The 72,089-nt window shown below is 34.0% G+C and overlaps 1 protein-coding gene and 2 pseudogenes across 1 annotated transcript; 1 reads left to right on the top strand and 2 right to left on the bottom strand.

Annotated features, from left to right (window-relative positions):
* Positions 1-30,970: 30,970 nt before the first annotated feature.
* LOC143402098 (olfactory receptor 10C1-like) lies at positions 30,971-31,933 on the top strand. The gene has a single exon (XM_076859570.1). The coding sequence runs from the start codon at positions 30,971-30,973 to the stop codon at positions 31,931-31,933; it is 963 nt and encodes a 320-aa protein (XP_076715685.1).
* A 3,098-nt stretch (positions 31,934-35,031) lies between these two features.
* On the bottom strand, positions 35,032-35,966 carry LOC143402097 (olfactory receptor 2G3-like; annotated as a pseudogene).
* A 7,151-nt stretch (positions 35,967-43,117) lies between these two features.
* Positions 43,118-56,013, bottom strand: LOC143402096 (olfactory receptor 2G3-like; annotated as a pseudogene).
* Positions 56,014-72,089: the final 16,076 nt, after the last annotated feature.

The raw sequence follows: 72,089 nt of genomic DNA, 5'->3' as shown, positions 1-72,089 counted from the left end.
TACTGTTTACATGGATCTTGGTCTCTGGTGGTCTTATGAGCATCCTAAATTTGAGCATAACAGTATCCCCAGCTAAGGAAATCATATCATGTTCTTCAGAAATGAAAGAGAAAAGATACTTTTCAAAACAAATAAAAACAGAAACAAAAAACATACTTACATTACAAAATATGCTAAGGAAGTTTTTGATGCTGAAAGAAAATGATACTAGTGAATAATAAAAAAAATCTGAGAATAAAAAAAAATCACTGATAAAAGTAAATATATACTCAAATTCAAAATATGATAATAATGTAATGTTGATATATAAATCTCCTATAACTTTACTTTCAAGTTTCAAAGACAAAACTATTTCAAAAGCAATGCAATAATCTGTTAAATTATATTCAATATACAAGGATGTAAATTGCAACTTCAAAATTCAAAATGTGGCATATGTAGTGGATAAAATATGGTTTTGCTTTTTGTAATCAAAGTTAACTTGTTACCAGTTAAAAAAAAATATGCTATAACTATAGGATGTGTTTTGTGAGCCTTGTTGTAACCACAAAGAAAAAACTTAAAGTACACACACACACACACACACACACACACACACACACATACAAAAAGCAAAAAATCAAAATTTACCATTAGAGAAATATCATTTAACCACAAAGAGAAAAGGTAATAGAGGAAAAAAAGAAGACAGGATCTATAAAACAACTGGGAAACAATTAATAAAATGGCAGTTGTTAGCACAAAAGCACGTGAACTTCCTAGATTAGTTCAGCACAGCTTTTATTCGGGAACAGAGTGAGGCCTCTCCCATTTTCCTGGTGGAAAATGAGCCATACACCAAAGGGGGAGATTAGGCTTATATAGGCTACACTGAGAGGTGACTTAATTAATAATTTAACAGTTTGAGCTATCTTTACTGGGCCAGGTGGAGGGTGCAGGGTCATTAGTCAGTAACTGGGAAATAATTTGTTTAGGGTGGGATCAATGTTTTGGCCTCTTCCTAGAAGCAGTTATTTCAGGCTTGATCCTCCCCACAGGGCTTGCTTTGTCACTAGGAAACATTGTACTGGGAAAAAATCAAAGTATTGTATTCTCCCTCATTCATTCTCCCTGGGTCACTTTATTTTGGGTTTGTCACTTTCCATATCCAAGAGCAGTAGTAAGACCTTACCTACTAATAATTACCTTGAATATAAATACATTCAATTATTCAATAAAAACATAAACTGATTGAATGGATACAAACAAAGTAAGATAGACCCAGCTATATGCTTCCCGTAAAAGGCTCACTTTACCTATAAGAATACCTATAGATTGAATGTAAATGACTAGAAAAAGATAGTTCTTGAAAATTGAAAACCAAAAAAGAGATGGCATATCTATATTTAAGTAATATAAAATAGATTTTAATTCAGAAACTGTAAATAAAGGGACAAAGAAAAATATTATTTAATGTTAAATAAGTCAATTCATCAAGAAAACAAGAATTTTAAGTACACATACATTCAACATCAGAGCTCCTAAATATATAAAGCAAATATTAGCAGACTGCAATTCAATAAGAGTAGAAACATCAGTATCCCATGTTCAGAAATGAATAGATTATCCAGAAAGAAAATCAATAAGAAAACATTGGACTTAAATCATACTGTAGGTAAAATGGACCTAACAGATACACTTAGAATACTCCTGCCAACAGCTACAAAATACACATTATTCTTTTTCTGATCATGATAGTATAAAACTGGAAATTAATTGTAGGAGAAACTTTGGAAAATTCACAAATATCTACCACTCCTGAACAACCAATAAGTCAATGAAGATAATAAAAGGAAAATTGAAAAAAAAATGTTTGAGACAAAAACAGAAACACAACATATCAAAATCTACAGGAGATACAAAAAGCAGTTCTAAGAGGGACATTTATAACAATAAATAGCTATACGAAATAAAGAAGTCCATTAATTTTGTTTTTAAAAATGTTTGGCTATTATGAGTTTGTAAAACTTTTGATATAGTATTATCAGTTGGATTTATTCCGAATAATGACTGAGTAAGAACAATTGAGCACCTTGTATCAGACAGAAGCACTGTACAAATACAGAAGAGTACTATCTCAGACATATATGAAAATATTGGTATCTTGAATACAATACAATGCAAATACAATTAGGAGAATATATCTCAAGAATTTGTTTGACTGACTTTAATAACCAAGTAGACCATTTATATTATTAATTCATTATTAATTTGTTATTTTAATGGCACTATGATAAAAATTAAATATAAATATGAGGTGGCACTTTTGGTTAGTTTAAAAATCTTTATTTAAAAATAACAGTGATTTGACATTAGTTTCCATTAGTTTTTCAATAAAGAAATATCATGCTTAAGGTTTGGGAAATATTAAATTTTGAATGACATTGCTGTTGTAAACTCATTTTACTGACAAATTGTTTGATTTGAAATGTTTTTTCCTCTTTTTAGTCTATTTAGTGAGTCATTAAGAACACTGATTTTGAATTATTTGATTTAGAGGCTTTGGCAAGCAAATCAAAGACGATGAGTGTGAGAATCTAGGAATCCAGTTTTACATTAAGGAATATTTTAAGTACACATTTTAAAGTCAAAACTCTGTAGGATGGCATATTAAGATCATCTTTAATATATAAATTTCTTTTCTACTGATATTCTTGGTCCTATAATGGATATACATTTAAAAAGTCCAAGTGATAGCACAAAGGAAGAGAGTGTTATCTTTAGAAATACTCATATTCATATTAAAGCAAACACTAAATGCACAGAGAAAATTCCAACAAAAGTCTAAAAACCTCTCAACCCTGCATCTTTTCTAAAAGGAAATATAATTACTAGAAATAGTAGAATCCTCAAATAAACATGCACAACCATGCACATACACACACTCTTCAAATCAATTAGATTAAAAGTCCTTGTCACTTTTCACCTGGCAGGAACTGAATTCCCCAAATATGTCTACCCAGTAGAAATCACCTAATTATCAAAACAAACAAATCAAAACTCAAAATCCACCACCAACATAGGCAAATAAGCTATGAAAAATCAAAGTTCAATGAAAAACTAATCTGGTAAATAATCAAATATGGAGTGTAAAAGTAAAAAAAAAAAATTTCAGCAGGACACATATGACAATAGCCAAGGTAAGGAGGGAGGTGGGTAAGTGGAGGATCCTCCTGGATCCTCCTGCACAGTGCAAACTAGGTGCACTTACAGAAGACATTTCTCTTGATCCAAGGATAAGATCCAGATCACAATATCTTACTGGATTTTCAGGAATAAATTCCCAAAGAATGACTAAAAGTCATCTGGCTAATTAGTAGCACATCATTTATTTTTATACAAAATATATAAATCAATAGATATATTTTGTCTAATAGAGTGGATCCAGGATTTATAAAAAAAGAGAAAGAGAGAAGGAAGAAAATTAACTGCAAAAATTCTGGAAGCAGAAAGCATTATTTGGACTTCATTGAGCAAACTGATTGGCTGGTAGATAACAAAGATGTCAATTTAAATAGGATATCTTTGATTATGATAAGTAGAAAAATAAAAGGAAGCAATATTCATTTCTTTTAGGTTCTCCAAAGGGTCTTGTGAGTCTAATTTTGTAGCACTTGTGTTAGGCTGTCTTTGGGTAAAGCCTTCTAATGTCTTCCAATCAGCATCTATACCTTAGGTCAAATTTGCTTCTGTACCTCAAGAGAATCTCTCATTCTACTGTGCTTTTATCTGTCTTCTCACCAGCCTGTTCAAAGCTCCCTTTATATCTTTGTTTCTCAAAGTATAAATGAGGGGATTTAGAGTGGGAGTTACTCTAAATCAGTCTACAAAGGCCTGATGAACTTTCCTTGACTGTGTGCTTAGGAGCTGTTGGGATAGATATAGACAGCTATGATGGTGCCATAGAAGAGGGATACTATACTACCAAGAGATGAGTTCCACAAGTCCTAAGGGCTTTATGGAAGGCTTGAGCTGACCTGATTCTCATCACTGCTTGGACTATGTCCCCATAATGAGACCAAGATGAGTGCCAGGAGGAGGAAAAGCAGTACCAAAGAAGCCATGAAGTATTGGACCTCAATAGTATGAATGTCTATACAGGCCAACTTGATAATGCCAGGAACTTCACTGTTGAACTGGTAAATCCTATGGTTCCCACAATGGGGAACTGAAGGGTCATGGTGCCCTGAATGAGTGTGGTGCTCACTCCACTCCACCATGCTATTCCTGCAGTTGAACTGGCAAAGTCGCGGGTGCATAACTGTGGCATAAAGGAGTGATTGGCAAACAGCAGCATAACGATTAAATGCCATGACCGCTAGGAGAACACATTCAGTGGATCTCAGTGCCAGAGGCACATAGAGTTGAATGGCACAGCCTATAAGTGTAATTGTCTTGGCTGGACCGCCGTGGTTCCACAGCAGCTGGGGAACAATGCTTGTTGTAAAGCAGGGGTCATCGAAGGAGAGAAAATAATACACGAGTGTGTGGAGCATGGAGTCCAGACAGGAAATAATACATGTGTGTGTGGAACATGGAGTCCAGACAGGAAACCAGTATGATTGCTGTATTGCCTACCAGTGTCAGGTGGTAAGAGATTAGCATGAGCACAAAGAGGATCTTCTCAAGTTGTGGTTGATCAGAAAAACCCACCAGTATGAAATAATCTCCTAAACTCTCATTAGGCATCTTCATATCACTACACTTATGACAAGAAGAGAGACAAATATAAAAATAGAGATGTTAGTGGAATGCAGCTAGAATCAGAATTATACTTGAGAAGCATTGACCCTAAAAAATGGAGGATGGGAGTATGTAATGTGTGGAGCATGGAACAAAGAGGGGGATGGAGAGAGAGAGAAAGGGGAGAAAGAGACAAGCAAGTACATTTCCAAGAGAAACATAAAAGTATGCAGAACTTACCAAGAACTGTGGGAAGCTATCCTTGCACATGATTGAGTTACCTCCCCGGCTTGGTGAGAGGCACTCAGACACTTTTTTATGTGTTAGAGCTTTCCCCACCCTTCTTGGGTTGGAGGGTTTGTCCATGTGGAGGCTTGCCTGACCACAGCCCTTGAAGATCCAATCATCTCACCTGACCTTGGAACACTGCCCCCCTTAACCTTCATTGGATGGGATTTTCTCCAGAATTTTTTGTTCCCCAATAAAAGCCCTCTCTCTGGCATGCTTGTCCTCCCTCACTAGCCTCTTCATTAAATCTCACTACTTCCTTGGGTAGCTTGAGGCTGGGGATTCGAGGAGCTGTCCTGGAGCTAGTTTAAAGGTAATTGGAGTCTGTGTCTTTAATTTAAACTCCCTTAGGATTCTATCATGTAGCCAAACCATTAATATAGTCTGCACTGGCAGAGGAATAAAGAGAATCATTAAAATATATGAGGATATAAAGTAGACCATACAAGAAGTAATTAATAATTAGTGGTTGCTCAGTTCTTCTAAATTGTTTCATTTTTTTCTTAGAAATTCATACTTTTCTTCCTGAATAGCATCTTATAAGATTATAAATAAAAGAAAAATAAGAGATGTGGTAAAATCAACAATCATCTTTGTAGCTATTTTATCAGTTGTCAATAATAAAAGTTGCAAATAAAGATGAGATATTTTGGGAAACTTTTATATGGTTATTTTGTACCCTGGCACACACATTTGTCAAAATTTTGCTAAGGATGAAATACCTAATTATCACTTTTAATTAGCTAATATATGTCATCTATGCATTAAATTGCTTTCTTTAAATATATTTCTAATAATATTAAAGTAGACAGTCTAAAGTATAGTGAGAGTCTCCAGAGAGTAACACTCTTGTAAGTTGCAAATAAATTTTGATGCATTGTCAAAAACATTTTTAGAATTGGATATTTTAATTTCCTATTAATTAAAGTAAAACTTTTTGATAATTTCATTTTCTATAGATTTCAATGAAGTTGTGTTTGGAGTTTAAATTCTATTTTCCCTCTTCTAACATCATACTATATATTAGCATAATGATGAGTGCCTTTGATTCCTTACTTTTTAAAATATTTATGAAAGACTTTTAATTGATCTCATCAAAGATGGCAAAATATACTAGGTGACCTCTTATCTTTTGGCTTTTAGTCTTCATTACCTGCCTGTACATGGTCATCAGAACCAGACAAATATTTTTTATAAAAATAAAATTTTTGTTTCTTAAAATACCAAATTTACAAACCTCATCATCTAATTGAAGGCTCTGCCCAATTTTCTATCTTCTTTCTGTTTTCGGAATTACCTCCCAACATTTGTAATTTATTCTAGCAAAACCAATCTCTACTATTCTGCACACACAAAAAAAATTCTTATTTCTCATCCTAACTCTATTTCTTTTACTGACTAGTCAATTTCTTTTATTCTTGTCAATTTCTAGTCACAATATTTATATCCAGACTCTTGTCTTCAAGAAGTTCCCAAATCTACTATACAAAATGCTTTTCTTCTGAAATCTCAATTGTATGGTTTGCAATTGTGTGTTATTTTACATGAGGACCAACTTAATTGAGCATGCCAAAATTCTTAAATGGAAAGGAACTTTCATGGGAAAAGACATTTCTTGCAAATGTCTTATTATTATCAGCAGAAGCCTTAGTTTTTAAAGAAAATATGGATTGAATAAATGGATTTTGAATAAGCTGATGCCTTTAATTTTTCTATTAAACTGTTTTCTCCCTATTTTTCTTCTTTTAACTAGTCCACCATGTTTTGAAAACATACTAAATGTATAGCAATATTATTGGCATATACATATGCACAAACATAAATAATTTGCCTCATTAACATGTATGAATCCAAAATTATGGCTGTGTCATAAAGAATCCCATCCTCAGTACCCCAGCAAAATATTTTATTTGGAATAATTTAAGAAAACTATAATCAAAAGGAAATTTCCAGAAATATAAGAAAGCTACCCTTTCTTTGATTTTTCAATTTCTGCATTTTCTTATTCCTAAATATACATTCTTTGAAATTGAGAGATTAGAAAATTGTCATTTACTTCAAATCTAATCCTATTATAAAATAGTACAAGGCAACTTAACCCATTATCAGAAATAAAAATTCTTAAAAGTAGGCATAAAGGAAAGTAAGTTATTGACTGGGGTAGTTTGAGGAAGGCTGAAATGAGCAACTGAAGAAAATAATTACTGTTTTCTCTAGACAGAACATTTGTACACATCAGGTGGGGAAGGAAAAAGATATATTATTATTTCCTCACCTCTAAAAATTCTGACCATTCACTTTTCTAATTAGTTTTATAAGTTAAGAAAGTGATATTTACAAATGAGTTTTCCATAAACATAAAATTCTGAAAATGAATCTCAAATTCACTACCAAGTTTGGGGTGTGAGTGCTTATTTCCACAGCCAGAAAACATTAGAATTTGTTACTGTAGCAAGAAATGACATCAGACCCAGATTGGGACCAGGAGGACTCTACATTCCTAATAGAGCAATTAGTACCAAGCACAAAAGTGACCAAGACAAAGGTCTCCTATGGAAATTGTATGGAAGGAACTACTTCTGAACATTTTTATCTTCAATCTAAAATGTTTCTAGGCCCTCAAATCTCATTCTAAAATAAAATCTTGAAAAAGATGAAAATAAAGTTCTCACTGTCAGCCAGATGTTTAGAGACATGATTCTCATGGAGTTATAATTATCAAGACCTAAAAAGCTGAATGCATGTGCATGCATTACATATCAAAGTATGTCAGTAGGAATACTTGTGGATTCTGTTTCAAAAAGAAGACATCAAAAAATTTGGTAGCAAGGTATTTGTCTTGTCAGCATTTCTCAAAAATATTTAAAAGGTTTCCTGATCCATAAATTTGAAGGGGCTCAGCATAAGACTTCTTAAAAATTCACAAAATATATACATTGGTACTCTTAGAAATTCACAGTACAAAGACAATATCTGCTCACACTAAATTTCTTCCAGAATATTCTCAAATTATTTAGCTAAATATTTTACAATATTTTACAAGTTCTGAGAGACCCTGTCATAGAAACATGCATTTGGGAATAGGAAAGGATAACTGTATGTTAACATCACCTATAAAACACCAACTATAAACATTCAAATAACATGAATTTCATGGAAACTAATCGTAAAATGTCTGGGCCACACAGAATTTTACTTTTGTCTACACCTTTGAGAAGATCCTGAAACAAGACTCAGTTCATTATATGTCATACTGAAAAACAAACTGAAAGCAGAAAATATACATAAATATCAGAAAACAAAAATATAGGGTATGGTAAATTCAAAATAAATACTTTATTATACAAGCTGAAATTAAGCTAAGAATTCTTTATTGAACAGACTAATTTTTAGCAAATGTTAGCCAAAATAGAAAAAAAAATACAAATTATCAAAAATGTACAAAAGAGCATAAGAATTAGGGAAAAATAAGCAGAAACACGCTAAATATTCTAATACCTTCTTATAGTTGCAGAACTAATTTTAGATTAACTCAGTAAGTAGATGCAGGCTATCTAATGCTTACAGCACTAAAAGGAAATAAAGAATCTTAAAAGTTGGCAATAGTTACAAAAGGGAAAAAATATATATATATATCAGCCAGGTGCAATAGCTCATGACTGTAATCCCACATTTATTTAAAAAATGGTAAAAAAGAAAAGAAATATATCAGAAGGTATAATAAATAAAAATATAAGTGAAAAAAAAAAAAAAAACTAATGAAGCCAGACTCAATGGTGCATGCCTGTAATCCCAGCAACTCCGGAGGCAGAGGCAGGAGGATTCAAAGCCAGCCTCAGCAACTTAGAGAGGCCCTGAAAAACTTAGCAAAATGCTGTCTCTAAATAAATTATAGAAAAGGTCTGTGGATGTGGCTCAGTGGTTAAGTGCCCCTGGGTTCAATCCCCAGTACCAAATAATAATAATAATGATAATAATAATAATAATAATAATAATAATAATAATAATAATAATAATATAATTAATGAAGTCAGCATAATGGTGGAATAAGCAGCACTAAATGTTTGTTCCTCTACTGAAACATCAAAAACAAGTAGAAACTCTTAGAACCAATGTTTTCAAAACTCCAGAAAACATCATATATTTGTAGTAACTGCTGAACAAATAAAAAGTCAGATTGAAAGTAGTAGGAATGTTTTTGTGATGCCCTTATTGTCCTTGCTCCAGCCACTTCCTCCATGGTGGTGGCCTTATCATGGCAGCAGCCTGAATTCAGAGTATAAGATTTTGTCCCTTGTAAAGAGAAAGCACAGCAGTCCTTACTTACAAATTAGTACATCTGTTTTAAAATGAGCTTATTTTTGTTTCAGTTAACATAGAACACAGGCTAGAAAAGTAGTTGGCACTAAAAACTCTGGCAAAGCTAATTCTTCATACTCCTACAGCAAAAGTCTATGAGTTGAAATCAATGATAGATTACTTAAGGCCCAGGAGCAAATTCTATCAAATATTTTTTGAGAAATTAGAATACTCAAAATGCACCTATATAAATGGGGTATTTAGAAAACCATATATATGCTTAGGGCAAAATATACATCAAGAAAATTAAGAAGATCCTTAGCTTTCTCTTTAGGCTGATCCCTAGGCTCAGTGAAATCCTTGCTACGTATTGAGGAATATTACTGAAAAAAGTTAATCTGTAAAGACTGGGAGTGTTATTTGTTGTTGTTTTTCTTGTTGTGTGTTTATGTGTGTTTTCTTTTCTGTTTTTGTTTTATTTTTGAGCTATTGTTTTAGCTTCTGACATGCAAGAAAGTGCCTGCCAAATCTAAAGGAACAGTGATTTCAGTTATCATACAAGGCACAAAATAATCCCTCTCAAAAATACTTTGGTGGGGGTGTAGCTCTGTAATAGGGGGTGAAGCTCTTTAATAGAGCATGCTCAAGACCCTGGGTTTTATTCCCAGAACTACAAAAAAAAATTAGGGAAAGTAAATAAACAGAAACAAAGCTATAACCTTCAGAAATATAGCTCAGTAAATATTGAAAGGGAAAGAATCTGATTTCTATAACTAACACATTAAATTAGTAGATTACTTAATTTTTAACAACAAAAATCTTCAAGATTTACAAAAAAACAGAAAAGTATGGATCATTTGAAGGAATAAATAGATATAAACTATTCTTAAAGAAACCCAGGAATAGCAATTTTCAGATAAAGACTAAAACAACTTAAAAATGTTCCCCCAAACTAAAGAAAATAGACCAACTATGTGTGAATGAAATAAAAATACCAGCAAAGAGAAATTATAAAAGGGGAATCAAACAGAAATTGGAGCTGAAAAGTCCACAATCTGAAATGAAAATTTCACTAGAAAGACAGCAAATTTGAGAGAAAGAAGAAGTAATCAGTAAAATTAAAAGTAGGCCAATTGGTGTTGGCCTGAGAAACAAAAAGAAAAAAAAATAACAAAGTGATCAGGGAAGAATAGACTCTGTGAGACACCTTCAAGAAGACTAACATGTACATTATGGGATTCCAGAGAGGAGGGAAAGGGTGAATATTTGAAAAAATAATGGCCAAAACTTTAATGAATTTGATGAAATATGTGAAATGACAGAAGAAGCTCAGCAATTTCAAATATGATAAACCCAAAGAGACTCACAGTGAGATGCATAAAAATAACTCTGTCAAGATCAAAGACAGAGAACTTTAAAAGCAGCAAAAGAAATCTACATATATTCACTCCTCCATAAGATTGACATTTAGTTATTCACCATAAATCATGGAGGTTGGAGATGAAAGCATGACATATTCAAGATATTAAAAGAAAAATACTGTTCCTCAAAAATTATATATCTTACAATATTGTCCCTCAAAAATGAGAGAGAGATTAAAACATTCCCAGATTAATTTAAGCTAAAGGAGTTTGTTCCTTTAGGCCAATCTTATTAGAAATGCCAAGAGAAATCCTTTAAGTTGACATTAAATGATTACTCAAAGCCATATGAAGAAATATAGATCTCTGGTATAAATAAAAAGCAAGTGTAATTGTATTTTTGCTTTGTAACTCAATTTTTAATTTTTGATATATTTTAAAAGACAAACACATTAAAGTTATAATTATTATCTTATTGGGCATGACATGTCCAAATATGTCATTTTGACAATAGTAAAGACAAGGAGCTTTATAGGAACTGAAGTCTCTCTCTGCTTCATGATCACTGTGACATGAGCACATACAAATGTTTAACAATTCTCTGCCACACTCTTCTTCCATGATACTCTTTCTGCCTCACCTAAGCCCCAAGAAATGGAGCCAGCCTTCTATGGACTAAGACCTCTGAAACTGTGAGCCCTTGAATAAACTTTTTATCCTCCATAGTTGTTCTGGTCAGATCCTTTATTCTCAGCAGTGAAAAAACCTGATTAAAACAGGAAGGTATTAAACTAGAAAGATGCTACACAGAAAAGGAAACAACTAGCATCATGAAAAAAGAATACGCATAATGGGAGAAAATCTTTGCTAGCTACTGTTCAAACAGAGGATTAACATCTAGAATACATAAATAACTAAAAAAAACTCAAAAACAACAATGAAATGTCCCAATAAATAAATTAGCAAATAAGCTAAACAAACAATTCTCAAAAGAGCACAAACATGTATGTTAGACATACAAATGTTTAACAATTATATGAAAAAATACTCAGCATCTCTAGTCATTAAGGAATTGCACATCAAAACTACACTGAGATCTCATCTCACTTCAGTTGGAATGTCAGTCATCCATAATATAAATAACAATAAATTCTGGTGAGCATCTAAGGAAAGGGAACTCAAAAACTGTTGATGAGAATGTAAATTAGTATGGCTATATAAAAATCAGTATGGAGGTTCCTTGAAAGTTTAAAATATAATCCAGGTGTATGCCATTTACCCGAGAAAAATTAGACTAGAAAATTAAATCAAGGAAACCCATATCTTGTTCTTTAAAAAGAAACTGAAATAGATGAACCTCTAGCCCAGCCAACTTAGATATCACACATAAAAGAGGGGGCATTACTATAGGTCTCATGGACAATGGAATAATAAATAGTGTTACAATCTATTCTATGTCCACAAATATGATAACTTAGATGAAAGACACAATTTGTCAAAATTTTTACAAGAAGAAACAGCCTATCTGAATAGGCTTAAATCTATTGTAGAAATTGAAGCAATGATAGTTATTCATAAAAGAAAGCTAACGGCCCAATTGGAGTCAAGGGTGCATTACATAAAACACTTAAAGAAAAAATTATTCTAATTCTCTGCAATATCTTTCAAAAGATGGAAGCAGAGGGATTACTTCAAACTCATTCTATAAAACAAAATTTACGACAATACCATAGCCAAGGCAAAGACATTAACAAGAAATAAAAACTAAGTAGCATAATTTCTCATGGACATCAATACACAGTTCCTTGGTAAAATATTAGCAAGTTGAATTCAACAATATACAAAAAATAGAGTATTTTAATTCTCCTAAAAATCCTCTTTTGCTTCACTTATTCATTCTGGTCTTTATTTCCATCAAATTTTGGCAAATATTGAATTTTTTACTGTTTCAACAATTTTGAATTTTTTTGAATGTCATATAGTTGAAATAATGCAACACATAAAGTCTTAATATTGACTTCTTTATCTTTATAATCTATGGTAAATTTTACTTCATTACTTTCCATTACATGATAGCCCATTTTTTAAAGCACTGAATAATATTACATTGTCTAGGAGATATATATATATATATATCTCCATTTATCTCCAGAGAGACAGAGAGACATATTGGTTCCTTTCATATTTTGACAATTATAAATAAAGTTGTACAATACTATAATGGTAGATTGATTTCATTATGTGTTTGTCCAAATACAACACTGGCAGGCAGTCTGTGGAATTAGAGAAAATATTTTCAAGCTATCTAATTGATAAAGCATTAATATCTAACATATATACAAATCTTTTGCAACCTAATAGAAAAAAATAATTCAACTAATAAGTATACAAAGAACTTGAATAGATATTTCTCCAAAGAAGGCAGAAAAATGGCCACCAGATATAGGAAAGGGTGCTCACCATGATTAATCACAAAGGAAATGTAGTTCAGAACTACCATGAGTTATTACCTGCCACATGATAGAAAGGATGTTAATTTAAAAAATTGTAAGAACTACTGAAGATATTTGAGAAATCAAAAGCTTTATGTTTATTACTTTTGAGGATATAGAATGGTGCAGCTACTGTGGAAAATAGCATGGATGTTCCTTAAATATTAAAAATAGAACTATTGTATGATCCAGTCCCACTACTGGGTATTCATATCCCAAGGAAATGCAATCATTATGCAGAAAAGATATCTGCACTTTCTTGTTCATTATAGTTTTATTTACAACATCCAAGATATGACCTTAAACTCAACAAATCTGTCTCTAACAATAAATAAATGAATTTACACACACACACACACACACACACACACACATACACACATACATGCAATAGAATACTACTTGGCCTTAAAAAATAAGAAAATTTAAGACAACAAGGAAGAACTTGAATGACAATATATAAAGTAAAACAAGCCAGGCACAGAAAGAATAGTACCACATGATCTCACTTATATATGAACTCTAAAAATGTTGAACTCATAAAAGTAGACAGTAAAATGTTGATTGGCAGGGGCTTGTGAGGAGGTTGGGGAAATATTGACTAAAGGATATAAAACTTCATGAAGAATAACTTCCAGAGAGGTACTGTAAAACAGTTATTATGGTTACTGACCATGTATTGTGGTCTTAAAAATTGCAGAAGAGTACATCTTAGGTGTTCTCACCATAAAAATTAATAGTTGCAAGAGACAATGCAAATGTTAATCAGTTCAATTTAGTCTTTTCACAGTATGTACATATGTCAAAACAACATATTGAAAAGGATAAGTATGTATAATTTTTTATTTTTCAATTGAAAAACAAAAGTATTAGCCATCTAAATTTCTTCCCCCAGTGAAAACATTTAAAAGACTGTTTTAAACAATCTAAAGCTGAGCAATTCACTGGCAGTAGACCAAAATAAAAGAACTATTAAGGGTAGTTCTTAAAGCAAAGAAAAATGGTACTGGATGGAATTTTGAATCTATATAAAAAGAAAACAAAAATAAGAAGTTAGGAATTATAAAAATATAGGTAAATAGTATATAATTTCTCATTGTTTTAAAAAATTGAGTCTTCAAGACAAAAGGATTAGTAATGTGTAGTGCTATACATAACGTATGTAGAAATAAAGTATATGACAACAATGGAAGGGAGGAGAAATTAGAGTATTGTTTTAAAGGAATCTTATGTTATATATCATGTTAAATAAGATTTAGAGATTGGTATTGATAAATTAAAGTGCAAGTTATATGACCTTAAGCAACATTTTAAAAATAAGGCAGAGTTTTTTGATCTATTAGTAATTAAAATAAAATAGAATTATACTAAAAGCATATTCTATTTATCTAACAGAAGGTAAGACCAAGAAACAACAAATGAAAATCAAATAGAGGTCAGGATCAGCCCTTATCCATCTCACTGACCTGTACAGAAGCTCGGGTCCAAGGTAGGCCCCAGTCAATCCCATAACCAGCAGACACCCACTGGAGGAGCTTAGGTTCAGCCCAGACCTTCCTCCCTGACCTGTGCAGGAGCTAAGGCCCAGGGTAAGCTTAGGTCTTCCCCCACCCCACAACCACCTGGGAGCCCAGTTCTAATCCACTCCCATCTTGAAACACTGCAGTCATCCCCATAGCTTTCACCATGCAGTGGCCTTTACCACAGGACAACAGATAGGGCCTAGAAGTTGCATCTTGCAGCAGGCATCCCAAAGCCAGTATACGGCCAACTCTTTCAGCCCCATCTCTGAAAGACATTGTATCCATCTGGGGGCACCTACACTGCTATCTCAAGTTATCTCCTGCTATCACTGACACCTCCTATAGTTGGAGTAGCATACATCTGGGGACACTGGCAGGATCTGGCAGGCCAACACCAAGGTGAGATACAGATAATTGGCACAGATACTACAAGATTATAGTGTAGAAACTGTAATACCTCAGATCCACACTGCAAGAAAGGAAATCATATAGACAACATGAGAAAACAAGGGAGGAAAGTGCCCCAAACAAACCAGGATACTACAGTAACAGAACCAATGCACAGCACAGTTGATGAAATGTCAGAGAAAAAGTTCAGAATGTTTATAATTAAAATAATCTGTGAATTTAAAAATGACTTAAATGAGCAAATACAGGAAACATTGATTACCAATAAACAGAGAAAGAAACAAATCAAGGCAACCTTTGATCACAACAACAAAGAGGTAAGGGAACAAATACAGGTAGTAAAAGATTATTTCAAAAAATAGAGAGATTCTGAAAAAAAATAGAAATCCTTAAAATGATGGAAACAATAGTTCAAATAAAAAACTCAATAGAAAGCATTACCAGCAGACTAGATCACTTGGAAGACAAAACATCAGATAATGACAAGAATGTATACAATCTGGAAAATAAAGTTGACCACACAGTGAAGATGGTGAAGAACCATAAGCAGAACATCCAAGAATTATGGGATAGCATCAAAAGACCAAATATAAGAGTTATTGGATAGAAGAAGGCACAGAGTTTCAAATCAAAGGAATGCACAATCTCTTCAAGAAGATGATATCAGAAAATTTCCCCCAAATGAAAAATGATTGGAAAGGCAAATACATGAGGTTTACAGGATACCAAATATACAAAATTACAACAGATTCACATCAAGCCACATTATACTGAATATGCCTAGGATACAGAATAAGGTTTGAATCTTAAAGGCCATGAGAGAGAAATCAAATCACATATAGGGGGAGACAAATTTGTACCTCAGCATATTTTTTCAGCCCAGATCCTCAAAGGCAGGAGATCCTGAAGCAACGTATACCAAGCTCTGAAAGAAAACGGATGCCAGCCAAGAATCTTATATCTAGAAAAATTAAGCTTTAGATTTGATGATAAAATAAAAACCTTCCATGATAAACAAAAACTAAAAGAATTTACAATAGAAAGCCTGCACCACAGAACATCCCCAGCAAAATATTTCATGAAAAGGAATTAAAGAATAACAATAAAAATCAGCAAAGGGAGGTATTACACTAAAGGAAAAACTAATCAAAGGAGAAACCAAGTCTAGTTAAATACTAAAAATAAAAAAAAATGGCTGGAAATGCAAATCATGTCTCAATAATAATCCTGAATGTTAATAACCTAAACTCACCAATCAAAAGACATACACTGGCAGATTGGATTTTTTAAAAAGACCCAACAATATGTTGCCTCCAATAAACTCATCTCATAGGAAAAGACATCCACAGACTGAAGGTGAAAGGTTTGGAAAATTCATACCACTCCCATGGACTGCGGAAGCAAACAGGGGTTCCCATCCTCATATCAAATAAAGAAGACTTCAAGCCAAAAGGTATAAAGAAGGATATTTATACTGCTTAATCAAAAAGACATAACAATAATAAACATATATGTCTCCCAAAATAGGGCATTTACATTCATCAAACTCTTCTCAAGTTCAAGAATCAAATAAACCACAACACAATAATTCTGGGTGACTTTAAAATACCTCGTTCACCACTGGTATATCTTCCAAACAATAACTGAACAAAGAAACGATAGAACTCAATAATATAATCAATAACTGATATACCCAGCCTGAATCCCTCTTAAAATTGGGAGCCATCTCATCACAAAGACATGAAAAGCTAATTTCGGCTTTACTATAAATTACTGCAAATTCTGAACCTGCTTGGAATGCCTGCCCATGCCTTGAACTCACCCATGCCTGGCTCTCTCTTACCAGATATCAGCCCTATCTGAAACTTTAGTGATGCCTCATAAATCTTGGCCTTCCCTGGCCAGATAATGACCCTCTCTGAGGCTCTAATGACCTTTATAAATTCTGATGTTGGGTCCAGCAAAAAAATAAACTAGCCTTTGTGTTATGCTCCTCATAGTTTTGTTATCTGTAAACCCCCTTTTGTGTAACTTTCTGGGCTATAAAGCTGGGCTGCAAGAAAGCTGTGCTATTGTCTTGTTCCTGCAGTTTCTGTAGGGAGAGGCACCCCAGCTGGTCAAAATAATAAGCTTGCTTTAATTTGATTTTAATTGGAGTCAGTGATCGTTTCTTTGCATCCTGGTCTAACAAACTTAGACTTAACTGTCATATGTAGAACATTTCATCCTTCAATGAGCAAATACATTTTCTTCTCAGCAGCACATAGATCCTTCTCTAAAATAGACCATATATTATGCCACAAAGCAACTTTTAGCAAATATAAAAAATAAAGATACTAACCTGCATTCTAACAGATTATAGTCGAATGAAATTAGAAATCAATGATAAAATTAAAAAAAAAAGCTTTTCCAACACCTGGAGACTAAATAATATGCTACTGAATGAACAATGGGTTGCAAAAGACATCAAGTAAGAGATTAAAAAATTCTTAGAGGTGAATTAGAACACAGATAAAACATATAGAAATCGCTGGGACACTATGAAGGCAGCACTAAGAGGAAAGTTCATTGCATGGAGTTCATTTCTTTCAAAGAAGAAAAAGTCAACAAATAAATGACTTAACATTACATCTCAAAGTCCTAGAAAAAGAAAAACAAATCTACACCAAAAGCAGAAGACAGGAAATAATTAAAATTAGAAATGAGGGACTGGGGATGTAGCTCAAGTGGTAACGTGCTCACCTGGCATGTGCAGGGTGCTGGGTTGAATCCTTAGCACCACATAAAAATAAAATAAAGATGTTGTGTCCACCGAAAACTGAAATATAAATATTAAAAATTCTATCTCTCTTTAAAAAAAATTAAAATTAGAAATAAAATTGAAGCAAAAGAAACATTTGAAAAAAATTAATAGAACCAAAAGATGGTTATTTGAAAAAATAAGTAAAATTGACAGACCCTTAGCTTTGCTAACAAATAAGAGAAAGAAAACTCTAATTACTAAAATATGTGATGAAAAAGAATATATCATCACACTACAGAAGTACAGAAGATAATTAGAAATTATTTTGAAAACGTGTACTCCAATAAAATAGAAAATATTGAAGGCATTGACAAATTTCTAGAGTCATAGGAATTGTCCAAATTGAATCAGGATGGTACACACAATTTAAGTACATCAATTTCAAGTAATGAAACAGAAGACACCATTAGAATTATACCAACCAAGGAAAGCCCAGGACCAGATGGATACACAGCTGAATTCTACAAGACCTTTACAGAAGAACTAATACCAGTGTTCTTCAATTTATTTCAGAAAATAGAAAAAGAGGAAGCACTTCCAAACTCATTCTATAAGGCCAACATCACCCTAATTCCAAAACCAGGCAAAGACACTTCAAATAAATAAAACTTCAGACCAATATCTCTAATGAACATAGATAACAAAATTCTCAATAAAATTCTGGCAAATCGAATACAAAAACAAGTCAAAAAGATAGTACATAATGATCAAGTGGGGTTCATCCCAGGGATGCAAGGTTGGTTCAACATATGGAAACCAATAAATGTAATTCATCACATCAATAGACTTACAAATAAGAATCATATGATCATCTCAATAGACACAGAACAAGCATTTGACAAATGCAGCATCCCTTTATGTTAAAAACACTCGAAAAACTAGGGATAACAGAAACATGTCCCAATATCGTAAAAGCTATCTATCCTAAGCCCCAGGCAAACATCATTCTAAATGGAGAAAAATTGAAGGCATTCCCTCTAAAACCTGGAGCAAGATAGGGATGCCCTCTTTACTACTTCTATTTAATGTAGTTCTTGAAACACTGGCCAGAGCAATTAGACATACAAAAGAAATTAAATGGATAAGAATAGGAAAAGAAGAACTCAAATTAGCACTATTTGTCAAAGATATGATTCTGTACCTTGAAAAAAATTTCACTAGAAAACTTCTGGAACTAGTAAATGAATTTAGCAAAGCAGCAGAATACAAAAATCAACACCCATAAATCAAAGACATTTTTGTATATCAGTGACAAATCCTCTGAAAGGGAAACAAGGAAAACTACCCCATATACAAGAGCCTCAAAAAATGCTTGGTAATCAACTTAATAAAAGAGGGAAAAGATCTATACAACAAAAAAATACAGAACACTAAAGAAAGAAATTAAAGAAGACCTTAGAAGATGAAAAGATCTCCCTTGTTCTTGGATAGGCAGAATTAAATTCTAAATGACCACACTATCAAAAGCACTATATAGATTTAATGCAATGCCAATCAAAATCTCAATGTCATTCCTCACAGAAATAGAAAAAGCAGTCATAAAATTCATTTGGAAAAATAAGAGACCCAGAATAGATAAAAAAAAAATCCTTAGATAGAAGAGTGAAGCAGGTGGTATCACTATACCAGACCTTAAACTATAATATAGAGCAATAGTAACAAAAACAGCATGATATTGGCACCAAAATAGACTTGTAGACCAATGGTACATAATAGAGGACACAGAGACTAACCCCACATAATTACACTTATCTTATATTAGACAAAGGCAACAAAAACATACATTAGAGAAAAGATAGCCTCTTCAAAAAATGGTGCTGGAAATCCATATGCAGCAAAATAAAATTAAACCCCTATTGCTCACCATGCACAAAACTCAACTCAACATAGATCAAGGACCTAGGAATAAAATCAGAAGCACTGCATCTTAGAATGAAAAGTTGAACAATTCTCCATTATGTGGGATTAGTCCCCAATTTTCTTAATAAGACTTTTATCACACAAAAATTAATATCAAGAATCAATAAATGGGATGGACTCAAACTAAAAATCTTCTTTTCAACAAAAGAAACAATCAGCAAGGTGAATAGAGAGTCTACAATTTGGGAGCAAATTTTTCCAAATGTATGTTAGAGCACTAATCTCTAGGATATATAAAGAATTCAAAAATCTTTACACACACACACACACACACAAAAAAATAACTCAATCAATAAATGGGCCAAGGATCTGAATAGATACTTCTCAGAAGAAGATATACATTCAATCAACATATATATGAAAAAATCTTCAACATCTCTAGCAATTAAAGAAATGCAAATCCAAACTTCTCTAAGATTTCATCTCACTCCAGTCAAATTAGCAGCTATTAAGAATACAAACAACAAGTGTTGGCGAGTATGTGGGGGAAAAGGTACACTCATAAACTGTTGGTGGGACTGCAAATTGGTGCAGCCATTATGGAAAGCAGTATGGATAATTCTTGGAAAACTGGGAATGGAACCACCATTTGACCCAGCTATTCCTCTCCTCAGTCTATACCCAAAGGACTTAAAACAGCATACTACAGGGACACAGTCACATCATTGTTTATAGCAGCACAATTCACAATAGCTAAATTGTGCAACCAAACTAGATGCCCTTCAGTAGATGAATAGATAAAAAAATGTGGTATACACACACAATGGAATATTATTCAGCATTTAAAGAGAATAAAATTATGGCATTTTCAGGTAAATGGATGGAGTTGGAGAATATAATGCTAAGTGAAGTTAGCCAACCCCCAAAACACCAAATGCTGAATATTTTCTCTGATTTAAGGCTGATGATTCATAATGTGGGGATGGGGGCATGGGAGGATTAGATGAACTCTAGATAGGGGAAAAGGGGAGGGAAGCAAAGGGAGGGATATGAGGGTAGGAAAGATGGTGGAATGAGATGGACATCATTACCCTAAGTACATGTATGAAGACACTAGTGGTGAGAAAATATTTTGTGTACAACCGGAGATATGAAAAATTGTGCTCTTTATGATTAATATGAATTGTAATGCATCTGCTGTCATATATAACAAATTAAAATTTTAAAAAATGAAAAAATCAAATAGAAAAATAGGAAATTTAAAACAAATCATAATGATAAATCTATTGACTATAAATGATTAAACACTCAATTAAAAGATTGCCAGACTTCTTAACAAAGCAAGACCTAACTTTGAGAGATCTACTTTAATTGCAAATGAAGCAATTTTAAAAGTTAAATTATGGAAAACATAAACATGAAAATATAAATCATAAAATCTGTAATATTAACATTAATATCACTGAAATAGACCAGGAAAAGAAATATTGTATGGGGAAAAGAAACATTTAATGATGAGATGAAGGAAGTCATAGAAAGGACATAAGTATCTTAATCATGTGTGCCTCTAATAATAGTGCTTCTGTATTTACTAAACCAAAAATGACAAAAAAAAGAAGAAATAAGGTTTATGTGTGGGGATTTCTACACTCCTTTTTCTGTCAGGAACTGACAGAGAAGATAGAAAACCTGTAAAAATATAGAATATTTAAACAAGATTATTGTGTTAGTACAGTCTGGCTGCGGTAACAAAATGCCATAGATTGAGTAGCTTATAAACAACAGGAACTTTTTCTCAGAGTTCTGAAGGATAGAAAATCCAACATCGAGGTGCCAATGAATTTGGTGTAAACAAACAACAGAGAATATCAATAAAACCAAATGCTGATTCTTTGGAACTTAGTTGAATTGATCAGAGATGCATTGGGCACTGTCTAGAGATGGGTTCAGGGTACAGGTGAATTTTCCTGTGGGTTTTGTGGGTGGATCTGTCATTGAATCAGACAGCAGGAAGTATAGCAGGCTGTTGAAAACAGGCCAGTTGCTGTGTGCTTCCTCCCCTTCCTGATCCTATTGTCCATAGACTGATTCAGCCAGGTCAGTTCTTCCTATGGTCTGGTAGCACAAAACAGAAATAAGACCCTAGGCAGAATCCTTAGGGCTAGGGAAATCGGGCACTGCTTTTTTTTTTTTTTTTTTTTTTTTTTTTTTTTTTTTTTTTTTTTTTTACTTTATACCATGTTTTTTTTTTAAAAAAAAAAAAAAAAAAAGAAAGAAAGAAAGAAAAACTCAAGTCAAGGTAGCCTCTCTTGTAGCCTCTCTTGGCATGAGCTGTGACACCTTGGAGGAAGGGAGATGCAGATAAAATAAAACTACTCTTTTACTCTCTTCACTGTGTCTGCTCTCAGCTTATTTACTCCAAAAAGATGCTGAAACCTCAGTGAGACTCTAGTCCTCCCTCCAAGGAATTCTTGCCAAAATCAGTATTTTTGCTGGGGTATAAAAGCTAGAACATTCTATCCTGCCATCCTGAAAATGTCATTCTCTTTATCTTCTTATAATCACATTAATGTCATCATGAAGACAAGACTATCCTGACCTCATTTAAATTTAAAGCCCAAAGGCTTCATCTCCACAAATCAACAAACAACCTGGGAAACAAGTCTTTGAAATACAAATTTTAGCCCAAAACAAGCATTCAATTTAAAAATCCAATAATATTTCAAAACTAAGAATATCTATGACTTAAACAACAATAAAAGTTCAACTAGAAAGTTGCTGAAGTTTCTTTGAACACCTTGATATTTCTAGTGATTCAATGTGAGATGTTAAATGAGATCTATGATGTTCCTGAAAAGAAACGATGTACATAATTACAAGAAAAACCAAAGGTAGTAATGTAGGAGAGATGAGACCAGACACTTGAGGAATTTTCAGGAAGCAGGTTCATTTAATCTGTAACATTTCAGAGGACTCAATGCATAAAAATCTCTGGACCCCAGGTTTAGAAATTCTTTGAGATTCATATTCAGTAGGTGCGTTACATGACAGTTCCTTCTTGTTCCATATTCTTAGGTTGGACAGTCTTTCACAGGTTTTTATTAAGAAAACAGAGATAGTATCTTTTGCATAGCAAGTTTTCTTGAGACAGAGTTAGTCTATCACACCATTTGATTGTAAACCTGGTATTTACGAAAAAAAAAAAAGGAAGATTCAAATAATCTTTCTGTAGAAATCCTGCTGATGTTCATTGTAAAAATCTTGCGGAAAAAGCAAGAAGCTGTTATGATTATGGCAGGTGTCTTTGGGGCCATAGCAGTATAATTATCAGTATGCTGAATTAAAATGGAACAAATAAACTATTGGTAAGATTATACCAAATCTGACCAAAATTGATCTCTAGCCTAAGAGTGGTTTAGTATCTGTTGTGGTAAATTTTGCAAAGGACTGCCTTAGTCAAATGAACCTATGAAAAGAAAGTGTTTCCAAATTTTCATATCCTTATAGCCTTAAATTTTCCAAAATCTCCTTTCCAATTTACCATCGACAATTTAATACCAGCAATAACCAGGTAAATCCAAGAAGCTGAGGTCAAAATAGACATTAAGAAATACCATCAGCCGATTACAACACCACAAAAACAGGCGTCCTCTGCATTCCAAGAAAGAGACTCTGAAGTATTTTTGTATTATGTGCCAATTTTGGAGGATGCTGAGGAAAAGTACAAATTCAATGAAATAAATTGATTTACTATCTCTGCTGTAAGCCTAAGATAGAATGTAAGCATGTGTGCCACGTGTTCCTTCCTTCTGAGTGATATGTTCTGAAGAAAGCATGGGGTTATAGAACTGCAAAATTCCCACTTCAGATTGGAAGACAGAATTTAATTGAATTTAATTGAATGACAGAATTTCTAAAGGATTTTAAATTTAGCCCTAGTGAATGAATAGCACTCCATGCTTTTTAAACACAACTGCCTGTATTTGAATATTGATCCACAAATGATTACCCAGAAGATAATCACCATGATCCAATTAAATAGGCCAAAACTATCAATGTCTCAAAATAAACACATACTAGTTGGTTAGTAATATTCATTACTTTTTTAAATAATTATTATGATTTTCATTATCACACTTTAAAAATTATTCTATTATCAGAAATATTTGAATATATTATCAAATTGAGTAGATGTTAATGAACTTCACTGCTACATAAAACATTTAGTTGTATGTATCAATAAAGAAACTAAAGTATTTTAGAGGAAAAAGGACAATGATAGAATTCCTGTTAGTCATGTATCAATTATTAATTGGACAATTATGTGCAGTGCACCAAGTACACAACCATATTTGTAAGCTCTGAAAATTTACCTTTATTTTCTTCACTCATCTTTCCACTTTCTCTCTGTTCTCCATTAACAAAAATTCCTCTTATTAATTTAACTTGCTATTGACCACTTGCCTTAGCATTCCTGTGGGTAGCATTTAATATTATTCAAATCAATGTCCTTATTTTAGAAAGTACTAACAAGTATATTTGCTCTTTGGTACTAACAAAGGGGGAGAGAGAACTTCTTGAGTGAAAGATAAATAGTAGGCACAATTACTTTTCTAATTCAACCACCTGCTTGAGAAGTTAATCCTGAATCTACAAGGTTCGTTTTGGGGTACATAATGAACAATTAAAAATACCCTTAAAAACAAAGTTTACATCTCAAGCCCCAAGTCAAATTTTCCAGGACTCCATTTTCTTCCTTTCTGTCCCAACAACCCTTAACTCTGGCAGTTGTTCTTATTCTGCAGCTGTTGAGTGAAGCTTCAGCCAATCATATTGTTTTCCAAGGCAGCTGAATGGATGAAGAAGGGTAACAATAAAGCCTTTCCCTTCCCTGGAAAACCTTCTGGATCCAGCCTACTTCAATTCACATTTTATTAGCCAGAATTAGTTACAATTACAAGAAAATCTGAGAAATATGTTATTTAACTAAATGTATTTGCCTCAACACGTAAATTTATTATTCCATCAGTAAGAAGGAGAATATGAGAGAAGATAATTATTTTGTCCAATCCTCATAACTCTAATAAATATTCCATGGCTCTTCATCTACTTCATAGAATGAAAACTGTTAAGAACTATATTTTATGTGGTATATATATATACACAATGGAATATTATTCAGACATAAGAAAGAAAGAAATCATGGTATTTGCCTGTAAATTGATGGAACTGGAGAATATCACGCAATGTGAAATAAGCCAATTCCCCCCTCCCCCCAAAAAAACCAAAGGCCAAATGTTTTTTTCTCATATTTGGATGCTAATTTCAAAATAAGGGAAGGGGTTAGAGAAGAATAGAAGTATTTTGGATTAGAAAAAGGGGAATGAAGGGAAGGGAGGGGAATGGGAATAGGAAAGATAGTAGAATGAATTGGACATTACTATCCTCTGTACATATATAATTACACAACCAATGTAATTCTACATCATGTACAAACAACTAAAAGAGTGAAAAGTTATATTTCATGTATGTATAATATGTCAAATACATTCAACTATCATGTATAACTAATTAGAACATAAAAACTACATTTAATCATACTTAAGCAGTCAGATTATAATTCAGGAGTATTAAATGCAAAAAAGTACAAGTTAGAATATGTAAGACTGGAACAATAAGTGTGTTCTGTGGAACTTCAAAGACGATATTTAAAGCAGTTATAATAAGAAAATTTCCTATCCAAATGACATTTTGTTCTTCTCTAGTGTTTTGCATTTGCCTTTATATCAATTAAGTCATATGTTCAGTATTTTTCTCACTTTTCTTTATAATAACTATCATTCAGTTCCTTGCCGGGTTGTTTTACCATCCTAAAACATACTTCTAACACTCAATCTTATTGTACTTACTTTTAATAGAAACAAGTAGACACATTGTAAAAGTTATGTTACTAGACGATTATGTAATTTATTGATATAATATAATCTGATTATTAATTATAATCAGAATATTGACTTCTTCAACATACTATGAAATGAAAATTATATGATTTTCATAATGATGTTTAATAGCATGCTTAATTCAGATAAAAATAAAAATAATCAATTTACATTAATAGTTTAGAATGGTCAAAGAATTGGTTGAAATAACATATTTCAATTGAGTTTATATCATACTGTAAACATAGCTTGCAATGACAGTTACCATTAACATGTTATTAATTATATTGAACCATTAGTTTGTCTGCCTCTTAGGTTTATTTCTTTTGCTTCCCGAATGTCAACATTTGCCTACAAATAGAGGCAGACCTGTCCATGATGACTCTCTAGAGGCAGAATCAAACTGCTTCCTGACATTCTCCAATGAAAAGAAATTAGGTCTCTTGGGGAGATTGTAAAGATAAGGATTCAGAATGCAGAAGAGAATTGAAGTATTATATATTTATAAGCCATTGTTTTTCAGGAAAAAGGAAGGTTCAAAAGTACTATCATATGACGAGTATGGCTCTGTATGCTTCTCTCTCTCCAGTTTGTAAATGTGGGGTGGGTAGGTAACTGGGGACATTGCTAGGAGGGACAAGGTACTCAGGAGACATGCAATCTTCCTGAGATCAGACACGGTCCCTGTCTACAACAAAGGCTTCTAGATGCACCATCTGAAAGATGAGGATAAGGAATATTTACATCCTCTGAATTTCAGGATGAAATACAGAGAAAATCAGGGCATACTCATCAGAAACAATAATCAGCTACTTCTCCCATTAAATTTTATGACTCAAGGTATGTATCATTGCTTATGTGTTAAGAATAGAGGACTTTTGAAAACAGTACATTAAAGTGTGAAAATGGATAGCTGATACTTAAAGCATTTCTATTTCTCGTCATTATTTTAATTAGTTACTGTCTTCTTCTCTGAGAAGTGTAACACTTTATTCAAAGGCATATTCCTCTTTCAGAAAATAGCTGTGAGTTGGTTTAAACAACTAATTACTTCATAGAAAATAATATTTATCTTATTGTTGGGGAATGGAAATACTCAGATTATCATGTACATGGCAATTCAATAAGGTACTAAAACAAATCTACTGGTTTTTGTTAAGACCTTGATGAAGTGAGTCTGGGGTAACTGTGGAAAAAGACAATGCACCTAATAATCTTTTTATGAACAATTGTTACAAATTTCACGCTCTATTAAACCATTTTAGAAGTAACAACTGCAGAATAATGAAGGTTAACATTTATGGACTGTTTCCTAGTGCGAAGCACTGTACTAAGTGTTTCAGATGCATTATCTAACTGTATAGCATATACTTTCCTTTGGCTGATAGGAAGTAAAGAAACCTTTCATGATAAAAACAGATGAAATAATAAACTGGGACAGTCAATTAATATTTATAATTATGTGACAACAATCCAAAATGAATATGCTTTCCCTTATTATTTCCAAATAATAACTATAAAGAGTATATCTATCTTGAATCTTGGAGCTGTGTAAAGTAGCATGTGAAGTCAATCATTGATCTATTTTTTGAACGATTAAAAGTATCTTCTTCCTCATCTCTTGCATATATCCAACTACCATGAAAAAATATATTTCATGATTCAAACCTTCACAACCTCACCAGTTTTTAACAGCTACATTATAACATTGTATAGCAGTAAAATACAATTTACTATCATGTATGGAATTGCTGTTTGTTCACATTACATCACAGTACCTATTTAAATGACTTTATTCTAACTCTTAATATAGACTATTTTATAGATCAATAATAATATAGAATATAGAATAACCCATGAATACTTTAACATGAAGCTTCAAAGGGCAGAATGTTTTGCATTTTTAATGGCCACTGTTTTTTGTTTTTTCATGGTTTGCCTCTAAAATTTTGTAATTTTTAGTCAATACAGCATAACAAAAAAGATAAGAAGGGCCGAATCATCCTATCTTTATGAGGAAATAATCAGAAACTTTAAGTTAAGAAAATGTATAAGATGAGAGGCAAAGATGATTTGCATGCTGAGTTTTTCTGGTTGCTTGACAAAGCTGCTTTCTGAAGACCTTTGACAGCTTTTGTAACATATTAATCTCCATATATGGGTAATAATGAAAATGAAACATTCTCTTACAAAAAGTGTTATTGTTATATAAAGCTGTGTCCCATCCACCAGTTGGTTTCTCCCTTTCCCCAATATGTCTGACCCTCACCTCCAAAACAAGGATTTGCATTTGCTGTAACAGTCTAAATAGGACAAAGACATTCATGGAAGGAAATCTTCATGAGATTAAGAAATCATCACAATTTTTTTTATGGCTGAACCATACCACTTGTTCTCTCCATTAGTATCCTCAAGAAAACTGCAGTTCCTCCCAAAGGCAGGACTATACACTGGGTAACATCCATACCTGCAAATTTAACTTATGAAACAAGATGACAACATCTCCACAAAGCTCTTCATGTAACTGCATAACCTATAACCTATTATTGAAAAGTTAAGATAGTTGAAAACTCTTTGTGTTTTAAAAAAAGTTAACCATTATCTTAATTTTATTTGGCTCAGTCTTAAGTGAATTGTGTTACTACATGAGAAACATAGATGTTTAAATCAATCATAGTGGAAGGAAAGTGTTTATAATTGATTTCAGATAAGTGTTAATGCATCCTAATAGACTACTCAATGTTAAGCAATTGTATACTAGCCATGTTCATTGTGAGTTCATATAATTATACAGAGTTGCAGCTTCATATGTAATAGAGATTTTTATCAGTTTACTTGTTCTCCATACTTAAGTTTTGGAAAATTTGCAGAGATTTTTGGACAATTAACTTAAAAAAATTAAAAAATGACCAACAATGCACACTTCTTTTGTCCAGGGCATAAAATTCCAGCGGCAATTGTTTGTTTTTATGTATTATTTGGTTTTCCTCTCTCCATGATGGTAGATCAATAAAAATATCATGAGAAAAAGATGAAGTTAATGAATAGAAGAAAAGATTACAGATTATAATGTAAAATTCTCCAAAGGGAGAAGATACAAGGTAAATCTACTGAGACAGAGCATGTACATATCTGTACATATGTGTATATGTTGTGTAGTAATGCTTGAGCATTTAATCACTGTTTAAAGTGCTCATGGGAATTAACTCAATTCTTCCAACAACTTCATGGAAAATATATTATCATCTTGTTTTGTAAATGAGCAAATTGAGAACAGAGTTTAAGTAAATGTTAACTTTAACCAAGCATTAGATGGATAGTCTAAGATTTGAACCCATATATAATAATTCCACACTATTTTCTTCTCCTTTTTTCCTACCCATCAGTCCTGGGAGTCAAAAATCCAGGACTTTATGCATTCCAGGCAAGCATTTTACTAATGAATCACATCCCCAGCCCTCTCCAGAATATTCTTAACCACACAGCACTCAGTGTGTATTTTTGTGTATGTGTTTCTGCCCATAGGTATAAATATATATTTGTATAAGTGAAAATGTACACTTTTTACATATTTTTGTAAATGCAAGTATGCTTTTTGTTTGCTCAAATAATTTAGTACCTCTAAAAGCCTATGTTTGAATATACCGGTTTAAATGTGGTATAAAAAATGATGTGATATTAAAATGCAGCTTAAACATGATCTTGGGTTATGCCAATGAGAAGATAGGCTATAGGGCAATCAAATTGATATCTCCTTATCCTCTTCCCTGTTCAGGGAAAATATTGCTTAGATTTTTAGTTCATGACATTTCAAAATGAGCAATCCAAACTTTAGTACACCCACAAAAGAGCAAGGAATATCTCATCAAAAGTTGGTAATTATCAGATTCAGAAAAAAATAACTGTCACATTTTAGACAGTTGAGAGAGATCAGATGAACTTCAGGAAACCTAATAAGCAAAAATGGTCAGAATATGTATAGGTAGTCAGAGTTTGTCACATGAGAACTAGCTGATTGGTAAAACTGGTAGATATAATGGTAAACAAAAGCAAATAAATGAATAAAATCCCATACCAGTGTCTTTGTCTAAGGCTAGTCTCAAATAAGCAAACCAACATCACAGAATGGTGTATGTGCTATCAAAGCAGTTATAGGGTGATGGGAATGCAGATGTGCAGGACGTAACTGACTAGTATAGGAACAAAGAAAGGCAGAGGTCAGGAAGGGCTTCTAGAGAGGAGACAAAGCTATTCTGGAATTTAAACATAGAAAGGCAGTTGACCAGGTAAATAATCAGGGAGGCAATCACCAAGGCCCCGGATAAAAATTAGCACAAAGAAAACAAAATGTATGCAAGCCAGGTATGTATTAAATGGTGCAAGCAGTTTGAAGAAACTGTAACATAAGGTCCACCTGAGTAAGGAATGAGATTTTAAAAAAAGTCTACTAAATGCAAGTGACCTGATTCTTAAATTCTCATTAATCATATTAAGAAATGCAAACTTTAACTTGAAGGAAATGATAATTTTCATTTAGCAAAAATGCTTTGGTATATAAAGAATGGAAGATGAAATATACTAAGATGAATAAATTAATTCCAGAACTGTAATTATCTCAGCAGTACAGCACAGATACAATGTCTCTGGCTGGGATGCAGCCTTTGCAAGACTGCCCTTCCTCTTTCACATCTCAGCTCATGCTTCTCATTCTCAAGGACCCTCCCCGCATCACCAATTTAAACTTGGTCAGTCACCACAACATATTCTAGTTTTAACTCTATACATTGCAGCAATTATTTACTTCTGTTTGCCTTCACTAAAGTGTAAGCCTTATTTGTAGAGATGTGTTTTTTGTTGTTGTTCATTGCTAACCCCAATGCCTACAAGAGTAAATACAATACAGTCTGAACTTAAAATTTGGTGAATAAACCAGTAAAGAAAGAACATCAGTGGAATGGGAATGGAGAGAAATGAGGACTTTCATTTGGCAGCAGTTGACAACTGATTTTTAAAGGAAGGCATGGAGAATTGAAATGTAATTAACATTTTTTCCATTTCTTGCTTGGTAGTTAAGTACATTTTGTAGAAATCAACTGAAGTGGTGAACACAGAAAAGGATTTGGTTTAAAAAGGTATGAGAATGAGTAGTAATTTCTGAACTTTAGAATCACAGGTAAGAAATTTCTCCTTCTGAGTTCTTCAAAAATCATACAATGATCTATTTCCCTCATCTGAAGAATCCTTCCAGTTACTCTGCTGTTCTTTTTTACAGGACATGAGCCTCAATTGCTCCTCTTGGCAGGACAACAGCTTGTTTGTAAAACGTTTTGCATTTGCCAAATTCTCTGACGTCACTGAACAGTGTTTCCTTCTATTTACCCTCATCCTACTCATGTTCCTCGCATCACTGACAGGCAATGCCCTCATAGCCCTTGCCATCTGGACTAACCCAGTCCTTCATACCCCCATGTACTTCTTCCTGGCCAACCTGTCTCTCCTAGAGATTGGCTACACATGCTCTGTCATACCCAAGATGCTGCAGAGTCTTGTGAGTGAGGCCCGAGGAATCTCTCGGGAGGGTTGTGCCACACAGATGTTTTTCTTTACATTATTTGCTATCAGTGAGTGCTGCCTTTTGGCAGCCATGGCTTTTGACCGCTATATGGCCATATGTTCCCCACTCCACTATGCAACACGAATGAGTCATGGGGTGTGTGCCCATTTGGCAGTGGTTTCTTGGACAGTGGGATGCATGGTAGGCTTGGGCCAAACCAATTATATTTTCTCCTTAGACTTCTGTGGCCCCTGTGAGATAGACCACTTCTTCTGTGATCTCCCACCTATCCTGGCACTTGCTTGTGGGGATATATCCCATAATGAGGCTGCGGTCTTTGTGGTGGCAATCCTTTGCATTTCCAGCCCATTTTTATTGATCATTGCTTCCTATGGCAGAATTCTAGCTGCAGTCCTGGTCATGCCCTCCCCTGAGGGCCGCCGGAAAGCTCTTTCCACCTGTTCTTCCCACTTACTTGTAGTAACGCTCTTCTATGGCTCAGGATCTGTTACCTACTTGAGGCCCAAGGCTAGCCACTCACCAGGAACAGATAAACTGCTAGCCCTCTTCTATACCGTGGTGACATCCATGCTGAACCCCATCATCTATAGTTTACGAAACAAGGAAGTCAAGGCAGCTCTCCGGAGAACACTGGGTAAAAGAAAGATTTTGAACCATGGATAGGTACCAGAAGACCATGCTTATTTGCTCTTTGAAAAAGAGGCACACTCAACCCAAGAATGAACAAATAAAAAACTATGCACTTTTTCATGTCTTGTAAGGAGCATTTTTTATAACTACCATTGTAATTTTGGAGTTATCACTGTACTCAGAGCTATTTTCTTTTAAAAAAATTTATTTATTTCTTACATACATGACAATAGTGGCATAATTTGGCATGAACATACTTTATATTCAGAGCTATTTTCTGATTGCAAATTCTGAAAGGAACCTGGCTTCTAAAAAATTTTAGAAGTTATGTCTAACACTAGACAGGTTTTCCAAAATAATTTAGTCTAGGTTGGAAGTTAAAATTACCAGGTTATGTCTCAGAAGTTTGGAAAATTCTTACTCCACATTCTCAGACCTGTTCTAGACTCTGAGCACCCATCTGACTTCTGCCCTCCACACATGACTGTCCCATATAGCACTTAATTCCTTAATAACTCTATGAAATACATTATTTCCTTTCATAATTTTTTTTTCAAATTCTTCAACCATAATTATTGGCACATAATACAGGTCAAAGAATTATTTTTGCGAACTGTGCATATCATAAAATTTATAAACACTCCAGAACAACCAAACTTTGGTTTTAGAGGTATTTGCTATAAAATATTAAAAAGAAGATATGTGATATTTTCATCAAGAGTTTCCATGGCAAAATTTTTTTTTAAGAAACAGAAATGATATTAAAATTCAAAGACAAAAGAAGAAAACTTAACTAAAAATGATTACTATAAATAATTTTTAAGATTTTTATATAATTTACAAAATTTCATGTGTGCAGATGAATCCTGACTCAATCATTTAGAGATCATTCAAAAACTTGTTCTTAAGGGAAATGAACATGAATACAACATACTTCAGTAACCCAAGGCACCTATAAAGGCATTGTCTTAGATTTGAACATCTAGTTGTCAGAAAGGCAACTTAGGAGGAGTTAATAGCTATTCATATAATAATTAAAGATGAAAATATTTACAAATGGAGAACTCTGATGCTACCATGACTTAAGGTTATCTGCCAACTATAGGATATAATCTCTCATAATGTGATATTTCTACCATCAGGGGATAATAGTAATGCTCACTAATGATCAAGATGTGTGTTTTGCTAGATACTCTTATTTGACCAAACACTGTTCAATTAATGTAAAGATATGTTTTTCACCTGAATGTATAAATAGTAATTAACAATGGAAATAATATAAACATGCAAAAAGAGCTTAATGGTCGGCAGTTATGCTATAATTATTGAAAGGAATTATGTGCAGATATTAGAGATGATGATGATTTCTATTTATTAGTGTAGGAGAAAATGAATGGTTTAGTAAGAATTAGTGAATTAAAAACAGTTTGTATAAGAGGCCCTTTTTATTTTTTAAGAACTGTATAAATAAATTTGAAAGGATCAGAATGAAATGTTAACAGTAGTTTCTCTAGTCAGTCACGTAATTCGTGATTTTTTCTTTTGTTTCGAAGGTTTCTTCAATAAACATGTAGCTCATGTATATTAAAAATAATAAAACATTTCATTGCAGACTTTTTATTAAAACAAATATAAAAATGCATGTTTTCCATAACAATTTATAAAGTATAAAAAATAAAAATTCTAATTTATTTCAGTATATTTTGCAATCCAGAAATAATCAATGCAAATATTTAATTTATTTTAGTCTTTTTGTTTACTTTTATTTGCTAATCACATATTTATATACCAATCAATCCCATGATATATTATCAAAACATAATGTTTTGACAGCAATTAATTCTGAAAAGCATCAGAAATTCATATTTAGGACATTTTGAGGTTACATGTCTTAGATATCTATATTATAATTAATTAATCTAAGCTCAATAGTTTATTAAATATTTCTAAATAGTTAGAAATTTCTTACTAACTTTGAATGTCAAACTCTGTGATGTCTGATTTCAAGAACATTTAGTGGACATTTTCTTAGCAGTACCTATAACAAAAACAACAACAAAACAACAACAAAAATCACTACCATTTACTTAAATTGGACAATACAAAAGTGACAGTTCATGCTTATTAAACGTATTGTTTAATCTGACCTTGAAAACTTTCCCTGTGCTGCTATTTTCCTCATCCTATACCTGTGGAAATCAAGGAATAGAAGTCTGGACCATCTCATCCCCACGCCAAGTACAAGATGGATCAGTATTTAGTCCAGGCCATCTGATTCCCTGCATTCTTTTCCCCTGAGTTAAAGAAGAGTGAAAATAGTCAACTGTATTCAGAGAATGTCTTTGCCAGGAACTTATAGTCCTGGTGTTTAAACTCCTTCTAACCTGTAAGATTTGGGGGCTTATTCAATGTTTCTTTCAGGAGAGTCTTTTTTTTAAAAAATTTTAATTAGCAAGTGCTAGGGAAATAATAAATTCTGATTCATATTTTTGTAAATACTGAATATAGAATTATAGAATATATTATAGAATATTATAGAATATTTATAAAGGTTTATGATTTGGACGTTTTTTATTATTGATTTTTAAAAATAAATAAATAAATGACAGCAAAATACATTACAATTCTTATTACACATATACACCACAATTTTTCATATCTCTGTTTGTATATAAAGTATTTTGAAACCCAATTCATGTCTTCATACATGTACTTTGTATAATGATGTCCATCACATTACACCATCCTTGCTAATCCCCTACCCCATTCCTTACCCTCCCACCCCTCTTTCCTATCTAGAATTCTTCTATTCCTCCCATGCTCCCCCTCCCTACCCCACCATGAGTCAGCCTCCTTATATCAGAGAAAACATTTGGCATTTCTTTTGTGTGGGTGTTGGCTAACTTCACTTAGCATTATCATCTCCAACACCATCCGTTTACCTGCAAATGCCATGATTTTATTCTCCTTTATTGCTGAGTAAAATTACATTGTGTACATCTGCCACATTTTTTTAATTCATTCATCTATTGAAGGGCATCTAGTTTGGATCCACAGTTTAGCTATTATGAATTGTCCTAGATTATACAAGATGATGCTTAAGAGACTTGTGATGTTCATTGCTTCATTTTTTATGCACGTAAGTCTCTGTGGCATATTCTTCTTAGTGCACCCTTGACTTCTTTGTTCATCAGGGTATAAATGAGAGGATTGAGGGTCAGGGTGATGACTGTGTAGAAGAGGGAGATGAACTTCCCATACTGTGGGCATAGGAACTGTTAGGCTGGATGTAGATGGCTGTGATGCTCCCATAGAAAAGGGATACTACTGTCAAGTGGGATCCACTTGTCCCCAGGGCTTTGTGCCAGGCCTGCCCTGATTTGATGCTTAAAACTGCCTTGGCTATATGTCCGTAGGATATCAATATCAGTGTCAAGGGCAAAGGGAGCAAGACCAATGAAGCAACGAAGAGCTGGATCTCATTGGCATGGATATCCACGCATGCAAGCTTAATCATGGAGGGGACTTCACAGAAGAAATGATGAAGCCGCTGGTGTCCACAGAGAGGTAGCCAGAGTGTGACAGTGCCCTGGATGAGAGCATTTCCTGCTCCACTCAGCCATGTGACCCCTGCCAGAACCTGGCACAAGTGTGGGTTCATTACAGCTGTATAGTGGAGAGGTCTGCACACTGCAGCATAGCGGTCAAAAGCCATCACAGCCAGGAGAACACATTCAGTGGATCCCAATGCCAGGGAGACAAAGAGCTGGATGGCACAACCCAGGGATGTGATGGTCTTGGTTGGTCCTTTGAGGTTCCACAGCAACTAAGGGACAATACTGGTGGTAAAACAGATGTCCACTAGGGCGAGGTGAGTAAGGAAATAGTACATGGGAATTTTGAGTTTAGGGTCTATGGAAGAGATCAGAATAATTAGTGTATTTCCCACCAAGGTAAGAAGGTAAGATATCAAAACAGCCACAAAGAGTATCTTTTCCAGCTGGGGTTGGTCTGAGAAGCCCACCAGAATGAATCCTTCTTTGGCACTGCTATTAGTCATGTCCATTACCTTGTTCAGACAAGAAGAAAAACATTACAAGAATTAACATTACAAGAATTAAAAAGAGAGTATAATGTGTTGGTCACTAGTGACAACATCAAACTTTATAAAATAACTCTTCGAAACCCTCACTCAGACAAATTACAGTGGCTCACAGAATAAATTTCAGTGCAGTGTCCTTAAAAAGTTGCAGAAGTTGTTGTTAAAGACTTTCTACAGAGAGGCACCTGGAGATTACTCTGGAAACAAAGGCTTTCCTTGAGAGAGAACTATTAGAAGTTGAGATAAAATCTTCCACAGAAGGAAAAAAATACAGAGAAAGAAAGAAAATGCCAAAGGAAAAAATACATTAAATTCATTAATAGCTTATGAAGAATCATTCAAATTAAATGGAAAAATTCAGTAAAATAAATGTTTAATATAAGCAAATTATATATATATATATATAATATATATAATTTCCAAAAATTTTATATATAATATATACATATATATATAAATTATATATATAATTTATATATATATATATATATTTATATATATATATATATATATATATATATATATATATATATATATATATATAATTTCCAGTCTTCAAGCATAAATTTTGAGTTAGGCATTATTTTTTGATGATTTTCTTTATATGAATGACTGTTAGGTTGTGGAGACTATAAAGATTCTTTTTATTTTAAAATGTTAAACATTTGGTTAATAAAGTCTTATTATTAGTAGTATTTATATCTAACTGTTCAATAATGTGGACACATAATATCAGAAGCATGTTTTCTTTAGGGATTAGTCAATTCATTTATTCCATAAGCTTATTGAGGATGTAGGTTCATGCAGCACATTCAACAAAACCCTCAATTTTTTTTTTTGGTGTGTGGTACTAACGAAGGGAATGTTCAATGAAAACATGGTTAAATCTGAAAGGAGAGAGTGGGGATTATTATTATGAGGGCACATCAAAAGAATGAGAGAGCTGCTTCAATGTACATAAAACCTACATGGAATTTTTACCTTTCAAGAGGCTAAAGGGCAGCTTTTAAAAAACTCCAAATATTTTATTAATGCAAAAGCTTAAAATATATTCACCAATTCAGTTAATATACCTAAAGACCATAACCATACCTGTTGTTTAGGACAAATAGACACTTTCTACATGAATGTGAAAAAATCTTTCAGGCCTTGAAATTTTTCCTTAATAATTTCATATCATATGATAGTTTTATTGTAAAAATTAATCATGGAAATAAAATATGTAAAATAATTGTCAAAAGTAATACCTTACAGTAATTTCACTTATCATATAAAAATGATGTTTAGCAAAAATCAGAAAAAATAAAATCAAGGGTGTGGTAGGGGAGAGACATCAAATAACAACATCAAGTCCTTGAGGGATCACTCAAGAGATAGGGAAAGGGGTGCACTATAAGAAAAAGAATTTGAAGGGGGCCCTAGATATATACACATATGCATAATTTTATGTATATGTAAAATACATAAAAGGTATTGCATAGATGTTTATACATATCCATATCCATACAAACCCCCAAAATACATATATGCATAATTTTCACTTTTCTCACTTTACTTCTATCAATGCAATAAAATAAGTTCAGACATGTCACTCTCATTCTAATCCTGCTTATAGCCTCTACCTATCTTGGCCAAATGAAACTTTTAATAGAGATTTTAACACACATTCTCACACATATACAATCTCAAAAGAATGAAATGAAAGATTAATTCTGGTTATGAGAAAGTTCCTTACTTGTAAGATTGTTTTCATTTTAGGCCCACAGAAGAATTGCAATTAACTCTGCGCCAAATCTGAAATTACATGTGTTCCATATTATCTCCCTTTACCCAGATGGACTTGAATCCAAAATCTCAATTTATTATTAAAAGTTAAGAATCATGGGAATAAGGCAGATATAAAATAAAGGCATAAATAATAGTGAATATATTAAAAGAAAAGAAGCTTTTTTTTAATTTTTTTTCATCCCAATAACCACATTTTTAAAAAAGAGGAAATTTAAGTCACAAAGCAATAACAATTTTTATCTTGAAGTGATAAATCAATGTCTGAGACCCATGAAATGGTTGTAGGGACTTTTATTTGAGATTCTAAATCCCTGAAGACCAGAAAATAAAGAGAGGTTAGGAGAGAACACAGGCCATTGAATCAAAAATGTTCCCAGGGACACAGTTCTCCCAATATGGCAATTAATCTCAAGCTCTGTAGTATCCAAAGTCAATGGTCCCAGGAGATCATTCTGAAAGAGAGTCTTACCTTTAAGTACTGTTTAAACTAGACAAAACCACAAAGATTTTAACTTTTACTTTAATAACCTCCCAATATTGAGTCATTCTGTTTTAAATATATTCTTATTAAATTTTTATCAATAATCTAGCATTACACACACACACACACACACACACACACACACACACACTAAATACATCTTGTTGGCAGATAATTTCATTGGAATCTTAAAAACTTCTCTTATCCTTTCTTTGCATCTACCCTGAAAACTCAGACATGGAACATTTTTACAGGGCTTTTCTCCTCATTTCTTACAAGCACTGGGTTTGATGGACATAAACATATGACTTTGGGGAATCACACCTTTAAAAATCCCAGTCTCTCTTCCAATGGCCTCTTAGGTCTTCCCAGAAATCATTCTATGTGTATGCTGTTGTTCTTCTCTTCTGTCATAGAAAACTGGGACAAATTGTTAAATCCTCCCACTCATCCCTGCACAGGTTATCTTACTCTAAGACCAAACAAAGTTCCCAGATGGAGATGCCATTAATTTCCTGCCTGCTGCTTATAAGTACACCATATCCATCCCATACTTTATGCTTTTCTTCAAGCATACTTTTACTCAATAGAGGAGGTGAACTTCATTTTGTCTAAGGCTACTGACTTTTTTTCCAATATTTTAGAGTATGAGTAAAAACTCATGCACCCTCATGTTCTAGCCAGATGATACCAATGACAGGTCTAAGAAAACAATTGCAGTGATGTAACAATGGATGGCAACCACATATAGCTAAGGCGTGTACCCAGTACTAAAAGAGTAGCAGAAAATTGGACAGACTTCACAGAATATATGGAATCTAAAGGAAACAACAGTTTACTAACTTGATCATTTTCTGTGCATTGAGTCCCAGTACTAAAAACTATTCAAAATCCTCAATAGAGTCTGGATTTTATGAAAGCCTATTGATTCTTTATATAAATTTATTTCATATCCAAATAAATAGTTCAGCCAGATATGTTGGTACACACCTGTAATCCCAGCAGCTCTGGAGGATGAGGCAAGAGGATTTCAAGTTCAAAACCAGTCTCAGCAAAAGGGAGATGTTAAACAACTCAGTGAGACCCTATCTCTAAATAAAATACAAAATAGGGCTGGGGAATGTAGCTCAGTGAATAGATGTCCCTGAATTTAATCCCAGGTACTCTTCAAAACAAACAAACAAACAAACAAACAAATAATTCATAAAGATGCAGGTTGATAAATTCTTTCATTATGAACACATCTTGATGGAGAAATAAAACAAGCAACACTCCAGAACAACCCTCAATTCATTTCCATATAATACTTTTACTTATCACATGTAACATTTATTATGCTTTTTGAATGATATATAAACAAAATAATGCATCATTATTACGTTTGTCTTTGCCTTCATTCATTCAACATTATCTTTGTGAAATTTAATCATTATGGTAATGGTAACAGCAAATTATAATTTTTATTCCTGCATTGTATTACATTGGGTGAATATGCCACTCCATATTTAGCCATTGTAGTATTGATCGGTATTTAAGCATTTTCAGGTTCATCTTTTATGAGCAATGCCATTATGAATATTTTTGCACATATCTCTGGGTAAACAAAAATGTAAGTTATCTTCTGATGAATTGCTTAGACATAGATTATATTTAGATTTAGTAGATACCATTAACCCTGAAAATTGATGTAAACACTTATACTTCTCAGGGTTTGGGAATCCCAATTGTCCACATCTATGCCTACACTCAGCGTTTTGTGTTCTTTTAATTTTATCCATCTGGTAGTAAGTAATGGATATTTCATCACTACTTAAATTTTGTACTCCCCTGATGACTAATAAAATTGACCAGATTATTTTGTTTAAAATTCATTGAGAGGTCTTATGTATCATACTTGTTCAAATCTCTAGGTTTTTTTTCCAAGTTGACTTCTAAAAAATTTTTACATATATCAGAAGTTTGAAAAATAAAAGGGAAAATCCAAATACTTGTTTCAGTCAAAACTAAAGGATAGTCTGATAACCTAACACGGGTTTGAAATATTATGAAGTCCATTATGAAATAAATCATACTCATTTCCCAAATTGGATTTATTCCAGATCCAAAACATGAATAATGAAAATTCACCAAAATAACAGAATTAAAGAAGGAAAAATTACATAATTATACCATTAGATCCTGAATCAACTATTCATAAAATTCAAGGTCCACAAAAATAATTTTTTTTTTTGTAAACTACGAATAGAATAAGACAGGCTAAACTTTTAAACAAATGTGGCTTTTCAGGTCACTAGAATAAGTAATTTTTTTTATTAGATGCTACTGTAATAACTAATCATTCATATGGAAAAGGAGACATGTGACCACTATCACACCATCAATAAATATTCTTGTCAGATGATTATAGAACCAGTAATGAAAGAAAAAAAACTATACATTCATGACATCATCATGGGAATGCTTTCTTACATAATCAATAAATTATTGAAATATCAAACCATGAGGGGTAAAGCTTGATTGATTTGACTGTGTTGAAATTACTGAAAAGCTTTGTCATTGCCCTTGGACTGAATTCTTAGGAAAGAACCTGCTGTTTCCTGGCACTGTGTACTTCTTCTTAGAAAGACTTCCTGCTGTATGCATATCAGTGCCCATACTGGTTTGTATATCCTTTCCCTTCCCTCTAGCTTTTTCCCCTAATTTATCTATTTCTCTCTCTCTCTCTCTCTCTCTCTCTCTCTCTCTCTCTCTCTCTCTCTCTCTCTCTCTCTCTCCCCCCTTTCTTTTTCTTTCTTTCTCTCTCTCAGTTTGCACACACTCCTGGGTTTCAGTCATTAAACCAAATCTGCCCTCCAAACCAAACATGACTGTAAACCTGTTTCTTCTCAGAGCTATATATTTTCAATCTTTTTAAGGAGCAGGATAGAAGACTTAACTGGGGCAGTGGCAATATGAATGTGATGGATGAAATGGGTTAAGACACCACTAGGAATAGTTTGGAGAAGATTTTTCTATGGCTGTGATGATAAGGGAAGTCTAAATATAATGCAGAATCTACATTCCAACTTTAAACTAAGTTAGAGGAGCTACAAAAATATAGGGAATAGTTTGGCATAGTTAAATGCTGCTGAATAATACAAGGAAGAGATTGAAAACATAGAGAAATCGTTAAATCAGTAAGGTCAATCAAGTTATGAAGTTTGGAATAGTATAAGCGGTGTAGAAGTAACTAACAATTATTGGATGGTTGTTATTAATACATAATAGACAGCTCTGAATTTAACTGTATCTCAATCAGATTTACTTATCACAGTAGTCAAGTAAGTTAGGAACTATTGTTCCACTCTTGTATTGTTGAGGATACTGTAAATTGGTGTAATATGATAGGTATTTAAATATTATTCTAGTTGATTAGTTTCATAGGACTGGGCTTTGAACCCAAGCATTCTGACTCAAAGTTTCAACAATATTCTTTAGAGCAAAGATTCCAAAGTCAAAATTGATATTTGATTGCAATTTGGTGTTGATACAAAGATGTGTGAAGAGAGATTTTGATTGGTTTTAGTGTTTCCAGGAAAAATCAAATGAATAAATAAATAAAAATCAAATGAATAAATAAAATAAATAAATAAACAAACAAATAAAAATCTAAGTATCATTCAATATAAAATGTAAAACAAACACAAGCACAAAATGAAGCACATGTTGAGAATGACAGAGGTTGTGTGGAAAGACTATGGAGGATTCTGAGCACCATATTTTTTTAATTTATTTTCATTTTTCAGTTGTACTTAGACACAACACATTTATTTTATTTATTTATTTTTATGTGGTGCTGAGGATTGAACCCAGGGCCTCACATGTGCTAGGAGAACACTCTACCTCTGAGCCACAACTCCAGCCCACATCATTCTATTTTTGAAAATATTTTAAATAATTATTAAATTTACTCAGTATTTACCACTTCCATGACTTTTTGACACTTTGCATGAGTTAAGTTTATTTAACAGTCACTGACCATGTCAGAAATGATTGAGAAACGTACAGGTAAGGTAAAGAACAGAGGGTCATGAAAGGCAAGTGAGTAAAACAAACCTTCAAACCAAGGAAGTGTGGCTCCAGAGACCACAGGTTCCCACAAAGACACTGGGAATGCAGGAGACTGTTACATAGAATTGAATGCAAGATTTTTCCAAGAGCCTGGATCAAGCTGAGACTCCATTATGTGAATGTTTAGTAGTCATTAAATTATTTAGTAATTATTTATAATTATTTAAAATTATTTGAATTATTATTTAGTAAAAGTCAATATTTTTTCTCAGTAGTAGTTTAAGTAGATTCACAGATTTTGTGCTGTATGCCAAAAAAATCCACTTTTTGAAGTTTGATGATGATGTATTTTTTTCTTGAAAGAACTGAGATAATACATACAAAATGCTTGCAACAATATAACAAGAGAATTGTTCTACAAAGGAAATACTACAATAATTTCTTCATGCTAATATATATTTTTCAATTTTTCAAACAATAAATATCATTGTAATTCCCTAATTATGTATGCAGGTATATATGTACATATGTGCAGTGAAAATCTACAAAATCTTCCATTCTTACTATATGTGTAGCCTTTCAAATACATTTAATAAGGAAGTTTGTGAAAATATTTTTAACACACAGGTTCCATGAGCTACAGAAATTGAATCTCATTTTTTTTGAGACAATGTGGGCCACACTATATATAAATGCTGCTAGAGAGGCAGTCAGTAACTTTAGGGAGCAGTCATTTAATATTATGTCTCTTTAATAAGTTTCCAGAAAAGAAAGTCACTGCCCTTTATTTTTTTCATTAGAAATTTTGTTCTCTTCTCAGCAGTCTCCTCAGGGCTCATTTAACATCCTTGTTCCTCAAGGTGTATATGAGGGGGTTGAGGGTGGGTGTCACAACAGTATAAAAGAGTGTGAGGAACATGCCCTGGCTGTGGCTAAAGGATCTCTGGGGTTGGATGTATATGACTGAGCTGGACCCAAAATAAAGGGACACAACTAGTAGATGAGAGACACAGGTCCCTAAAGCCTTGTACCAAGCTTGGGATGACTTAATTTTTATCACAGCATGCACAATAAATCCATAGGAGACAGATATCAATGCCATGGGAAGGAGGAGGAGAACTAATGTAGCCACAAAAAACTGGACTTGGTTTGCATGGATGTCAACACATGACAACTTGATCATGGCAGGCACTTCACACAAGAAGTGGTGGAGATGACGGTGCCCACATCGATGAAGACGCAGGGTGATGGTGCTTTGGATCAGAGTGTTTTCCACTCCACTTAGCAAGGCTGTTCCTGCCAAGGCCTTGCAGAATGATGGGTGCATGACAGTTGTGTAGTTGAGAGGTCTGCAGACAGCACATAGCGGTCAAATGCCATGATTGTAAGGAGAACGCACCCAGTGGAACCTAAGGAGAGGGACATATAGAGTTGTAGGATACAGCCGGTGGATGTGATGGTCTTGGCTAGTCCCCTCAGGTTCCGCAACAGCTGGGGCATGATGCTGGTAGTGAAGGCAAGATCAAGAAAGGAGAGATTAGTGAGGAAAAAGTATATAGATGTGTGGAGTTTGGAATCCAGGTGGGAGACCATGATGATGGCTGTGTTGCCCACAAGGGTCAGAAGATAGGATATCAAAACTACCATGAAAAGGATGATTTTCAACTGGAGCTGGTCTGAGAATCCAAGCAAATAAAACCTCCCTCAGAGGTTTCATTGTTTTCTTCCATCAGTCTTCAAAGGTAAAAGAGAAAAATAGAATTCAATTTAGAGAAGTATCATTATTAATATTTACCTACAACATTTGAGATAAAATTTAGGTAAGGGTTTTAACCATAAAATTACACAAAGAAGAATATATATAATTATTAAAAGATATTCATGAATGCAAAGGCATTTTGTGTCATTTTTTGGTATCATTAACCATTTGATACCTCCTCTTTTTTTTCATGAGCTGTCTCTTCCCCCTTACTGTCAAAAGTTAGTATTAAATACAATCTATTTAAGAAAAGCTTCCACTTGGTTTGCAATGACATACCAATCAAACCTGATAATATCAACTTAGAGGAGGAAAACTTTATTTTGAGCTTACGATTTCAGAAATTCAGTCTACAGTCAGCCAACTCCATGGTTCTAGGCTTGAGTTGAGGTGGAACATCATGGAAGAAGGGCATGGTGGAGGAAACTTGCTACTTCGTGGTGTCTGGGATGCAGAGAGAGAGAGAGAGAGGAGCCAGGGGGACAAGATATAATTCTCAAGGGCACATCAAAAGTGACCCACCTCCCGCCATAACCCATATACCTACAGTTACCACTGAGTACAATGGATCGTTCAGTGATTCATTCATAAAATAGATTAGGCTACATTTCTAATAATCTAATCATTTCACCTCTAAATGTTCCTGCATTACCACAGGAGCTTTTGGAAAACTCCTCATATCCCAATAGTAACAGTGGCTATTTAAGTGGGAGGGGAGTAACAGGTGAATGCTGAGACTAATTTTAAGCTATCATTGAATGGATTTTTGGTGATTGTTGCTCATAGTTATAGAAATTGCAATCCGAAAAAAAAATAGTGGATAACAGTGAGGAATTTGGTAGGGGAAATAACTAGAATATATTTTGTGTCTTTTTTTTTTTTGTCTCACAGACAAGGTGAATTATGATGATGTTTCTTACATTTAATTAACTGATGTGAGAGATATGGGGTTAGATTCAGGTGTCAATATAGAAGGAAACTAAATAAAGCTACATTTTCTTTAATAACATACTTAGGAGTGCTTACATAAAATCTTCTACCTCTTAAAAGTGATGAAAAAATAGGTCATATATACATATGAAAACACACAAGCAGAAAATCTCAGATGTGCACACATATCTTGAGACAGATAAGCATGAGATATTTTTGATAAAAATAAGGGGAGAAATCTATAACCAATTCCTTTAAAGACAAGGTGCTTACAGTTTTTTTTTTAAATCATGAGAAGACAAATCATATCTTGTTCAACTCACTTTGCATTGCTTTGCTTAATAAATAAAAGGAGATTGGATCATAGTACAATCCTCCCTGCCTCTTCACTTACTATTTTTTGTAATGTTATCATTTGTTCTACCAAATTTTCTGTCTCATGATAGCATCTTCTTGAATCATTTACTTAAATGAATAATAAAGAATCTTTTTTTGTTTTATTCAGATGTGTTTGTATTCAAACGGTAAAATTGCGTCTGGAATGTAGAGGGAATAATGTCTTAATGCTTTAAATTCTGGACCTAAATTATAGACGTGCATAGCTAATAAGAATTCTACTCAGAAAGCCTGAATAATATACTATATCGAGTTCCACATTCTGCACATTCCTAATTCTGCTTAACATAAAATGTTAATTTGTCTCAGACGGTATATTTTTAGTTTGAGTTACTAAAGTAACTAATTCAGTAGTTTAAACAAATTCTCAGATCTAATAGAAGTGTAAGTTTTTCCCCTTTCTTTAAGAAAATAACACAAAGTATATACTTTTAAAAACTTTAGAATCATCTTAAATTTGAACTCTTTCAGAATGCAATGTTTTCTTAAATATGAGTTTATTCATAAGCATAAATCCAGAAATTCCCAATTTTCTATATTTGAAAATTACATAATTTGATAGGATATTAGATTTAGAAGCAACTTTATAGATAAAATTTTAGTTTGTTTTCTTTTTTAAGATTTTAAATGCAGAATCAAGTATGTAACACATCTGTTTAAATTAATAGCATTCAAAAGTGCTGTTAAAACCAATTGAATTTATAACCTGGTTATATAATATTAAGATCATTTTTGTTTGTGCCATTCATATCCCACATTATTTACAGTAAATTTTTACAGCTATACTGAAGTACTATTGATAAATTTAAATTTAATATATTCATAATATACATGATGTTTGATACATGTAGTCATTGTAATATGATTACCACAAAATAGCAATTTAATTTTAATTTTATATAGGTAAATAACATTTGTGTATGTGCTTATGAGTCTGCAAGAATCTTAAATATGTAGGAATAATCTAATTATTTCTCTCACATTTTACTATTACAATACTCAAAATATTGTTAAAACATTGGGATTATAAGTGATTTTTCAAAAAGAGCTTTCCACTTCTACCCATGAATTATTCTATTTTTTTTTATTCTGATTAGGTGATTAGGTTGAAGAATAACTATTCTATCCAGTCTCCTGAGAACCAGCTCCTAACTCTGAAATGGGATGTGTAGGAATTTGCTTTCTCCACAGTTCAAGTCTGACTTGAGGCTTCAATGGAGTCACTGAACAAGACCTAGAAAGGAGAGTGGTCAGAAATGTGTGTGTGTGTGCGTGTGTGTGCGTGTGTGTGTGTGTGTGTGTTGAAACCAAAATAGAATTGTAAAAACCTCTTTTCACATCTTATATATGGACAAAGGACTGAAGTACTATTTGGAAAATAATTGTCTAGAGAAAAATCCTTTTTTCTTTTGGCAAAAAGATCAAGAAATTTATTCTCCCCAAGCTTTTTTATGATAGTTCTTATTGTATGAATACAGTTATTTTTAATGAACATGAAGAGGGAGAGACACAGTGACTCAATCAGGGAAGTAGCTAAGTTGGTGCTGACTAGTGTGATTGGAGGCAGCTCAGAGTGGGAACACATGGCGATGCAAGACATTTAGAGGATTACTTACATACTCTAGGTCATCTCTCTCTTTCTCTTTCACACTTATTGGCATGTAGAGAATATTGCTGGTGATATGACCTTAGCATAATAAGGTTTCTCTCTTGGAGTGAATATAACTGCCCTATACCCAGGTGAAAGTAAATATGGCTTGAGTAATTTTCCCTGGAGAAACTCAGATTAGAATAAATGAAAAATACACAGGATACAGATTCTCTCAAGACCATCTGGATCTATATTTCTAAATTTCTAATTATCATGGAGTTGATTAGTGTCCAGAACTTTTCTCTCTCAAGCGAGACACGTAAAGGAAGGCATTTCTCAACAAACCGTTTTGTTGTTGTTGTTGTTGTTGTTGTTGTTGTTTCTGACAGTATTAAAGGAAAATTCTCTTACCCATATTCAGACCTCTTATGTACATATGTTCTTTAGTTCATTGCTATGGGTGCTATGAATGAAGTTTGTATCATTGCTATTAGAAGTTAACTACATAATTGAGTAAATGAGCCATGTCTCCTTTGTAGGCCAGTTACTTTCACTAACAAGTATAAATATTTTTTCAGTGTTAGAAAATATTAACCATAGACCATTGCCTCATTAACATTCCATTATAAGGGTTTACCAAATTATTTGTATAAATTCCACATTTATAGTCATTAGATTTGCATAAAATGTTACTGTACATTATAAATTTTTCAAATAAATATTTCTTATAATTAAGTATATGCATTTTATAGTATATTTAATAAGGGAACTTATGTGTTATCTGCCTCAAGAAACATTTCAAATCCCAACTCTATGTGAATATTTATGCAGGTATTATTTGTCTTAATTTTATCCCTATTTATTGATATTCTAAATTTAAAGTAAGTTCTTTATATATTTCATTCTTTCATATATATTTGTTATTCTGGAAAATCAGATATCTAATATTGTCTTTATTTTGGTGGATCATTACTTGATCCACTAAACAATATATTTCTTCACTAATTTGAAATACTATTTGTATGGCATGTTGCTACTTCAGATATTTGTATCTTTTTACAAAGTTTATGAATTTTTCATTATATATTTCCAGAGATATACCCAATGATTATATTATTTTTGTTACTGTTGCCATTTTATGATTTAGTTTTTTTGGAGGGAGTACTAGGGATTAAACCTAAGGATGCTTAATCACTGCCACTTTTTTATATATTTTTATTTATTTACTTTTATTGATTAAAAAAATAAATGATAAACAGAATGCATTACAATTCTTGCACATAAAGACCACAATTTTTCATATTTTTGTTTGTATAAAATTATGTTCACACAAAATCGTATCTTCATACATGTACTTTGGATAATGGTGTCCATCACGTTCCACTATCATTGCTAACCCCCTGCCCTCTCTCTTTCCCTCTCACCCCTCTGCCCTATCTAGAGTTTGTCTATTCCTCCCATGTTCCCCCTCCCTACTCTACTATGAGTCAGCCTCCTTATATTAGAGAAAACATTCGCCATTTGTTTTCTTGGGTTTGGCTAACTTCATTTGGCATTACCAGCAAATGCCATAATGTTATTCTCTTTTATTGCTGAGGAATATTCCATTGCACATATATGTCACTGTTTTTAATCCATTCATCTATTGATGGACATCTACTTTGGTTGCACAATTTAGCTATTTTGAATTGTGCTGCTATAAACATGGAATGTGGCTGTGTCCCTGTAGTATGCTGTTTTTAAGTCCTTTGGGCACACATCAAGGAGAGGGATAGCTGGGTCAAATGGTGGTTCCATTCCCAGTTTTCCAAGGAATCTTCATACTGTTTTCCATATTGGCTGTGCAAATTTGAAGTTCTACCAGCAATGTATGAGTGTGCCATTTTCTCCACATTCTTGCCAACGCTTATTGTTGTTTGTCTACATAATAGCTACCATTCTGAATGGAGGGAGATGGTTTCTTAGAATAGTTTTGATTTGCATTTCTCTACTTGCTCGAGATGATGAACATTTTTCTTATATTTTTTTATTGATTGTATATCCTCTTCTGAGAAGTTTCTGATCATGTCCATGGCCCATTTATTGATTGGGTTATTTCTTTTTTTGGTGCTTAGATTTTTGAGTTCTTTATAAACCCTAGAGATTAGTGCTCTATCTGATGTATGAGGGGTAAAAATTTGCTCCCTAGATGTAGGCTCTCTACTCACCTCAAAGATTGTTTCTTTTGCTGAGAAGAAACTTTTTAGTTTGAGTCCATTATATTTATTGATTCTTGATTTTAAATCTTGCACTATAGGAGTCTTATTAAGAAAGTTGGGGCCTAATCCCACATGATGAAGATTAGGGCCTACTTTTTCTTGTATTAGATGCAGAGTCTATGGTTTAATTCCTAGGACCTTCATCCAGTCTGAGTTGAGTTTTGTTCATGGAAAGAGATAGGGGTTTAATTTCATTTTGTTGTATATGAATTTCCAGTTTCCCCAGTATGATTTGCTGAAGAGGCTATCTTTACTCCAATACATGTTTTTGGCTCCTTTGTCTAATATAAGGTAATTTTAGGTTTGTGGATTAGTCTCAGTGTCCTCTATTCTGTACTATTAGTCTACTAGTATGTTTTGGTGCCAATACCATGCAGCTTTTGTTACTATTGCTCTGTAGTATAGTTTAATATCTGGTATAGTGATGCCACCTGCTTCACTCTTCCTGCTAAGAATTGCTTTAGGTATTCTGGGTCTCTTATTTTTGCAGATGAATTTTATGATTGCTTTTTATATTTCTATGAGGAATGCCATAGGGATTCTTATAGGAATTGCCTTAAATCTATACAGTGCTTTTGGTAGTATTGTCTTTTTGATAATACTAATACTGCCTATCCAAGAGCAAGGTATATTTTTTTCATCTTCTGAGACCTTCTTTGATTTCTGTCTTTAGGGTTCTGTATTTTTCAATGTATAGTTGTTTCACCTCTTTCGTTCAGTTTTCCCAAGTATTTTTTTTAAGAATATTGTTTTGTTTGTTTGTTTTTGCTGCTGTTTATTTATTTATTTAAATCTATTTATTTATTTATGTATTTTTGATTGCTTTTAATTTTTAAATACATGGCAGCAGAATGCATCACAATTCTTATTACACATATAGAACACAATTTTTCATATCTCTGTTTGTATATAAAGTATGTTCACAACAATTCATGTCTTCATTCATGTACTTTGGATAATGATGAACATCATATTCCACCATCATTGCTAACTCCCTGCCTCCTCCTTTCCCCTCCCACCCCTCTGCCCTATGTAGAGTTCATCTCTTCCTCCCATATTCCCTCTCCCTACTCCACTATGAGTCACTCACCTTATATCAGAGAAAAGATTTGGCATTTGTTTTTTGCGGATTGGCTAACTTCACTTAGCATTATCTTCTCCAACACCATCCATTTACCTGCAAATGCCATGATTTTATTCTCTTTTATTGCTGAATAATATTCCATTGTGTATATATGCCACACTTTTTTAATCCATTCATCTACTAAAGGGCATCTAGGTTGGCTCCACAGTTTAGCTATTGTGAATTGTGATGCTATAAACATGAATGTGGCTGTGTCCCTGTAGTATGCTGTTTTTAAGTCCTTTGGGTACACACCAAGGAGAGGGATAGCTGGGTCAAATAGTAGTTCCATTCCCAGTTTTCAAAGGAATCTTCATATTGCTTTCCATATTGGCTGCGCCAATTTGAAGTTCTGCCAGCAATGTATGAATGTGCCATTTTCCCCACATCCTCGCCTAAACTTATTGTTGTTTGACTACATAATATCTTTCATTCTGACTGGAGGGAGATGGTATCTTAGAGTAGTTTTGATTTGCATTTCTCTAATTGCTAGAGATGATGAACATTTTTTCATATATTTGTTGATTGATTGTATATTCTCTTCTGAAAAGTTTCTGATCATGTCCTTGGTCCATTTATTGATTGGGTTATTTCTTTTTTTGTTGCTTAGATTTTTGAGTTCTTTATATACCCTAGAGATTAGTGCTCTATCTGATGTATGAGGGGTAAAAAATTGCTCCCTAGATGTAGGCTCTCTACTCACCTCAAAGATTTTTTCTTTTGCTGAGAAGAAACTTTTTAGTTTGAGTCCATTACATTTATTGATTCTTGGTTTTAAATCTTGCACTATAGGAGTCTTATTAAGGAAGTTGGGGCCTAATCCCACATGATGAAGATTAGGGCCTACTTTTTCTTGTATTGGATGTGGAGTCTCTGGTTTAATTCCAAGGTGAGTTTGTACATGGAGAGAGATAGGGCTGCCTCTTTTTCTATTTCCTGAAATAAATTAAAAAGTATTAGTATTTGTTCTTCTTCAAAGATCTTGTAGAACTCGGCTCTGTATCTATCCTTTCATTGGCTTTTCTTGGTTCGTAGCCTTCTGATAGCATCAGTATTTCATCACTTGATATTGGTCTAAATTGTGTATATTATCCTGATTCAATCTATGGAAATTGAATGACTTAAGAAATTTATTGGGGTCTTCAATATTTTCTATTTTAACGGAGTGTAAATTTTAAAATAATTTATAATTATCCTTTATATTTCTGTAGTGTCTATTGTGATGTTATCTTTTTCATCACTTATGCTGGTAATTTGAGTTCTCTCTTTCTCTTTTTTAGCATAGCTAAGAGTCTATCAGTTTTATTTATTTTTTTCAAAGAACCAACTTTTTGTTCTGTCAATTTTTTCAATGGTTTCTATTGTTTTGATTTCATTGATCTCAGTTCTATTTAAAATATTTCTTGCCTTCTACTACTTATGCTGCTGATTTGTTCTTCTTTTTCTAGGGCTTTGAGATGTAAAGTGAGGTAATTTATTTGTTAACTTTTTCTTCTTTTAAGAAATGATATCCATGCAATGAACTTTGCTCTTACAACTGCTTTTATAGTGTTACAGAGTTTTTGATATGTTGTGTCTATGTTCTCATTTACCTCTAAGAATTTCTTAATTTTCTCTTTGATGTCTTCTGCAACCCATTGTTCATTCAGTAGCATATAGTTTAGTCTCCAGGTGTTGGAGTAATTTTTATTTTTTAGTTTTTCATTGATTTCCAATAGAATTTCTACTATTTTGTATTTGTTATTAATTGTGCTGTGGCATAGTATATGGTCTATTTTAGAGAAGGATTCATGTGCTGCTGAGAAGAAACTGTATCTGCTTAGTGCAAGTTGAAATATTTTATATATGTCAGTTAAAGTCTAAATTATTGATTGTATTATTGAGTTCTATGATTTCTTTATTCACCTTTTGTTTCAAACATCTAACAATGGTGAGTGAGGTATTATAAACTCACCCAAGATGATTGTGTTGTGATCAGTTTGACTCTTGAACTTGAGAAGAGTTTGTTTGATGAACATAGCTGCACCATTGTTTGGGGAATATATATTTATGATTGTAATGGCTTGTTGGTGTATGGTTCCCTTGAGCAGTATATAATGTCCATCTTTATCCCTTTTGAATAACTTTGGCTTGAAGTCTTCTTTATTTAATACAAGGATGAAAACCTCTGTTTGCTTCCTCAATACCTCAGAGTTGTATGATTTTTCCCAACCTTTCACATTCAATCTGTGTATGTCTTTTCCTATCAGATTAGTCTCCCATAGGCAGCATATTGTTGGATCTTTTTTAAAAAAATCCAATCTGCTAGCCTATGTCTTTTGATTGGTGAGTTTAAGCCATTAGCATTCAGGGTTACTATTGAGGCATGGTTTATATTCCCAGCCCTTATTGTCTATTTTTGTTATTTAACATGATTCGTTTTCTTCTTTGATTAGTTTTTCCTTTAGGCAACTACCTCCTTCTGCTGATTTTCATTGTTGTTTTTTGTTTTCTCTTCATAGAATATTTGTCTAAGGATGTTTTTTAGTGCCAGTTTTCTAGCTATAAATTCTTTCATCTTTTGTTTTTAATGGAAGTTTTTTTTTATTTCATCTTCAAATCTAAAGCCTAATTTTCTGAATAAAAGATTCTTGGTTGGCACCCGTTTTCTTTCACAGCTTGATATATGTTTTCCCAGGATCTTCCAGCTTTTAGGGTCTGTGATGAAAAATCTGCTGTTATCCTAATAGATTTTTCCCTATTTGTAATTTGATTCATTTTTCTCATGCTTTTAAAATTCTCTTTTTATTCTGTATGTTGGGTATTTTTATTATAATGTGACTTGGTGTGGATCTGTTGTGATTTTGTACATTCATCATCCTGTAGGATTCTTGAATTTGGATTTCCAATTCATTCTACATGATTAAAAAGTTTTCTAATATTATTTCATTGAATAGATTGTTCATTCCTTTGGTCTTTTATGCCTTCCTCTATCCCAGTAACTCTTAAATTTTATCTTTCTATGCTATCCCATATGTCTTGAATGTTCTGCTTATGGTTTCTTACCATTATCATGTGTAAACTATGTTCTTTTCAAGATTATACATTTTGTCTTTATTGTCTGATGTCCTATATTTTAAGTGGTCTACTCTGTTGGTGATGCTTTCATTTGAGCCTTGATTTATTGTTTCTTTTATTTCAAGGATTTCTGTTTGGTGTGTTTGTTTGTTTGTTTTAGAACTTCTATGTCCCTGTTGAGGTGATCTTTTGCTTCCTGTATTTGTTTATGTAGCTTCTTGTTGAAGTGAGCTTTCATTGCCTTTATTTGTTCTCTTATATGTTCCTTCAGTTCACAGAACACTTTAAACATATACATCCTAAACATCTTCCCTTTAATTTATTCTGCTGTGGCTGGCAATGATTCTAATACTGTGGTGTCTTGATTTGTTTGGGGGTACTTTCTTTCCTTGTCTTTTCACGTTGCTCATGTGTCTTCCTTTTCAGCTCTGTGGGTCTTGGGTGTTATTGTTTTTACCTTATAGGTTTGTAGTGCTCTTGTAGAGTTCCAAGACCTCTCCTTTGTGAGAAGAACAATGTTAACAAATCCCAATATAAACAATGCGCCACCTTATGAACAATTTGATGTTATTAAGATGTTTACAGCTTAGCCTCAATGTACAGAAATGTTGGATTCAATTATTTTCTAAAATATAATCAGTAGTTTTGTAAAATGGTTTACAGAAAGGTTTCTGATGGTGGAAAATGAACAAGTTGGGGTGTAGGATGATATGCTGAGGAGGTAGGATGTGAGGATATAAAGTTAATATTTCTTAGGAAGTGTGAAAGAGAAATCTAATGAAGAGGCTTAATAGCAAGAGAATAGACAAGATGTAATTTAGAGTAGACAAGTACATGGGAAGATAGTAGAGTCCATAAAACAAACACACATATGTATTTAGAAAAATACATGATGTTAAAATAGTAAAATTTGGACATGGAAAAAAATGAAAGAAAAAAAAGGAATAAAAAAAAGGGCATATACAAAACCTCTATATTATATTATTTAGATGACTCAGTCTTCAAAATCCTACTTCATGCAAAGTTTTTGGTTTCACATATGTTGGGGATGTGAGGACTGGTGGATAGAACACTAGAAGAGAAAAAGAGAAAGAGAAAAAAAAAACGCTACAAGTTAGAAACCAAGATTGTTGCTAGTTTTAGAGAACAGTATCTTTTCTGCTTCTCTTCTCATCCAACAGGTGGGGTTGTGTGTTGTAAGCTGGTGTCTTTGCCCTTTTTATGGTGGAGGAATCCAGGGAGGGAAGACTGGTCCTGGTGCAGGACACCTGGAAACCAGGAGTGGCACCCGCCAGTCCCTACAGGGAGAATGCAACTCATGGTTCTCTTTCTGGGACTGCTCGTATGAGTCGAGCACCCAGTACTACCTCCCTATGTTGTCTGGAGATTTCCCAGTTCCTTGTCTCTCTGTTAGGCTCCAAACTTTAGCCCCTCTCCCTTAGCAGTTCTCAATTGAGGAACCTCTTACACTGGGGCTTCCTTGGGCGGGTCCCCTGGTCACACCGCATACCTGTCCAAGTGAGAGTTGTTTTGTGTTGGGCAGTTGCTGTGTTGGGTTACCGCTGCTGGGGAGAGGGTGGAGTTGAAAACCTGGTACCTGGCCAGCTGGAGATCCAATCTGGAAGCTGCCCCCACCAAGTATGATGAGGAAGGTGAGTCAAGATGGAGGCAGTCTGCTTCCAACACCAGTGTGTCTGGTGAGATGAGGGGAACTGGGTAATGGCATTGTGCTATGGGTAGGTAGTAGCTGAGTGACTTGAGTAGGAGTGGAGTGAAGTCTGGGAGTTCTGCAGAGGTGCTGATAGATGATTCTTGTAAGATGCTCTCGAGCCCTGCTTGGATAAAACTTTAGACTTTGGGTATTGGGGGCCAGGATTCCAGAATTCTGATCAATGCTAAGGCTCAGAGCCCTGTGTGTGGTCTCAGTGCTGGTGAATTCTGCAGAAAGCAGTTGTATAGGGGTCCTCTAACACTTTCCAAGATGCAGTATTCCAATTAGGTGAGATCTGGATCACAGAGAAACACAAAATGCTGCCTCCCTCTGGCCTACAATCTTCAAGTCCACCACTTGTTTATATTTTATATAGAGACAGAGTCTTGCTGAGTTTTTTAGAGCCTTGCTAAATTACTGAGGCTGGCTTTGAACTTGTGATCCTCCTGCCTCTGCCTTCCAAGCAGCTGGGATCACAGGCATGTACCACCACACCTAGAATTATGATTTAATTTCACATGACTTTTAACATATATGTAAGTCTACTTTTCAGAATTCTCATCCAAATACTGTTTTCAAACTACTCAGAAGAATGTCATTGGTATTTTGATGGGGATTGCATTGATTCTGTGTAATGATAGCAGTAGTATAACATATTAATTTTGTCCTCCCCTACTCCACAGATCTTCTGTCTATTTTCATGGTATCCTCACTTCCACCACCCCTCGCCCTCCTTATTTTGTTCTAACTGTAATCATTGCCCTGGTAGCCGCCATCACCTCCATAGCCACTGCCACTGCTTTGCTCACTCAGAGTATCCAGACTACTCAGACTGTCATCTACTGCCACGACAGAAGCCTTTGCCATTCAAAATGACTTAATAAACTGTCCTGAGCTGCTATTTAAGTCATTTAGCAAGAACTAGACCTCCACCAGGAACAACTAGATATTCTGTTAATGTTGCACAGGCTCACTTGAGACCATGAATTTCGTAGTATTTGTATCACACAATATGCTGTATCTGAAAGTGTAACCTTACACTTTTCTAATTTTTCTCAGTATTTTAAGGGTTCTTGGGATGCTTACTATCTTATGATTATGCATAGCCTTACTAAGGAAATTTTCAAAATCAATGAGATGAAGTTGTCTGTCTTGACAACCTCTTCCTTTTTTCTGAGATGGACTGAACATTGGAATAACCTGGTAGCCAAATTAACTAATCCTTATAATGCTATTACCCTGGCCTTACTGTTTATAATAGCAATAATTTTTTCTTATGTTGTGAGACGCTTATGTAACCATGTAAAGGCCACTGAATGAAAAACAGCAATCCTGGCAGAAGTCCTTGCAGCACAGTGAGATGTGGGGACAAGTGCATGGAATACTGCATACATGGCAGTGGCATAGGTTAAGGGCATGTGAGTGGCAAACCACTCCCCTGTGCTAGATGTGTGAGTGACAAACTGCTTACCCCATAGGCACAGCCCTGGGCATGAGGCCGCATGTTGTAGTCCCTGTGCTTGCTCCATGGCCCATTCCTTGATTGGTCGCTGCAGGAACAGTTGGCCAGAAATTGTATTGGTAGCTGCTTGTAATCTGCTTAGCTACTACCTGAGTATATATACATGGTAACTGAACCATAAAATCAGACCTGCTTCCTGCTTGGTCTCTAGAGGTCTTGATTTAGCAACTCCACAGCCACACTTTCCTCTACCCTGTTCCATGGTCCTACTCGCTGAATGAGAGAGAGAGCTCATGCAGATGCCAAAGAAAATTAGGCTTATATTTTGCTAATGGGCTATATAATTATCTGAATCTGAGCATAACAATCTAAGATTTATTGATTTATTTGTTTTCTAGTTAGGCTGTTTGAGACCTAATCAGAAATTTTCATTAGAAAGGCTTTTATAAAGGAATATTTATAACTCTCATAGTTAATCAATATGCTGCAGTGTGGTTTTTGGGAACCCCAAAATTGACCAATCAAAGTTTGAATTTTCATAACTATACTCCTTAACTTTGCAAGTTAGTAGTTTGAACTATGCTTATACAGGCTATATAATTTATTTTATAAAAGGTTAATGGATTATGTTAGTTCTCTCTACTTTGTGTATCTTACAATTAAAACATCTTAAAGTGTGTGGCCTTGAGTTAGATTTTAAAATAAATTAGATTTTTCTAGAGAGCAATATTTATAAAGCAGAACAATGCCTCCAATAGAGAGATCACAGAAGACTTTCCTTAATTTGATTGTTGATTGTACCTTCAGTAATGGATTGCTTCTTAGAAAAGCAATGAATATTAATGATAGACATATCTAATAGCTCATATTTCATATTATAATTATTCTTACTGTATCCCAAACTGTAATTACTCTATGTATTTTTTAGTTTATGCATCTATTATATCTGTTGTGTAACTATCATGTATCTATGCACATAGAAATCATTTTATTTTCAACTTGCTTTGTTTTTTGAAGTTTGCTCATTGATGGCATGTGTATTTCATTTTCAGGTAGTTCAGAATATATCTCAACCCTGTTTTGCTGTATGAATTTAATGTCTATTTTATGTTTCTATTTGGGATTTTCATGATATGCATTTGTCTCCTATTCTATGTAACAACACAGTTTATTATTACATTATTTTATATGTGTATATTGTTTCTTTGTATATAATTCCAGTAATGAAATGCTCAAGTTTTTGTTCATTATTTTTTATTAGATACAGTATAGGGTTTTTATTCCCACAGGAATAAAACAGAAATTATTGAGAAAGATAACTCACAATTGGGAACAATAAAAGGAATCAATTTTAGCAACCATGCAGATTTTATCTTACTGGGATTTTCTGACCAACCCCAACTGGAGATGGTTCTTCTTCTTGTCATCTCTGTTATCTACATTTTGACACTGCTGGGGAACACAGCAATAATACTTGTTTCACACTTGAACCTCAAACTCCACACACCCATGTATTTCTTCCTCTCCAATCTCTCCTTCTTGAACCTCTGTTTTATTACTAGTATTGTCCCACAGATGCTTTGGAATCTCAAGGGCCCTGAGAAGACCATCAGTTATACATTGCTCTGGGATTGGGCTCCACAGAGTGTGTCCTCTTGACTGTTATGGCCTATGACCATTTCAATGCTCTCTGTAAACCTCTCCCTTATGATGTTATCATGTACCCAAAGCTTCTCCAGTAACTAGTAGTTGTGTCCTGAACAAGTGGTTTTGTGGAATCCACAGTTCAGATCACCTTTTTTTTTTTTCCAACAGCTTCTCTGCAGCCACCACAGGGTGGATGATTTTATGTGTGAGGAGCCTGCACTGATTAAAATTGCTTGTGTGGAAACAACCTTCTTGAAATAGGAGCTCTCCATAGCTACTGTCCTCTATGTGCTTACACCTTTGGGGCTTATCATATGGCTGCATTGTTAGAAATATGTGAAAGATAAAAATCAACTGAAGGGGGCTGGGGATGTGGCTCAAGTGGTAGCGTGCTTGCCTGGCATGCGTGGGGCGCAGGGTTCGAGACCCAGCACCACATAAAATAAAATAAAGATGTTGTGTCCACCGAAAACTGAAAAATAAATATTAAAAAAATTCTCTCTCTCTCAAATCTCTCTCTCTCTCTCTCTCTAAAAAAAAATCTTTAAAAAGAAACAAACTAAAATTTTACCTCTAAAGTTGCTTCTAAACATCCTATCAAATTATGTGATTTTAAAATACTAGAAAATTGGTAATTCCTGGATTTATGCTTATGAATAAATGCATATTTAAGAGAACATTACATTCTGAAAGAGTTCAAATTTAAGATGATTCTAAAGTTTTAAAAAATATGTACATTGTGTTATTTTCTTAAGGCAATAGGAATAACTTATGCTTCTATTAGAGCTAAGCATTTGTTTAAACTATTGAATCAGTTACTTTAGTAACTAAAACTAAAAACATACCAGTCTGAGACAAATTATCATTTTGTGTTAAGCAACATTAGAAATATGCAGAATGTGGGACTCTATATAGCATATTATTCAGGCTTTCTGAGTAGAATTTTTTATTAGCTATGCATATCTAAGCATTTAGGTCCAGAATTTAAAGCATTAAGATATTATTACCCCACATTCCATACATAATTTTACTGAATAAAACAAAAAACTGATCCTTAATTATTCCTAAAAGTAAATGATTCAAGAAGATGCTACCATGAGAGCAGAAAATTTGGGAGCACAAAGAATAACATCATAAAAAATAGTAAGTGAAGAGGCATGGAGGATCGTACTATGATCCAATCACCTTTTATTTATTAAGCAGAGCAATTTAAAGTGACTTGAACAAGATATGATTTGCCTTCTCATGATTTTTTTTTAATGCCAGCACCTTGTCTTTAAAGGAATTGGTTATAGTTTCCCCTTATTTTTATAAAAATATCTCATGGTTATCTGTCTCAACAAATGAGTGCACATTTGAGATTTTGTAACTGTGTTTTTTCATATGTGTACATGACCTATTTTTTCATCATTTTTAAGAGGCAAAAGATTTTATGTAAGCACTCCTAAGTATGTTATTAAAGAAAATGTAGCCATATTTAGTTTATTTCTATATTGACACCTGAGTCTAACCCCATATCTCTCAGATCACTTAATTACATGTAAAAAACATCATCATCATCATCATCATTCACCTTGTCTGTGAGACAAAAAAAAAGACACAAAATGCATTCCAGTTATTTTCCTGAAAAAATTCTTCACTGTTATCCATTATTTTTCTGTATTGCAATTTCTATTACTATAAACAATGATTACTACAATCCATTCAATAATAGTTTAAAAATTAGTTTTAGCATGCACCTGTTACTCCCCTCCCACTTAAATAGCCACTGTTATGGTTTGGATATAAAGAGTTTTCCAAAAGCTCCTGTGTTTATGAAGGAACATTTAGAGGTGAGATGATTAGATTATTAGAAATGTAGCCTAATCTATTTTATGAATGAATCACTGAAAGGTCCATTGTACTGGGTGGTAACTCTAGGTATGAGGGGTATGACTGAAGGTGGGTCACTGTTGATGTGCTCTTGAAGATTATATCTTGTCCCCCTGGCTTCTCTCTCTTTCTCTTTCTCTCTCTCTCTCTCTCTCTCTCTCTCTCTCTCTCTCTCTCTCTCTCTCTCTCTCTGTATCCCAGACACCATGAAGTAGCAAGTTTCCTCTACCATGCTCTTCTTCCATGATGTTCCACCTCAACTCAAGCCTAGAACCATGGAGTTGGCTGACTGTGGACTGAATTTCTGAAACTGTAAGCTCAAAATAAACTTTTCCTCTTCTAAGCTGTTATTATCAGGTTTGAGTGGTATGTTAGTCAGATTTTTGTCACTGCAACCACATGGAAGCTTTTCTTCAGTAGATTGTCTTTAATAATAACTTTTGACAATTAAGGGGAAGAGACAGTTCGTGCAAAAAAGGAGAAGGTGTCGAATAGTTAATGTGACCAAAAAATGACACAAAAATGCCTTTGCATTAAAAGACATTCCTAAATGTCTTTTAATAATTATATCTTTTCTTCTTTGTGTAATTTCACTGGTTAAGAATCTTACCTAAGATTTTATCTCAAATGTTGTAGGTAAATAGTAATAATGATACTTCTCTGGATTGAACTTCTAGTTTTCTCTTTTACCTTTGAGCGATGGAAGAAAACAATGAAACCTCTGAATGAGGTTTTATTTGCTTGGATTTTCAGACCAGCCCCAGTTGGAAATCATCCTTTTCGTGGTAGTTTTGATATCCTATCTTCTGGCCTTTGTGGGCAACACAACCATCATCGTGGTCTCCAGCCTGGATTCCAAACTCCACACACCTATGTACTTTTTCCTCACTAATCTCTCCTTTCTTGACCTTGCCTTCACTATCAGCATCATGCCCGACCTGTTGTGAAACCTGAGGAGACAAGCCAAGACCACAACATCCATGTGTCCCTCTCCTTAGGTTCCACAGAGTGCGTTCTCCTTACTATCATGGCATTTGACTGCTATGTGGCTGTCTGCAGACCTCTCAACTACATGTCTGTCATGCACCCATCATTCTGCAAGGCCCTGGCAGGAATAGCCTGGAAAAGTGGAGTGAGAAACACTCTGATCCAAAGCACAATCATCCTGTGGCTTCCTCGATGTGAGCACCATCACATGCTGTGATAAAAATTAAGTCATCCCAAGCTTGGCACAAGGATTTAGGGACCTGTGGCTCTCAACTACTAGTGGTGTCCCTTTATTTTGGGACCAGCTCAGTCATATACATCCAACCACAGAGATCCTTTGGCCACAGCCAGGGCATGTTCCTCACACTCTTTTATACTGTTGTGACTCCCACCCTCAACCCCCTCACATATACCTTGAGGAACAAGGATGAGAAAGGAGCCCTGAGGAGACTGCTGAGGAGAGAGCAACATTTCTAATGGACGTTTTGTGCTGAAAATTTATTGAAGAGTCATAATATTAAATAACCATTCCCCAATCTGCAGTGCATGTGTGGCTGCATTTACTAAATACTTTGTGGCCCACATTGTCTCAAAAAAGAACATTTAGATTCAATTTCTGTAGCACATGAAAACTCACATATGTGTCACAAATATTTTCACAAACTCTCTCATTAAGTATATTTAAAAAGTTGAAGTATATAGAAAGAGTGGAAAACTTTCCCCACACATAAATACATATTTGCTTGCAAACATGATTGTGGAATTAAAATAATATGTAATTTTAAAAAGTTGAAAAGTATATATTAGTTGAAGAAATTATTGTAGTATTTCTTTTTAAGAAGAATTCTCTTATAACGTTGTTGCAAACATTTTGTATATAATTGTCTCAGTTCTTTCAAGGAAAAAAAAAATAACAAAACCAAACTTCAAAAAGTGGGAATTTTTTTGGCATAAAGGACCAGATCTATGAATCTCCTTAAACTGCTACTGAGAATGCATTATTATTTAACAAGTAATAATTAAAATAATTGTTATAAATAATTACTAAATAGCTTAATGAAATACTAAATATTAATGTAATGTAGTTTCGGCTTGATTTGAACTCTTCTTGGCAAAAGCTTGCATTCAATTCTATTTAACAGTCGCTTGCTTTCCCCAGTGTCTTTGTGGTTGTTGAACATGTGGACTGGGGAGCCACACTGCCTTGGTTTAAAGCTTTGTTTTAAACTCTTGCCATTCATGATTCTCCATGCACTTTACTTATTTTCTCAATTCAATCAGTTCTTACATACCCAGTACGGATTAAATAAATTAACTCATACAAAATGTCTGAAAGTCATTCGTGGCACTGGTAATTGCTGAGTGAGTCTTAACAATTTTAAAAAATACTCTTCAAAAACATAATTGTTTTCAGCTATCTCCATAGTCTTCCCACACAACTTCTATCATTCTCAACATGTGCTTCATTAGTTGTGTTTGTTGTTTTGTATTTTATACATTAAATACATTGCATTGTATTTAATTTGTTATTTACTAAAAACACTAAACACAGTCAAAATCTTTCTTTACACTTTTTTTGTATCAGCACTGATTTGTGCATCAGTACCAATTTTGACTTTGGAATCTGTGCTCTAAAAAATACTGTTGAAATTTTGAGTCACAGTGCTTGGGTTCAAAGCCCAGTCCTATGAAGCTAATTAACTAGGATAGCATTTAAGTACATACCTATACTATGCCAATTCACAGTTTCCTCCACTGTACAAGAATGGTAAAGATAGCTCCTAATTTACTTGATTTCTCTTACCCTTGCAGACATAGAAAACTTTTCTCCAAACTATCTCTAGTGTTTTCTTAACCCATTTCATCCATCACATTCACACTGGCACTGCCCAAGATAAGATCCTTTATCTTGCCCCTAACAAAGATTGAAAATATATGGCTCTGGACAGGAATGGGTTTTAGTGCATCTTTAGTTTAGAGGGAAAACTATAATTTAATGATTGTGAATGTCCTCAGATGTGCAGTGTATTTTCTGCCTTACAGCCTTTCATACCTGGCCCATGGACTCCTTGTGGGTCTACTTCAAGCTTCCAATGCACTTAAAATGTTGGTACCTGTGACTATATTTTTAAATTTGCAAACTATTCTCTTGATGACTTATTGTTTTTCAATGAACACTTTGATTGTTCTTGAAAAATTAAACTCTATTTATGGCTATGATATTCTAATATTAAATGCCTCTTAAATCATTACAGAATGAATTCTAAAGTAGCACAATATCTCAGGTTTTCCACCATCTTGATTGAATTTGTCTTTTATCTCCTCATTATGCTCTCATTTATCCTATTATTTAAGCAGCAATTTCTGAACATTTTATTTTTATTAACCTTAGCACTTTATACCATGACAACTCCTCAAAGCCAAAATGAAATCTCACCTATTCCACAAAGATGTCCTCATTCAGTAATAACTTTTTCTCCTCTGAATTGCCATGTCATGTAGTATTAATTCATAAATGTATGAGAAAAAGAGAATTATTCTATTTAAACTCAAATTTAAATACTTTGTTATACTTAGGGGGAAAGAATATAATCAGAAATTATAGGTGATATGCTTAGAAGAATGAAATGAACCAAATTGCTTAGGGATTTGTATATTATGTGAAGGAGGCTGGACATTACTATGAGTTCTAAAAGAATATCTTATTTTGTATAAGGTCTTGGGCACCAGAGTCACACCACCCTAGTTCTAACTCCTGAAGTGAGTTCCCTAATTTCCAAATCTATACAGTTGGAGCAACGGTGCCAATTTCATGATCCCAGTATGAGGAGTAAGTGAGGACTACACCCATAACAGGCCTGACAAGTGTGTGGCGTGTAGCAAAGCTCAACACTTAATGGTCTATGACTGGTGATTTTCCTCAAGGAGTACTATTAAATCAGAAGAAACATTATTCTTTTATGTCTACTGCCCATACCAGGGGCATGGCTCTTTCCATGCTCCTGGGGAGCAGCTTTAGAATGACACCTGATTTTTCTGGTCATTTTCAGATGGTAAGTGAGGTGACTTTTCAAGTAAAGTATCCCCATTCCAACAATTGAAATATTTGTCACCTGTTTTCAGGCCACAAATATAAGATAGAAAGTAAAGAGAAAAGAGTTTGTAACTGAGAAAATCGATAAGGCGAAAAGTACAATTTTGAAAGAATTTAGTAAAATTGGTAAATTGCAGGCAAGATGATTCAAGAAAAAAAGAAAGAAAGCCCAAGGAATCATCATCAGTAGTAAAAGTAATATAGTCACTATTATTATAAATTCTAAATAGAGTAAAAATAATAAGTGAGCATTGTGAACCACTGCATACTTCAGAGCAGGAACATATTTTCAGACACTTTGGGACTCATTTGGAGCAGGAAGAGATTTTTAGCCTGGCAGGCATTGAGTGTGGGGTGTTTGACAGAAACCCAGGAGCACATGCAAATCAGCAAGAAAGAGGGAGAGGTAGAGATAGATGTAGAGGTAGAGATAGACAGAGGGGGAGAGAGAGAGGAGGGGGAATCTGAATGAATTAAAGAAAGACATTAGAGTTAATGAAAGGAGTGTGAACCAGCATGGGGACAGATGTGCATACAGTAGGAAGACTTTCCAAGTAAGAAGTATGCTATGCCAGGAAACAGCAGGGTATTTCCTAGGGATAGGAATTCAGCTCAAGGGAGGTTATAAAACTTTTCAGTAATTGCAGCATAGGTAAATTAGTCAAACTATTTCCTTATGGTTTGAGATTACAAGAACTTATTGATTAATTAATAAATGATTATTATTTATAATAATGTGATGATGCTATGAACATATAGCTTTTTTCTTTCATCATTGGATATATAATCATCTGGCAAGAATGTCTGTGGATGGAGTGATAGTGTTCACATGTCTTCTTTTCCACATGAATGATTAATTATTACAGTAGCATCTAATAAATAATACCATTTTTATTGATCTGAAATGCCAAATTTGTCTAAAAGAACCTACCTTTGTCTACTGCCCATATTGCCCATGTTTCATTCTATTCATAGTTTACAAAAAAATTTAATTATTTTTGTGAATCTTGAATTTTATCAAATACTTGATTTTGGATTTAATGATATGATTATTTAAGTGTTTCCCTTGATTCTCTTATTTTGATGAAATACACTTACTCATTTTTTTTGGTTCTGGAATAAATTCAATTTGGGCAATAAGTAGAATTGATTTTACAATTGCTTTCACAAAATTTCCCTTGCTTTTTCCCAAATTTATGCTTCCCTAGAACAAGTATTTGAATATTTCTTTTTATTTTCCAAACGTCTGATATAAAGATTTTCTAGAAATCAATTTGGAAAAAACCTGGATACCTGAAGAAGTATAATACATAAGATCTCCCAATGATTTATAAACAAAACGATTTGGCCAAATTTACTAGTTATCAGGGGAGTACAAAGTTTAAATTGTAATGAGATATCCACTACATGCTAACAGATGGCTAAAATTAAAAAAAAAAAAACACAGAACATTGAGTGTGGGTACAGATGTGGAGCACTTGGGATTCTCACACCTCCTCTGGTGTGTAGGTGTTTACACCAATTTTCAGAGTTAATGGTATTTACTGAATCTGAATATATGTGTACTTATTTTATGGCTAAGCATTCTTCAAAAGCAATACTTACATTTTTATTTTCCAAAACATATATGCAAAAATATTCATAGCAGCATTGCTCATAAATGGTAACCCTAGATAAACTTAAATGCCTATCAATACTATTATGGATAAATATGGTATGCCATATTCACACAAAGAAATACAATGCTGCTATAAAATTTGTGATTTACTGTAGAAGCACCATAATAATTAAATCTCAGAAAGACAGTGTTGAGTGAATGAAGGCAGAGACAAAAAAGTGATATATTATTGTGTTTGTATACAGTTCTAAATTTACAATAATGGTTACATGAGGACAAGTAAAAGTATTATATGAAAATGAATTGAGGGCTGTTCTAGAGTGTCTCTGTGTTTTAATTTCTCAATCAAGATGTGTTCACACTATAAAAATTGAGCAACTGGCATCTTTATGAACAGTTTACTTTTCTATATGAATAACTCATTTTAAGAATGAATAGGCTTTTAACAAAAATCCAGATCCTATTGAAGATTATCAATATTTTTCAGTCCTGGGACTTGATGCACAGAAAATTGATCAAGTGAACTGAACACTTGTTGTTTTCTTCAGATTCTGTATGTGCTTGAAGTTTGTCTAAGTTTCTGCTGCTCTTTTGGAACTGAGTGCAGGTCTTAGCTAAATGTTGGTGGCCATCCATCATTACATTACTGCAATTGTTTTCTCAGACCTGATCCACTCTGTCATTAATATCATCTGCCTAGAACCTGAAAGTGCATGAGTTTTTCTTGGACTCTAAAATATTTAAAGAAGGATTAATAGCCCTAGACAAAATAAAGCTCACCTCCTCTATTGAGCCTTGAAGCAAAGCATGAAGGATGGGATGAGTATGAGTAAGTTTAAGCCCAACCTTCTAAATTCAGCATCTGAGCACACTAATGGACAGGTTTTGTTACCTGCTGGTTTTTTTCTCCTTTCTCAAGATGAGTCATAATTCACTGTTTTTTTTCCATTTGTTGTTGTTGCTGGAACCTGGATATTAAAATATTATGTTGTAGCACTCTGGGTGCTGATCCTCTCTAACCCCCTATGACTTGCTAGTTTTTTGTTTGATTCTTTAATAACTCTCCCAGTCTAATTCAGTAAACTCTATCTACCTGGTTGTGTAAAATCTCTGATGTTCCTGATAAATTCTGCTTTTATTTTTACTTTGAAATCTTATGTTACTTTGGGTCAGTTCTCTTTGGTATTCAGCCAGTGATTGTTCAGAGGTTGTGTTTAAGTGTCCTGAACAAAAAAAGTGTTCACCTCTTGTTGAATATGCAGGAGGCTTGGAGACTGCCTTCACTGTTTATAGAGTTCATGAGTTTACTAGGTAGTCAGCCAGGGTCTAGTAATCCATAAGTTCTCTTTCTGGTTACTTCTTGGAGAGGACAGCTTTCTTTCTTTCTTTTTTTTTTTTTTTTTTTGCAGAGACTTTGGAAAACTAGGTAGAATTTTGGTTTCAGTGGGATATTCTTTGAGATTTTCCTCTTTAGGTTTTAACTGGTCTGTTTTTATAAGGGTTCTATGCATAGCTGTTAGTGTCCAGTAATCTTAGCTGTTTTGATAATAGACTGGGACATGTATTTATTTTATTCAGCCATTTGAAAATTTTGTTCTAATTTGTATACATTGACAGTAGAATGCATTTTGACACATCATACATAAATGGAGCGTAACTTCTTGTTCTTCTGGGTGTACAGGATGTAGAGTTATATAGGTCATGTAATCATATGTGCACATAAGATAATAGTGTCTGATTCATTCTACTGCCATTCCTACCCCCATGCTTCCTGGACTGGGACATTTGAAAATATTCTGTAGAATTAATATTTGCTATGTTACTGGGACCCTAAGTTAATCTTTACAAAACTTCTACAATTATTTTTGGTAAGAAGAAAAATATCACATTATCAGTGATTATAACTAAGTCAACTTCATAATCAAAATCCCTTAATTTCATGAAAAATAAATCATTTTTCTTTAACTAACTAAAACCTATACTGAGTTGGTGGGCTTTAGAGTGTGCAGGACCTATTGCCACATTTTCTGTATTTACCAGCTTCCAACTTCTATGTTATTTACCACTGTTTCTAGGTTCCCTCTGCTTCCTTTGTGGTTGAAACTGGGAGAAAGAAGATGTGAAGAGTGAGAATGGTCACAATTAAGTAGCAGAGTGACATGCTTTTGTATCTTTTCCTCTGCTCATATCAGATATTTGAAGCCAACTCTTTTTCCTTTGGGCACATTCATGAGCCTATTCTAGATACTCTAAGACTGAGGACCATTTTGGTAGCATCCTTGAAGCATGTTTGACATATATTTCCCTTGAGCTTGGGAAGATGTGAAAATACCACTATCACCACTTCTTTTCATATTGGCTTACAGTTCTGGCCAGTGCAAAAATAAGGAAATTAATCAAGTTTTAGAAATTGGAAAAGATAAAATGAAATTCTTTATTCATAGATTATATAATATATAATGGAAATTTTAAAAATCTATAAAAATATGTGTTGGGGTTTGAGTGTGCAGAGTTTAGCTCCTTCAGGCCTGACATTTTGCAAGAGCTGTGGCTGTGATTTAGGTCAGCTGAGGCAAACCTCAGTTAGGAGGAGGAAAAGTTCTCTTCCCCTTATCGCAAGTCACAAGTTCTGCACGGTTTGGCCAAGAGGAAGAAGCTTCCTGCATACTTGTCCTGGGAACAGTACATTCTAAAGAAACAAATGCATCCTCAGGGGATTAGATAATGTCTACAAAGAACTTTAAGAGGGTACTTATCAAATAAACAGGAACAATCTGAATTTAGCTCTGTGTATCCGCTGAGGCATGATATTTGGGCAATGTGGGTAAAGTTTTATTGAAGAATTGCTTGCTTTGTTAGAAGAAGAATATAAAAGGAACTTGCAAATAAACCTCAGCATGCAGTTGCAATTGCTGCCTTTGCTCTGCATCCCCTGTGTCCTGGTTATTTCTCGACCCTTACCCAGGGATCCGAACGCTCCAGACGTTCACAATTGGTGCCCGAACAGGGACCCTGCTGGATTGACAGGAAGGGTAAGTTCTTTTTCTTTATATTACAGGGTGATTGGACAATCTTCATCTTCTCCTTTTTTACGTATTCTTAGGCATTCACTTGCTGTCTATGGTATTAACATTTCCCATTCTGATATAGAGATGTGTCTTAAGGTGGTCAGGGAATGGAATCCCTGGTTCCCGGAGGAAGGATCTATGGATGTGGATAATTGGAAACGGGTCCGTCACAATGTTGAAAAGGCCATGAGGCAAGGTGAAAAAATTTGAATTCTGTTTTGGTCTATCTGGTCTATTTTATATACAATGTTTAAAGCTATGGAGGAAGAAAGGTTGATTGGCAATTTACAAAAGGAGCTAGCTCCCTCTATTCTAGATCTCCCTCTGGATATTAGTGAAAAAGAAGAGGTAGTAAAAGATACGCAACAATTGACTCATAATTCTTCACAAAACTCTGCTGATTTAATTGGTAATGATACTGAAAAGAAAACAAAAGTAAAAACGGTGATTGACGATCACTCCGTTTCGGAGCAATTCAAGCTTGTTATGGAGGAGGTTCTGGGATGTCGTAATAAATTAGAAGCTAAAATGGTTCCTAGGCCTTTATCGGGAACCAGGCCCTCTGCTCCTCCGGCCACTAATCCTTTTTTGGCAGCTTCTTTAAAGGCTGTCCAGGAAATGGACTCAGAACCCTCTGACGATGAGGACGAAACTCCCTTCTTTGCTTTTCCCATAATCAGGCATGATCTAGCTAATGGAATGGCACAGCCACCTCGGTATGAGGGGACTGATATTGATCATATTGGCAGATTAAAAAAGGCAGTGACAATGTACGGACCTCAATCCCATTATGTAAAAGAATTGCTTAATGCTTTTGCTACTCATTACTATAATTTTGCTCCTGAGGACTGGAAGATTGTGAGCCGTGCTCTTCTACGGGAACCCGAATATCTTCAATGGCACATGTGGTTTTTAGAAGGATGTGCCACTAAGGCTAGAGAAAATGGTAACAGTCAAAACCCTGTTATTCGTGCCATAGGATACCCTATATTATCTGGCACTGGTATGTATGATGACATTCAACATCAAATTAATATTCCTCCTGAGATTCATGAGCAATTGAAGGAAATAGCTTTAGAAGCTTGGGACAAAATTAGACCTACTGGAGAACATTATGGCTCATGGACAAAAGTTTCACAAAAACCTAATGAACCTTATGTAGAATTTTTGTCTAGATTAAAATTGACAATTGAACGAACCATGGTAGGAGAGGCTGCCAGGCAACAATTACTACGTTTGCTGGCTTATGAAAATGCTAATGAAGATTGTAAGTGAGCCATTTTACTGATTAAAGATACAGGAGATATTCATACATACTTAAAGGTGTGCAAAGATATAACATCAGAATCGAGAAAGATGCAATTATTTGCTGAAACCATAGCCTCTACATGGCATGCTTTGCAGAATACAAATCGAAATTTGGCTAACATGAAGTGTTTTGGGTGCGGCCAGACTGGACATCTGAGGAAAAATTGTAAATGAAAGAATGATAAGGAAACTAGGGGACCCGGAATATGTCCTAAATGCCAAAAAGGTAAACATTGGGCTCGAGAATGTAGAACGAGAAATGCAGCCACTCTTGCAGTTCAGGGAAACAGTCCATTGGGCCGGACCCCAGGCCCTTGACAAATAAACGGGGGCAACCCACAATCTTTTCCCTACGACCTGCAACCCAACATAGTGCCGCCGTGGACATCCCAGCCTTAAGTGATTTTGATCGCCAGGGTGGTGCTATGCCTAAAAGAATACCTACAGGAATATTTGGGCCACTACCTTCAGGGACTTTTGCTTTGCTCACAGGACGCTCCAGCCTTAATGCTAAAGGTATTACTGTCCATTTAGGCATTATTGATGCAGACTATGAAGGAGAAATTCAGATTTTAATGTCTTCTCTTGCTGATGTTCATTTTTCCAAAGGAGAAAGAATTGCCCAACTTCTCTTATTACCTTACCTCCCTATAGGGGATTCTTCTAATCAGAGGCAGGGCGGATTTGGCAGTACTGACACACAAAGTGTTTTTTGGGCCACACAAATTACTAAAATACAACCCTTATAAAAGTAAAGCTAGGGACTAAAATGATTAGTGCTTTAATTGATACAGGATCTGATATTACTATAATAAAAACTCAAGATTGGCCGTCTAATTTTCAGTATCAAATTATACCCTGTCAGATTAAGGGAGTTAGCTCGGCTCCCGCCCAAAGTATTGGCCAAGCTTTAAACCATATAACTATTCAATCAGAGGACGGACAAATAGCTGTATTAAAACCCTACATTCTAGAAGTTCCTCTTAATATAATCGGAAGGGATATTTTAGAACAATGGGGAGCTTATATTCAATTTTAACTAATTCTAGATGGAGCCACTGAAAATTATGTGGAAATCTGAGGACCCTTTATGGATTGAACAATGGCCCTTAACAAAAGAAAAGTTAGATGCTGCTCACCTGTTAGTCAAGGAACAATTGCAACAAGGTCATATCGAATTCTCTACATCCCCATGGAACTCACCTATATTTGTCATAAAAAAGAAGTCTGGTAAATGGAGATTATTAACTGATTTAAGGGAAATGAATAATTCCATGTACCCCATGGGGGCTTTACAACCTGGAATCCCCTCTCCCGCTATGTTACCAAAAGATTGGCATATTGTAGTTATTGATTTACAGGATTGTGTCTTTACCATTCCTGTTCATCCTGTTGATCGTAAGTGTTTTGCTTTTTCTTTACCGCAAATTAATCATAAAGGACCTCATCTTCGGTATCAATGGAAAGTATTACCCCAAGGAATGATGAATTCCCCTACAATGTGTCAAATTTATGTCGATGCAGCATTAAAATTTATCCGTAAAAATTGGCCTCAGTTATATATTTCTCATTATATGGATGATATTCTCTTTTCAGGACGTGATAAACAGGAACTTGATGACCTATTACAAAAATTGCCAATTTATTTTCAACCCTATGGGTTAATAATTGCCCCTGAAAAGATAAAGAAGGAGGATGTCATTAATTACTTGGGATATACAGTTACTAGACAAAAGATAATTTCTCAAAAATTATCAATCAGGAGAGATAATTTATAAACACTTAATGATTTTCAAAAATTATTAGGGGATATTAGTTGGTTACGACCTTCTTTGGGGATACCTACTTATCAATTAAGTCATCTGTTTTCATTGTTACAAGGAGATC

Source organism: Callospermophilus lateralis, chromosome 6 (assembly GCF_048772815.1).
Source record: "Callospermophilus lateralis isolate mCalLat2 chromosome 6, mCalLat2.hap1, whole genome shotgun sequence".
In the NCBI taxonomy this organism is placed as follows: domain Eukaryota; kingdom Metazoa; phylum Chordata; class Mammalia; order Rodentia; family Sciuridae; genus Callospermophilus; species Callospermophilus lateralis.
The sequence above is the reverse complement of the archived record's forward strand: the minus strand, read 5'-3'. Positions and strand labels throughout refer to the sequence as shown.

Bases quoted from the DNA above. Each gene is read 5' to 3' on its own strand.
- LOC143402098 (XM_076859570.1), top strand. From the start codon at position 30,971: ATGAGCCTCAATTGCTCCTCTTGGCAGGACAACAGCTTGTTTGTAAAA.